At 45.5% G+C, this 68,749-nt stretch overlaps 5 gene segments (V, D, J or C); 4 read left to right on the top strand and 1 right to left on the bottom strand.

The window, feature by feature from the left end:
* Positions 1-18,812: 18,812 nt before the first annotated feature.
* LOC124014279 lies at positions 18,813-20,680 on the top strand. The segment is given in 2 exon segments: positions 18,813-18,958; positions 19,094-20,680. Coding segments are annotated over 2 exon segments (408 nt in total).
* Positions 20,681-27,869: 7,189 nt separating this feature from the next.
* Positions 27,870-29,270, top strand: LOC124013714. The segment is given in 2 exon segments: positions 27,870-28,075; positions 28,184-29,270. Coding segments are annotated over 2 exon segments (408 nt in total).
* Positions 29,271-38,510: 9,240 nt separating this feature from the next.
* On the bottom strand, positions 38,511-40,464 carry LOC124013716. The segment is given in 2 exon segments: positions 38,511-39,100; positions 40,008-40,464. Coding segments are annotated over 2 exon segments (327 nt in total).
* A 7,983-nt stretch (positions 40,465-48,447) lies between these two features.
* LOC124013715 lies at positions 48,448-49,096 on the top strand. The segment is given in 2 exon segments: positions 48,448-48,590; positions 48,718-49,096. Coding segments are annotated over 2 exon segments (408 nt in total).
* A 9,759-nt stretch (positions 49,097-58,855) lies between these two features.
* On the top strand, positions 58,856-59,511 carry LOC124014479. The segment is given in 2 exon segments: positions 58,856-59,013; positions 59,141-59,511. Coding segments are annotated over 2 exon segments (408 nt in total).
* The last annotated feature ends 9,238 nt before the right edge of the window (positions 59,512-68,749 follow it).

The following is a 68,749-nucleotide window of genomic DNA, read 5'->3' as shown; positions in this document are numbered from 1 at the left end:
CTCCTTGTTATATCCAGGATTATTACTTTTGTCTTATACTGGAATAAAGACTCTGTTTTCGTTAAGTCGCCTTTGGGTCCTCATTCATCAGCATAACAGACTTGCCTAGTTAAATAGGTTAAAGGTTAAATAGGTTAAAGGTTAAATAAAAAATGTAATTAAAATTAAATAAAAAAAATCTATAGAAGTTAGATTGCTAAAAGACCTGAAGAAAACACAAACAATAATACGATATGAAGCAGATTACAAGTATAAAGTATACAAGCAGAAAGCATACCAGTATGACATGTTTAGTAACGTTAGCATTACTTTGTAAAAAGGGTGAAAAAATGGATCAGTGTCATTTCTTGATAGTTCCTGGTTGAAAATATGATCTCCTGTACACATATGTTCGACTGTACTGTAGTATTATCTAAAATAAGGACACACAACAACAAGGTTCTAGCTCCAGTATGTTTACTAACCTAACCCTCGCATGTCATACATAGGTACGGATACCCCCAAGGGACATCCTACTATATCTTACCCTCTCCCATTGTCACGCCCTGGTCGAAGTATTTTGTGTTTATCTTCATTTATTTGGTCAGGCCAGGGTGTGGCATGGGTTTTTGTATGTGGTGTGTATGTATTGGGATTGTAGCTTAGTGGGGTGTTCTAGTTAAGTCTATGGCTGTCTGAAGTGGTTCTCAATCAGAGGCAGGTGTTTATCGTTGTCTCGGATTGGGAACCATATTTAGGCAGCCATATTCTTTGAGTGTTTCGTGGGTGATTGTCCTTAGTGTCCTTGTTCCTGTCTCTGTGGTTGTTTACACAAGTATAGGCTGTTTCGGTTTTCATTACGTTCTTTGTTTTGTAGTGTTTATAATTGATTCGTGTTTTACATTTGTTTATTAAACATGGATCGCAATCTACACGCTGCATTTTGGTCCGACACTCCTTCACCACAAGAGAACCGTTACACCCATGAACAAGAACTCAACATGCATAACCACTGAAGCATAACTGAAATGCAATTTGGAAGCCAGTATTATTCTCTAACATGCTACTTCACATCCTGAAACAGTATGAAAGCATTAAATCACACAGTATGAACATTAACTAGGTACAGTCTCTTTTTGCTGGGTATGGTCCCTAACAGTATGTTTTCTCTTCACGTAGCGGTCTTTCAGCCACTCTGGTGGCCTCACATCCCTTTTTGGGTGTGTTTGTGGTTCTGTGAGCATTCTCTCTCCTTCACCTTCTTTTTGTGCATTTTCTGTGGCCTCAGTCTGTGTGGCTGGTAGATCTGGAAGAGCTCTGAAGTGTGTTCTGTTCCTTCGTACCTCTTCTGAGCCTGTGTCCACCACATAGGAGCGTGGGGCATCCGCTTTCCTCAGCACTATTGCTGGTGTCTTTGAGTTTGTAATCCACACGTTGACCTTCGGTCAGCTCTGGCCTCTCCTTAGCACGGTGTCTCCGATTAAAGTCTCCAGTTTGTGTTTGTTTCAGTCGTTTGTCCCTCTCAGCGAAGGCCTTCCTGTTAGGCCTACAGGGTTTATGCTGAGCCGGGGATACAGGCAATGTGGAACATAGCCTCCTGCCCACCAGGAGCTCGGCAGGCGACAGGCCAGGATGCAGTGGTGTAACTCTGTAAGCTAACAGAGCCCTGTATGGATCCTTGTTCTTTTTCAGCAGCCCCTTGACTCTTTTCACAGCTCTCCCTGCCTCACCATTACACTGTGCATGGTAGGAGTTACTGGTCACGTGTGAAGTCATATTCTGCAGCAAAAGTAGAAAAGGAGCTTGCAGAGAACTGGGGAGCGTTATCTGTAACCAGGACCTCAGCGACCCCTTGCCTGGAATGATGTGGTTAACCAGCTGATGTGGTTATGGGTGTCTTTGCTATTTCAATGTATCTTGAATAGTAATCTACCACTAGCAGATAAGTGTCATTTTTCCAATAGAACATATCTGCCCCTACCTTTTGCCATGGCCGTTTTGGCAGCTCCGTTGCCATCATTGGCTCCGGATGACAAGGTTGACATTTTGTACAGACCTCACACTGGGCCACCAACTTGGCAATCTGAGTACTCAGACCAAGCCACCACACCGACTGTTGAGCCCTCAGTCTGCATTTGGTTATCCCCATGTGTCCCTCATGCACTCTGTCTAGCGTTTCTGGTTGAAGAGTCTCTGGGATAACTATACATTGTCCTTTCATGAGGTCTCCGCACTTTGGTGCACCCAATAGGGCTTCAGCAGCTGAGGCAGTTCCTCCTGCCTGGGCCATCCCTTTTTGCAGTGCTGCACTATCTGTCGGCAGATGGGGTCTCGTTGTTGAGCCTCTGCTGCAGTTTGGTCTGAGATGCAGGTAGGTTGTCCCTTATTGCATTAATGGACACCTGTACCTCACCCTCTAGACATTGCTCCTCCTCTGATAATGGATGTTTAATTGGGGCCCTGGAGAGTGCATCTGCTGTGATCAGTGCCTTCCCTGGAACATACAACATCTTGTAGGTGAACCTCAGTAGTCTGAGGCGGAAGCGCAGAACCCTGGGAGGTAAGTCGTCCAGTGCTTTTGTCCCTAACAGAGCCAACATTGGTTTGTGGTCAGTCTCTGCTGTAAACTGCATGCCAATAAGGTATTGCCTGAGCATTTCACATGCCCATGTGATAGCCAATGCCCCCTTCTCCACTTGAGCATACATTTGCTCTGTGTCGGATAAGCTTCGAGAGATGTATGCTATTGGACGCCACTCCATGTTGTCCTGCATCTATCTGAGGATCGCCCCTAGCCCAAAGGATGATGCATCTGCTGATACCGTTGTCTTAGCGTGGGGACAGTACTGGGCCAGCACTCTCTGTGAGGCCAGGTCTCCAATGCCACCTGTTGCATGTGACCCCATGATCAGCCATTTTCTTTGGCTTGTAAGTCTCTCAGGGGTTTGGTTGTATCTCAGGGGTTTGGTTCATCTTCCAGCACCGACAGAGACGGCCGCCTCGCTTCGCGTTCCTAGGAAACTATGCAGTTTTTTGGTTTTTTTACGTGTTATTTCTTACATTGATACCCCAGGTCATCTTAGGTTTCATTACATACAGTTGGGAAGAACTACTGAATATAAGAGCAATGGCAACGTCAACTCACCATCAGTACGACCAGGAATATGACTTTCCCGAAGCGGATCCTGTGTTCTGCCTTTCACCCAGGACAACGGAATGGATCCCAGCCTGCGACCCAAAACAAAGACGTCGTAAAAGAGGGAAACGAAGCGGTCTTCTGGTCAGGCTCCGGAGACGGGCACATCGCGCACCACTCCCTGGCATACTACTTGCCAATGTCCTGTCTCTTGACAACAAGGTTGATGAAATCCGAGCAAGGGTAGCATTCCAGAGGGACATCAGAGACTGTAACGTTCTTTGCTTCACGGGAACATGGCTCACTCGAGAGACGCTAACGGAATCGGTGCAGCCAGCTGATTTCTCCACGCATCGCACCGACAGAAACAAACATCTTTCTGGTAAGAAGAGAGGCGGGGGCGTATGCCTTATGGTTAACGAGACATGGTGTGGTCACAGCAACATACAGGAACTCAAGTCCTTCTGTTCACCTGATTTAGAATTCCTCACAATCGAATGTCAACCGCATTATCTACCAAGGGAATTCTCTTCGATTATAATCACAGCCGTATATATTCCCCCACAAGCAGACACATCGATGGCTCTGAACAAAATGTATTTGACTCTTTGCAAACTGGAAACCACATATCCTGAGGCTGCATTCATTGTAGCTGGGGATTTTAACAAGGCTAATCTGAAAACAAGACTCCCTAAATTGTATCAACATATCGATTGGGCAACCAGGGCTGGTAAAACCTTGGATCATTGCTATTCTAACTTCCGCGATGCATGTAAAGCCCTCCCCCGCCCTCCTTTCGGAAAAGCTGACCACAACTCCATTTTGTTGCTACCTGCCTACAGACAGAAGCAAAAACAAGAAGCTCCCGCGCTGAGGTCTGTTCAACGCTGGTCCGACCAATCTGATTCCACACTCCAAGACTGCTTCCATCACGTGGACTGGGATATGTTCCGCATTGCAGCGAACAACAACATTGACAAATACGCTGATTCTGTGTGCGAGTTCATGAGAACGTGCATTGAAGATGTCGTTCCCATAGCAACAATTAAAACATTTCCAAACCAGAAACCGTGGATTGATGGCAGCATTCGCATGAAACTGAAAGCGCAAACCACTGCTTTTAATCAGGGCAAGGTGACCGAAAACATGACTGAATACCAACAGTGTCACTATTCCCTCCGCAAGGCAATCAAACAAGATAAACGTCAGTATAGAGACAAAGTAGAGTCGCAATTCAACGGCTCAGACACAAGAGGTATGTGGCAGGGTCTACAGTCAATCACAGATTACAAAAAGAAAACCAGCCCAGTCGTGGACCAGGATGTGTTGCTCCCAGGCAGACTAAATAACTTTTTTGCCCGCTTTGAAGACAATACAGAGTCACTGACACAGCCCGCAACCAAAACATGCGGACTCTCCTTCACTGCAGCCGACGTGAGTAAAACATTTAAACATTTAAACATGTGAACCCTCGCAAGGCTGCAGGCCCAGACGGCATCCCCAGCCGCGCCCTGGTGTGGAAGTGTCACGCCCTGACCTTAGATATCCGTGCCCTGTTGCGGCTGGTGTGTTCACGGACATATTCAATCAACCCTTATCCCAGTCTGCTGTTCCCACATGCTTCAAGAGGGCCACCATTGTTCCTGTTCCCAAGAAAGCGAAGGTAACTGAGCTAAACGACTACCGCCCCGTAGCAGTCACTTCCGTCATCATGAAGTGCTTTGAGAGACTAGTCAAGGACCATATCACCTCCACCCTACCTGACACCCTAGACCCACTGCAATTTGCTTTACCGCCCAAATAGGTCCACAGACGATGCAATCTCAACCACACTGCACACTGCCCTAACCCATCTGGACAAGAGGAATACCTACGTGAGAATGCTGTTCATCGACTACAGCTCAGCATTTAACACCACAGTACCCTCCAAGCTCGTCATCAAGCTCGAGACCCTGGGTCTCGACCCCACCCTGTGCAACTGGGTACTGGACTTCCTGACAGGCCGCCCCCAGGTGGTGAGGGTAGGTAACAACATCTCCACCCCTCTGATCCTCAACACTGGGGCCCCACAAGGGTGCATTCTGAGCCCTCTCCTGTACTCTCTGTTCACCCACGACTGCGTGGCCACGCACGCCTCCAACTCAATCATCAAGTTTGCGGACGACACTACAGTGGTAGGCTTGATTACCAACAATGACGAGATGACCTACAGGGAGGAGGTGAGGGCACTCGGAGTGTGGTGTCAGGAAAATAACCTCACACTCAACGTCAACAAAACTAAGGAGATGATTATGGACTTTAGGAAACAGCAGAGGGAGCACACCCCTATCCACATCGATGGGACAGTAGTGGAGAGGGTAGTAAGTTTTAAGTTCCTCGGCGTACACATCACAGACAAACTGAATTGGTCCACCCACACAGACAGCATCGTGAAGAAGGCGCAGCAGCGCCTCTTCAACCTCAGGAGGCTGAAGAAATTCGGCTTGTCACCAAAAGCACTCACAAACTTCTACAGATGCACAATCGAGAGCATCCTGGCGGGCTGTATCACCGCCTGGTACGGCAACTGCTCCGCCCACAACCGTAAGGCTCTCCAGAGGGTAGTGAGGTCTGCACAACGCATCACCGGGGGCAAACTACCTGCCTTCCAGGACACCTACATCACCCGATGTCACAGGAAGGCCATAAAGATCATCAAGGACAACAACCACCCGAGCCACTGCCTGTTCACCCTGCTATCATCCAGAAGGCGAGGTCAGTACAGGTGCATCAAAGCTGGGACCGAGAGACTGAAAAACAGCTTCTATCTCAAGGCCATCAGACTGTTAAACAGCCACCACTAACATTGAGTGGCTGCTGCCAATACACTGACTCAACTCCAGCCACTTTAATAATGGGAATTGATGGAAATTGATGGAAAATATATCACTAGCCACTTTAAACAATGCTACTTAATATAATGTTTACATACCCTACATTATTAATCTCATATGTATACGTATATACTGTACTCTATCATCTACTGCATCTTTATGTAATACATGTATCACTAGCCACTTTAAACTATGCCACTTTGTTTACATACCCTACATTACTCATCTCATATGTATATACTCTACTCGATACCATCTACTGCATCTCGCCTATGCCTTTCTGTACCATCACTCATTCATATATCTTTATGTACATATTCTTTATACCTTTACACTTGTATGTAGTAGTTTTGGAATTGTTAGGTTAGATTACTTGTTGGTTATTACTGCATTGTCGGAACTAGAAGCACAAGCATTTCGCTACACTCGCATTAACATCTGCTAACCATGTGTATGTGACAAATACACTTGATTTGATTTGATTTGACATATGTGGCCATGCCTAAGAAGGTCCTGACTTCAGCCACATTCTGGGGTCTGGACATATCTGTGATGGCGCTGATCTTCTCTGGGTCTGGCTCTATTCCAGCTGGACTGATTTTGTGTCCCAAGAACAAGACCTCTGACTGTGAAAATGTGCATTTTTCATTGAGTGTCAGGCCAGTCTCCTGGAGTCGGGTCAGTACTGCTGTGAGCCTTACATCATGTTCTGCTCTGTCCCTTCCGCATACGAGCACATTGCCCACGTTGACTATGACGCCACTCAGCCCATCCAACAGCTGGGACATGCGTCTTTGGAAATGCTCAGGACCGGAAGTGTCACGCCCTGACCTTAGATATCCATGTTTTTCTATATATTTTGGTTAGGTATGGTTCCCAATTTTGTACAGTATGTACAGTGGGGCAAGAAAGTATTTAGTTAGCCACCAATTGTGCAAGTTCTCCCACTTAAAAAGATGAGATAGGCCTGTAATTTTCATCATAGGTACACTTCAACTATGAGACAAAACAAAATGAGAAAAAGAAAAATCCAGAAAATCACATTGTAGGATTTTGAATGAATTTATTTGCAAATTATGGTGGAAATATGAACCTCCAACGACGGTCCGCAGTCCGGAACCTCCAACGATGATCCACAGTCTGGGGTCTCCAGCGATGGTCCCCAGTCCGGGGTCTCCAGCGGGGGGGCTGCAGTCTAGAGCCTCCAGCAGTGGTTCCCAGTTCAGAGCCTCCGGCAATGATCCACGGTCTGGTTCCACAGAAGCGGAGGGATCAGCATAGGGAGCGGGGACTACGCCCCGAACCGGAGCCACCACTGAGGGTAGATACCCACCCGGACCCTCCCCTATAGGTTCAGGTTTGCGGCCGGGAGTCCGCACCTTTGGGGGGGGGGGGGGTACTGTCACGCCCTGACCTGAGATATCCCTGTTTTTCTATATACTTTTGTTAGGTCAGGTTGTGACTAGGGTGGGTACTCTAGTTTTTGTAGGTCTAGGGTTTTTTTGTATGTATATGTTGGCCTAATATGGTTCCCAATCAGAGACAGCTGTTTATCGTTGTCTCTGATTGGGGATCATATTTAGGTAGCCATTTTCCTCATTTGTGTTGTGGGATCTTGTCTACATTTAGTTGCCTGAGTGCACAACATTAGCTTCACGTTTCGTTTGGTTGTTTGTTGTTTTTGTTCAGTGAGTTTCAGTTAAATAAAATATTCAAATCATGTGGAACTCTACTCACGCTGCGCCGTGGTCTCATCATTACAACAAACGTGACAGGAAGCGATTCCAAATGGCAAAACATTAAAATAGTAACGGCCAAACGGTGTTGTAAACGTTCTGAGTCCCCTACTCTCTGATGACAGCGGTATCTGCCAGAAACCTGAGCGGGCATCCAGCTTTGTGAAGACTTGTGTACCATCCAACAGAGCCAACGACTGCTCCACTGATGGTAAGATGTGTCTCTCTTTGCAGAGTGCCTCATTCAAGTTAGTCATGTCCACGCAGATCCTTATGTCTCCATTGGCTTTTGGGACCACTACAATCCCTGCACACCAGTCTGTGGGACTCTCTATTTTAGACACGCCCCAATTTCCTCCATCCTCCCCAACTCTTCCTTTACTCTGGCCAATAAAGGGACAAGCACCCGGCGGGGGGTGGTAAGGGCATAGGGGACAGCATCCTCTTTCAGGCAGATTTTGTAGTCACCTTCTATCCTTCCTAGACCAGAAAACACTTTTGGCAATTTATTTTTGAAAACCTCACCTGGGTCCTCCAGTTTGCTCACTCTCTCAATGAGATGCAATGCTTCAATTGCTGGTAGCCCCAGCAACGGTCTGGCTAGAAAGTCAATGACGAAGACAGGCTGGATGGCACTTTTGTCTTTACTCTCCAGTTTAATCTCCAACTGCCCTACAACTGGTAAAATCTTATTACTGGACCCATACAGTTTTTTGTTTGTAAAGAGCAAAGGGCCATCTCTGCTATAGCTATATAGCCTAATTGGGATAGCTGTCACTGCTGCCCCAGTGTCTAGTTTAAATGACACAACCTCCCCATTGAGTTTAATGTCTGAATGCCAGCCTTCTTTTCCCTTACTTCTCCCAGAAAGATGCTGTCCTGCTGTACCTCCTCTGAGACCTCATGCATTTGCTTTAATCGACAGACAGCTGAAAGTGTCCTCTCCTGTGACATTTCCTGCATTCCGCATCCTTTGCTGGGCAATCTTTCCATCTGTGGAAAGGGGATTTCCCACATTTGAGACAAACATTTGAACTAGCTACAGGTACTGTCTGTGATTGTTTTCTCCACGTCTGTCTCTGTTCTGTGTTCCCCTCCAATTCTTTAGCTCGGTATGCAAATGCATTTATTTCCCCACTCTCTTCGCTCTGCAAGGAGCTGCTGTCGTGCAGCATCGTCTGCTGTCTTTTTACTGTCTCACTCTGCCTAACCTGGGTTACAGCTTTGGACAAGGTAAGCTGGGAATCCAACTGTAACTTTTCGGAAAGTGATATATTTCTTATTCCCACTACAATCCGATCTCGGATCAGCTCTTCCCTGAGCGCCCCACACTGACAATGTTCTGTTAGTTTGTGAACAGCTGTCACATCCTGACCTTAGTTCCTTTTTTATGTCTCTGTTTTAGTTTGGTCAGGGCGTAAGTTGGGGTGGGCATTCTATATTTTGTTGTCTAGGTTTTGTATTTCTGTGTTTGGCCTGGTATGATTCCCAATCAGAGGCAGCTGTCGATCGTTGTCTTTGATTGAGAACCATACTTAGGCAGCCTGTTTTCCCACTATGATTTGTGGGTAGTTATTTTCCGTTTCAGTGTTTTCACCATACGGGACTGTTTCGGTTTTCCTTTATTCTCTTGTTCGTTTATATTCAGTGTTCAGTTTATTAAAGTTATCATGGACACGTACCACGCTGCACTTTGGTCCTCTTCTCCTTCTCCCAACGACAATCGTTACAACAGCTGTGATAAAACTGTCGGTGGTTTCACCTAGCTCTCTCAAATATAATGTTGTGTCTCCATAAAAAAATGCATTTCAAAACAGTCTTTAACGTCACTGTGGTTAAGTGTCTCTTCCTCGGTCAACGTTGAAGCATTTCATATATCCTCGGCTTCATCACCCATAGAGTAGATCAGTGTATTAACTTGAAGTGCCTCATTTTTCACGTTTAAGCCTGATGCTTGTGACAATACAGAGGCGGATGCAAGATGCAAGCAACGATGGTTTAATGAATACAATTTACAGCAGCAACAGGACAGACAGACTGTACTCAGACGGAATCCGACCCAGGGACTAGGGCGCATCTTCCGGTGATAGCGTGCTGAGAAATCCAGGGGAGTGTGTCCAGATGGGAAGGAAGGAGCACAGCAGATAATCCACACAAGGGCGGCGAGAGATGAGCACTGACACACGACACAACCTCAGGGAAGTAACAACACAACCTCAGGGAAGTAACAACGATCTGACAACAAGAAACACTGGTTACAGAACATATAAAGGGAAGATAAGTGGTTCCAGCTGGCGCAGACAATCAGGCCGAGATTGGGAACCACGCCCACACAAACACGGAGAGAGAGAGAGAGAGAGAGAGAGAGAGAGAGAGAGAGAGAGAGAGAGAGGAGGCAGTGGATTCATGAACCGTGACAATACCCCCTAGGAACGCCTCTTGGCGTTCCCAGGCGAATTTACCTGTCGATTGAAATCATCGATAAGGGAGTGATCCAGAATGTCCCTAGCAGGTACCCAACTTCTCTCCTCCGGGCCGTAACCCTCCCAGTCCACCAGGTACTGGAATCCGCGTCCCTTCCTTCTAGAGTCCAAAATACGATTGACAGAAAAGGTGGGTTCCCCATCAACAAGTCGTGGCGGCGGGGGAACCGGGACCGGCGGGTTAATGCGTGCCTGAAACACAGGTTTTATTTTAGACACATGAAATGTAGGATGAATTCTCCTATATGCCGGAGGAAGCTTGAGCCGGACCGCCACCGGACTAATGATCCTGGTGACTCTGAACGGGCCGATAAATTTGGGGGCAAGCTTGTTCGAAACGGATTGGAGTGGAATGTTCTTAGAAGAAAGCCACACTCTTTGGCCAACGACGTATACCGGAGGCTTCGACCGGTGGCGATCGGCCTTAGCCTTGGTGCGCGCCCCCACCCGGAGAAGAGTCTCACGGGCTCTGCTCCATGCGTGACGGCACCTCTGGATGAAAGCGTGAGCGGAAGGAACAGTGACCTCGGACTCCGTACTGGGAAAGATAGGTGGCTGGTAACCTAAACTACACTCAAACGGAGAGAGACCCGTGGCTGCCACTGGCAACGAATTGTGAGCGTACTCAACCATAGAGAGTTGTTGACTCCAGGAAGAGGGATTCTTAGAAACCAAACATCGCAACACTCTCTCCAAATCTTGGTTGGCCCTCTCCGTTTGACCGTTGCTCTGGGGATGAAACCCTGAAGACAGGCTGACACTCGCTCCCAGTAACCTACAAAACTCTTGCCAAAACTTGGACACAAATTGGGGCCCCTGTCAGAAACTACGTCCATCGGCAGGCCATGTAAGCGAAAGACGTGATCCACGACAGTTACCGCTGTCTCCTTGGCAGATGGTAATTTAGGCAAGGGAATAAAATGAGCCGCCTTCGAGAACCGGTCCACCACGGTCAAAACAACCGTCTTGCCCTGGGAGGGTGGAAGGCCGGTAACAAAATCTAGCGCGATGTGGGACCAGGGTCTCGAAGGGACCGACAGCGGTTGGAGTAACCCATCTGGGGGTCGAGTAGAAGTCTTCCCAGTGGCACAAACCGAGCAAGCCAAGACGAAACTGTGAATGTCACGAGCCATCAGTGGCCACCAAAAGCGTTGCTTAACCAAAAAGCTAGTGCGGCTGACTCCTGGATGACACGCTACGTTGGAGCAATGCCCCCACCGAATAACATCGGACCGACACCCCTCCGGCACAAACAACCGATTAGGCGGGCAACCGGGCGGAGGCGTTACCCCTTCTAAGGCCGTTTTGACCCTCGATTCAACCTCCCATGTGAGTGTGGAGACCACTAGGGTCCCGGGTAGGATGCACTCGGGAGTGGATGGGCGTTCGGAATGGTCAAAAATGCGAGAAAGGGAATCGGGTTTGACATTCTTGGAACCCGGGCGATACGAGAGAGAGAAGTCAAAACGTCCGAAAAAGAGTGCCCACCGCGCCTGCCTGGAGTTGAGTCGCTTGGCGGTTCTGATATATTCCAAATTCTTGTGATCGGTCCAAACTATAAAAGGTACCCCCGACCCCTCTAACCAATGGCGCCACTCCTCCAGTGCTAACTTCACTGCCAACAACTCTCTGTTGCCAATGTCGTAGTTGCGTTCCGCCGGTGATAACCGATGGGAAAGGAACGCGCAAGGGTGCATCTTGTCGTCAGAAGAGGAACGTTGGGAAAGTACCGCACCTACCCCCACCTCTGAAGCGTCCACCTCCACCACGAACTGACGCGAGGGATCGGGAGCTATGAGGATGGGAGCCGAAACAAAGCGGCTCTTGAGTTTGGAGAATGCAGCCTCGGTTGTATCGGACCACCTGAACGTCACTCTGGGGGAGGTTAAGGCGGTAAGAGGAGCGACTATCTGACTAAAATTGCGAACGAAACGCCGGTAGAAATTGGCGAATCCCAGAAACCTCTGTAGGGCCTTACGGGAATCTGGGCTTGGCCAATCCACCACAGCCTTAACCTTGTCAGGATCCATGCGAATACCTTCAGTCAAGACGATGTAACCTAGGAATGGAACGGATTGTGCATGAAAAATGCATTTCTCCGCCTTGACAAAAAGTCCATTCTCCAACAACCTCTGAAGCACTCGTCTGACGTGCTGAACGTGTTCCTGGAGAGAAGAAGAAAAAATAAGTATGTCATCCAGGTAAACATATATGAACTGATCAATCATATCTCTCAGCACGTCATTGACGAGTGCCTGGAAAACCGCTGGGGAGTTGGATAGCCCAAAAGGCATGACCAAATATTCGAAGTGCCCTCTGGGGGTGTTAAACGCGGTCTTCCATTCGTCCCCCCCCTTATGCGAACCAAATTATATGCATTACGTAAATCCAACTTAGTGAACACGGATGCTCCCTGTAACCTTTCAAAGGCTGAGGACATCAACGGTAAGGGATAGGTATTCTTCACTGTGATGTTATTCAACCCACGGTAATCAACGCAAGGACGCAGAGAACCGTCCTTCTTCCCCACAAAGAAGAACCCCGCCCCCGCTGGAGAAGAGGAAGGACGAATGAATCCAGATGCCAGAGAATCAGAGATGTACCTCTCCATAGCCTCCCTCTCCGGAACAGAGAGTGAATATAACTTGCCTTTAGGCGGAGACTCACCTGGCAATAATTCTATTGCACAGTCATAGGGACGATGCGGAGGAAGAGAAGCAGCACGGGACTTACTGAACACCTCCTTCAGGTCAAGGTATTCAACGGGCACGTTAGACAAATCCACTGCCTCCTCTAGAAACACAGAATCAGACACAGACGAACAAGCAGACACTAAACAGGACTCAAGACACTTGTTACTCCACATGGATATAGAGTTATGAACCCAGTCAACTCTGGGGTTGTGTTGGGTGAGCCAAGGGTGGCCGAGAACTAATGGTGCAAGGGGTGAGTCCATGAGTAGAAATGATAGTGTCTCAGTGTGATTGCCAGAAGTGATGAGTGTGATAGGTTCAGTGGTGTGAGAAATGTTGGGGAGTTCTTGACCATTGAGAGCGTTGACGGATATCTTGTGCGTGAGTGAGTTGATAGGAATCTGGAGTTTGTGAGCGAGCTTGGTGTCCATGAAATTACCCTCTGCTCCTGTGTCCAGTAAGGCTTGGGTGTCGTGCGTGTGGGTGGCCCATCTTAGTCTTACCGGGAGGAGAGTAGATGATGAGGTCTTCTCTGTGGTTACACCACCCGATAGTAGCCTCATGCTTACTACCGGGCCTGATCTTTTACCGGGCAGGAGTGGATAAAATGGCCCGCTCTACCACAGTAGAGACAGAGTCCTTGGGATCTCCGCCTCTCCCTCTCTTCCCGAGAGAGGCGAGTTCTCCCCAGATGCATGGGTTCGTGAGCGGAGGCTGAACTGGCCGTGTTCCCGCCGCTGGCATGCCAGCCCTCCGTGTCATTATACGGTCTGTTAGGGCATGCTCGGCGGCCAATACGACTCAGACGAGCGTCGACCCTCAAGGCTAGTTCCACTAGTCCATTTAAACTCCTGGGAAGGTCCAGAACATAAATCTCCTTCTGGATCCGGTCCTCCAGCCCATGCAGGAACATGTCCCACTGCGCCTCCTCGTTCCACTGACACTCTGCGGCCAGAGTGCGGAATTGGATGGAGTATTCCGATACAGAACGGTCTCCTTGGCGAAGGTCAGCGAGTAGTCTGGCCGCCTCTCTACCCGCCACGGCCCGATCGAAGACCCTTCTCATCTCCTCGGAGAGTGTCTGGAAAGAGGTGCAGCATGGGTCCTGGTTCGCCCACACCGCCGTTCCCCAAAGAGCCGCTTTGCCTGATAGCAGTGTGAGTACGAATGCTACCTTAGACTGTTCACGGTTGAAGGTCCGTGGCTGCAACGAGAAATGCATGGAACATCTCGTAAGAAAAGCTCTGCAATAGTCAGGATCACCTGAATAACCCTCTGGTGTCGGTAGCCGTGGCTCTAGCTGGGAATCCGGCTCTGGCGGGGCGGGTTGAACTGCCGGTGTAGGTGGCGCAGCGGAACCCCTCAGATGTTGTAATTGTTGGGTCAGCTGGGATACCTGTCATGTTTTGTCTTAAATTGTCTTGTCATTTTTGCTTTCCCTTCTGTTCGTTTTCCCCCTGCTGGTCTTTTTAGGTTCGTTCCCTTTTTTCTCTCTCCCCCCCTCTCTCTCTTCTCTCTATCGTTCCGTTCCTGCTCCCAGCTGTTCCTATTCCCCTAATCAATCATTTAGTTGTTCCACACCTGTTCCCTATCTTTTCCTCTGATTAGAGTCCCTATTTCTCCCCTTGTCTTCCGTTTCTGTCCTGTCGGATCCTTGTATATTGTTCACCGTGCTGTGTCTTTGTATCGCCCTGTCGTGTCGTGTTTCCCTCAGATGCTGCGTGGTGAGCAGGTGTCTGAGTCTGCTACGGTCAAGTGCCTTCCCGAGGCAACCTACAGTTTATGATCGAGTCTCCAGTCTGTTCTCGTCATTACGAGTGGAATTGTTTTTTATGCTTTATTTACCGCTCCGATTTGTCTAGGAGTATTGCATATTTCCTTTACTGGATTAAAGACTCTGTTTTCGCCAAGTCGCTTTTGGGTCCTCATTCACCTGCATAACAATACCTGCGTCGCAATGGCTTGTACTGCCCGACCTGTGCTGGAGATGTTCTCCTCTTGTTGATCCATTCTCGTGATACTGCGGGAAATGAATTCGGTCAGACTCGTTGAACTCGCTGCATCCATGGTCCGGTCAGATCGTTCTGTGACAATACAGAGGCGGATGCAAGATGCAAGCAACGATGGTTTAATGAATACAATTTACAGCAGCAACAGGACAGACAGACTGTACTCAGACGGAATCCGACCCAGGGACTAGGGCGCATCTTCCGGTGATAGCGTGCTGAGAAATCCAGGGGAGTGTGTCCAGATGGGAAGGAGCACAGCAGATAATCCACACAAGGGCGGCGAGAGATGAGCACTGACACACGACACAACCTCAGGGAAGTAACAACACAACCTCAGGGAAGTAACAACGATCTGACAACAAGAAACACTGGTTACAGAACATATAAACATATAAGTGGTTCCAGCTGGCGCAGACAATCAGGCCGAGATTGGGAACCACGCCCACACAAACACGGGAGAGAGAGAGAGAGAGAGAGAGAGAGAGAGAGAGAGAGAGAGAGAGAGAGAGAGAGAGAGAGAGAGAGAGAGAGAGAAAGAAAGAGAAAGAGAAAGAGAGAGGGAGGCAGTGGATTCATGAACCGTGACAGATGCTACCCTGTACCTTTCAAAAGCGCCTGATCCATTTCGGACAGTTTTGAATGTCCATACAATCAAAATTATTGGGGGACTAATGCAAAATCCGTCAGCACTAGCCACTGGCCTGTCCGTGTTTGTGCCAGAGCCCGTTGAAGTTGGAGTCACAAACCCTGAAATCCCGCCAGCTTCTTCCTCTTGCAACATGTTGCTTAGCAGTAACTTAGTCCTTGCTCGTTAGCTAGCAAAATAATGATATACGCTGTTTTATCTCCAACAACGTGCCCTCCCTGCTTTGAAACAGCCTGTATGTATGATTTACTTGGTAAGTCCTTCTCGTTTATGTGAATTTTAAAACAACTTCTGGTGGGGACGCACAACAACGAGGTTCTAGCTCCAGCATGTTTACTAACCTAACCCTCGCATGTCATACATAGGTACGGATACCCCCAAGGGACATCCTACTACAGTACACCTAATTAGCAGGTTTGCATTGGACAGAGTTTCGGCTTTCCATGGTGACTTCCCCATGTGGCAAATTGGTTAATAAACCAATAACAAAGAGAGTTCCAAATCTCTCTGCCAATAACAGCCAGTTTTCAGTTTTCTCCTCCCTACTCAGACCCCACCTAAACAGTCCTAGCAAAATTATTCTAGTTTTTTGCTTAAAAGCTACTGGCTGTTATTTTTGCCTATTTTAATGGGAATTTATTACAGCAAGGTACTTCCTTGTTACTCAGAAATGATTTGATTTTGGTATAAAAATGGCTGCATTGGACCTTTAAGTTATTGTTACAATGGTGCGTCACACATGGACATTATTGTTTATTGTGGTATCAACAGAAATCTGGACAAAAAACGAAACTCTGCATCCACTCTATTAGAACTCGCAACTCTGGAATTCCATTTAGATTCAGTGGTAGTGGATCTAGGAATGACTTCACTCTGATCATGAGTGGAGCCCAGGCGGAAGATACAGGAGACTTTACACCTTCCCAATGCTAAAGATGCGTTCCATAGGGATAGAAAGCCGTAATAAAACCTCCCTCAGCCAGACTGTACGGTGACTGCATTGCTACAGCTGGAACCTTCTGTAAGAGCTGGGGGGGGGGACTAGACCAGTGATAGTGTTTAGTACTAGACCAGTAATAGTGTTTAGTACTACACCTGTGATAGTGTTCAGTACTATGCCCGTGATAGTGTTGAGGACTAGACCAGTGAGAGCGTTCAGGACTAGACCAGTGTTATTGTTCAGGACTAGACACCAGTGATAGTGTTCAGTATTAGACCAGTGATAGAGTTGAGGACTAGACCAATGACAGTGTTGAGGACTAGACCAGTGACAGTGTTGAGGACTAGATCAGTGATAGTGTTGAGGACTACACCAGTGATATTGTTCAGGACTAGACACAGTGAAAGTGTTCAGGACTAGACCAGTGATAGTGTTGAGGACTAGACCTGTGATAGTGTTGAGGACTAGCCAGTGATAGTGTTGAGGACTAGACCAGTGATAGTGTTGAGGACTAGACCATTGATAGTGTTGAGGACTAGACCAGTGATAGTGTTGAGGACTACACCAGTGATAGTGTGAGGACTAGACCTGTGATAGTGTTGAGGACTAGACCAGTGATAGCGTTGAGGACTAGACCAGTGATAGTGTTGAGGACTACACCAGTGATAGTGTTGAGGACAAGACCAGTGATGGTGTTGAGGACTAGACCAGTGATAGTGTTGTGGACTAGACCAGTGATAGTGTTGAGGACTACAGTCTAGAGTATCATAGGTTTGTTCCCTTTATTATTTGACCAACCAACATCTTAAACTGAAAACAGTCACTCAATGAATGATGTACACTGAGAGGACTAAACATTAGGAACCTTCCATGACAGACTGACCAGGTCAATCCAGGTGAAAGCAATGATCCCTTATTGATGTCACTTGTTAAATCCACATCAATTAGGGTAAGTGAAGGGGAGGAGACAGATTATAAAAGGATGTTTAAGTCTTGAGACAATGGAAACATGGATTGTGTATGTGTCCCATTCAGATGGAGAATGGGTAAGAGCAAATATTGCCCCGTTCAAAGTGCCTTTGAATGGGGCATGGCGCTAGGGGCCAGGCACACCGGTTTGAGTGTGTCAAGAACTGCAATGCTGCTGGGTTTTTCATGCTCAACAGTTTCCTGTGTGTTTCAAGAATGGTCCACCACCCAAAGCACATCCAGCCAACGACAGGCAAGTGGTTGAAAATGGGTCATTGATGCAAGACGACCAAGGAGGCTGACACGAATTGTGCAGAGCAACAGTCGGGCTACAGTTAGTTAACTGACAGACTAGTACAACATTGGTGCCCAAAGACCCATAAAAAAAATATGTAACTCGTCTTACCTTGACATGAATGGGATATGGCAGCCGACAACCTTACAGAGTTCCACTTCTTTCAGCAAAAAACAAGAAACTGTGGTTGCAGTGGCCTAAGGAACGAATACACTGGACACTGGAGAATTGGAAAAACATTGCCTGGTCTCATGAATCCTGGTTCCTGCTGTTTCACGCTGATGGGAGGACTAGGGTATGGAGAAAACCACAAGCACATGGATCCATCATACCGTGTGTCAACATTACAGGCTGTTGGTGATGGTGTGGGGTGTCTTTTCAAAACACATATTGGGTCCCTCCATGATGCCACAGGATTTCTGAACATCATTACCATTGCCTTCATGGCAGCAGTGCATCCATCTGCAAATGTTTTTTTTTCAGCAGGATAATGCCCCATGCCACAAGGCTAGGATTGTCCAGGAATGGTTCAACTGTACGAACATGACAGTGAATTCAGCTGACTGCTGTGTCCTGCCCAGTCACCAGATCTCAATCCAAATGACCATCTGTGGGATGAGACGGAACAAGCTATTAAGAGTAGAGATCCACTACCAGCCAATTTGACACAACTGTGGGAAGCATTGGAGACAACATGGGCAAGCAACCCTGTGGAACGCTTTTGACAACTTGTAGAGTCCATGCCCCGAAAATAAAAGTTGGCTGTTCTGAGGGCAAAAGGGTGGGTGCAACTCAATATTAGGAAGGTGCTCCTAATGTTTTGTATAGTCATTGTACATCCCATAAGTTACCAAATGAGGCATACGTTATCTGAAACAAGTTCCATATAAATCAATATTATGAGTGTGTGTGTTTTGTGTAATATTGAATGGTAAGGGCTAAAAGCATTCAATTGGAATGTTGTGATCCAGAAGTTACACCATATAATTTCTTGTCCTGTCTAGTGCCTTGCTCCAGGAGGGCGATTTGCATAGAGGACACTTTGCATTGGCAGCACATGCTTCAGTGGTCTGGGAGTGTTTATAGCCCTGTGAGTTTAACACTTCATGACTGAGAGCTGTCCTTCATGACAACAGAACCCACAACAACCATGACTTTTATCACCATCTTCATCTGGATATTTGCCCTCTGTCTCCAAGGTAATATATTTCACACAACATTTTCCGGACCATTGCAATATTAGGCTATATAACCTTATTACTGTTTTAGTGAATATGCTATATGGACAAATGAATGAACAATTGAATGCGAATACCACATGACATCTGTTTCAGAGTCCAGAGGCCAGGTCACAGTGACCCAGACTCCTGCATTGAAAGCTGTTTCAGTGGGTCACTCAGTCAGTCTCAGCTGTAAGACCAGCAGTGCTGTACACATTAACAGCAATGGACACTATTTGCACTGGTATCAACAGAAACCTGGAGGAGCTCCTAAACTCCTTATTTACTGGGCTAAAACCCTTCAGTCTGGGACTCCATCTAGATTCAGTGGCAGTGGATCAGGGAGTGACTTCACTCTGACCATCAGTGGAGTCCAGGCTGAAGATGCAGGAGATTACTACTGTCAGAGTTTACACTACCCCAACAGTGTCTGGGTGTTCACACAGTGATACAGAGCTGTGCAAAAACCTCCCTCAGTCAGACTGCACAGTGACTGTACTGATACAGCTGGGACTTACTGCAGGCGCTGAGGGGGAAGGGACAGTGACATGGAAGACTGAGCAGCGAGGAAACATTGAATAAGGGTAGAAAGCGTAATTCAAATCACATGTTCTCCCACATCATCATCATGGTTGCGACTCATTATATTTGTTATGACCTGAAAGATCATCTAAAGGTTATGAGGTTTTGAAAACACAATACCTGCCAAATACAAAATAAGAAGTAAAAGAAAAGGTGTCATGACCTCAACATTGCTTCAACGTTACAATCACTTAAGCCCCCAAAACAAGTCCCCAAATGTCTGATTTAAATGGATTTGATTTTACAGGATTATTATGAACTATTTTCAATATGCAGGTTCCTGACTGTTAGATCTGTGAATGAGACATGATGCTGGGTTCAAACACGAGACACTATCCACATAAAGTATCATTTCCATTTTAGCGTTGTCATTAATTATATGGTGGCATATCTGTTATGTCTACCTCCCTGAATCAACCATAGAGGTTAAACCTGTCCACTCCCTCACATCTGACCCAGTCTATGGTATTTCAGGCAGTGAAACTGTTCAACTGCTAGACTGATAGCCGTCAGACTATAAGGGCACAAGACGAGACCCAGATGCAGACACGGGGGGCAGATGGTTTGAGCCATTTTTTATTCTAATCCAAAAGGGTAGGCAAGAGAATGGTCGTGGACAGGCAAAAGGTCAAAACTAGCTACAGTACTGAGAACAACCGACAACAAAACACAATCAATAAAGATAAAGGCAAAAATAAACTATGAAAATATTTTTTGTCAAAACAATACATCAGATAAATGTATGTTACATTCATGCTCTACAGTTTAACACACCACCAACAACCAAACACTAGGATGGGGTTGAAGACTAGTCCTAAAATAACTTTCAATGAAGATTATTCATTGAGCTTGCTTTTTAGTCCAGGACTAGGCTTAATGTGTTTTGCAAACTACCCCCGAAACTACAAAGACATTAATAATCAGATTTACTATTCACAGTGTAAATCTCAATATCAATTTTGTCAAATCTACTCTGAGACAAGACAAAATTACCTCAAAATAATATTGAACCTTTTTGGGATAGGGGGCAGCATTTTCACTTTGGGATGAATAGCATGCCCAGAGTGAACTGCCTCCTACTCTGTCCCAGATGCCAATATCTGCATATTATTATTAGTATTGGATAGAAAACACTCTGAAGTTTCTAAAACTGGTTGAATGATGTCTGTGAGTATAACAGAACTCAAATGGCAGGCGAAAACCTGAGAAAAATCCAACCAGGAAGTGGGACATCTGAGGTTTGTAGTTTTTCAAAGCTTGGCCTACCGAATACACATTGATATATTGATGAGGTTGCACTTCCTAGAGCTTCCACTAGATGTCAACTGTCTTATAAACTGGTTTGAGGATTCTACTATAAAGGAGGGGCACATGACACCTCTTTGAGTCAGTGGTCTGGCAGAGAGCATCGGTCTCATGACGCACGCTCCCGACATAGTTACCTCTCGTTCCAGTGCTTTTCTGAAGACAAAAGGATTCTCCGGTTGGAACATTATTGATGTTTTATGTTAAAAACATCCTAATGATTGATTCAATACATCGTTTGACATGTTTCTAAAGGACTGTAACGGAACTTTTTGAGTTTTTGTCTGGAATGAAATGCCTGTGCCCCATGAAGATGGATTACTGGGCTGAACACGCTAACAACAAGTGGCTATTTGGACATAAATTACGGACTTTATGGAACAAATCAGTCATGTATTGTTGAACTGGGATTCCTGGGAGTGCCTTCTGATGAAGATCATCAAAGGTAAGTGAATATTTATGGTCTTGTTTCTAACTTTGTTGACTCCAAAATGGCGGATATTCCTCTGGCTGTTTTGCGTTCTGAGCACCGTTCTCAGATTATGCTTTTTCAGTAAAGTTTTTTTTAAATCAGACATCGGTTGCATTAAGGAGAAGTCTCTTTAATTCTGTGAATAACACTTGTATCTTTTATCAATGTTTATTATGAGTGTTTCTGCAAAATCACTGGATGTTTTGGAATCAAAACATTACTGCACGTAAGGCGCCAATGTAAACTGAGAGTTTTGGATATAAATATGCACATTATCGACCAAAACATACATGTATTGTGTAACATGATGTCCTATGAGTGTCATCTGATGAAGATCATCAAAGGTTAGTGATTCATTTTATCTATATATCTGCATTTTGTGACACCTATCTTTGGCTGGAAAAATGGCTGTGTTTTTTCGACTTGGCTATGACCTAACATAATCATATGTGGTGCTTTCGCTGTAAAGCATTTTTTAAAATTGGACACGATGGGTAGATTAACAAGATGTGTATCTTTCATTTGCTGTATTGGACTTGTTAATTGAACCGCATTCCAGTCAATGTAGCTGGTTGAGAGAATGCCAAGAGTGTGTAAAGCTGTCATGTAGGCAAATGGTGGCTATTTTGAAGAATCTCAAATATAAAATAGTTCGATTTTCTTAACACCTTTTTGGTTACTACATGATTCCATATGTGTTATTTCATAGCTTTGATGTCTTCACTATTATTCTAAAATGCATAAAATAGTAAAAATTAAGAAAATACTTTGAATGAGTAGCTGTGTTCAAACCTTTGACTTGTGCTGTAAGTATTCAGACCCTTTACTCAGTAATTTGTTGAAACACCTTTGGCAGCGATTACAAAATCGAGTCTTCTTGGGTATGATGCTACAAGCTTGGCACACCTGTATTTGGGAAGTTTCTCCCTTTCTTTTCTGAAGATACTCTCAAGCTCTGTCAAGTTGGATCGCGAGCGTTGCTGCACAGCTATTTTCAGGTCTCTATTTTCACTCTACCATAAAGGCCTGATTGGTGGAGTGCTGCAGAGATGCTTGTCCTTCTGGAAGGTTCTCCCATCTCCACAGAGTAACTCTGTCAGAGTGACAATTGGGTTCTTGGTCACTTCCTTGACCAAGGCCCTTCTCCCACAATTGCTCAGTTTGGCCGAGCAGCCAGCTGTAGGAAGAGTCTTGGTGGTTCCAAACTTCTTCCATTTAAGAATGATGGAGGCTACTGTGTTCTTGGGGACTTTCAATGCTGCAGAAATGTTTTGGTACCTTTACCCAGATCTGTGTCTAGACACAATTCTGTCTCAGAATTCTACAGACAATTCATTTGACCTCATGGCTTGGTTTTTGCTCTGACATGTACTGTCAACTATGGGACCTTATATAGACAGGTATGTGCCTTTCCAAATCATGTCCAATCAATTGACTATATGACAGGTGGACTCCGATCAAGTTGTAGAAAGATCTCAAGTGTGATCAATGGAAACAGGATGCACCTGAGCTCAATTTAGAGAGGTCTGAATACCTATCTAAATACGGTATTTCTCTTTTCGTTTTTTTATAAATGCGCTTTGTCATTATGAGGTATTGTGTGCAGATTGATGAGGGAAAAAAAATATTTAATCATTTTAGAATGAGGCTGTTAAAATGTGGAAAAAGTTAATACTTTACAAATACACTGTACTGTATGTACATCAACAGTTGAATACTATGGGTCTTGACTAGAATACAGTATATACACTGAACAAAAATATAAATGCAACATTTTAAATGTTGGTCCCATGTTTCATGAGCTGACATAACAGCAATTTTCCACATGCACTGTTAGAAATATTATGAATAAATTAATAAACAATATCTTCATTTTAAATAGAACTGTGACTAAGTAAACTTATATTCTGTTTTATTATATCTGATTAACATTATGAGTTCATAAGAAGGGATTGTGTGACACAGACAAGGAGTAATTAAAGTTAATGAACACCATTCCAACTAGGAAGAAAGAAATGGGTTGTGGATTAAGTAAACAGATAAGGTAGTTAACCTATAGTTGAACCGACGAAACCTAGCTCTGGGGTGTTTTAGATAAGACAGTGAGTGCATTCCTAGGTTTTCTGTAAATTAGTACTGTCAGTTAAGTGGTGATCGATAATGGTGAGGGGTCAAAAGTTAATTAAGTTATGTTGTGTGACCTGTGAGTGTGTTAGTGAGTTAGAATGAACTTTTAACCTCACTTGATTCTAGGTCGGGAGGAGGGGATTCATTCTAGAAGCAATGAAATGACGTCATGTTATTGTATATAAACTGTTGCTCGTGGTGACGTGGCAGCGCGCTCCGAGAATAAATTCTGTTACCTATGATTGATAAGACTGGTCTCCGTCTATTTTATGCAAAAAATAATCTTACAAATTCTCATAAAATAGATTAAGGGAATTCAATTAATGAAAACACATTGGTATAATTAAATTACAGTAACATGCACAAAAGGCTTATTTCTCTCAAATTTTGTGCACAGATTTGTTTATATCCCTGTTGGTGAGCATTTTTCCTCTGCCAAGATAATCCATCCACCTGACAGGTGTTGCAAATCAATGTCACGTTCTGACCTTAGTTCTTTTGTTATGTCTTTGTTTTAGTATGGTCAGGGCGTGAGTTGGGTGGGTTGTCTATGTTAGTTTTTCTATGATTAGCTATTTCTGTGTTTGGCCTGGTATGGTTCTCAATCAGAGGCAGCTGTCAATCGTTGTCCCTGATTGAGAACCATATTTAGGTAGCCTGTTTTCTATTGTGTTTCGTGGGTGATTATTTTCTGTGTTAGTGCCACACAGGACTGTTTCGTTTGTTTCGGTATTTCACATGTTATTTCAAAACAGTAGAAGCCTCATTCAAGTTTCAAAAGATGGTTGACATCTAGTGGAAGCCCTAAAAAGTGTAACTTCATCCATATCCCACTGTGAATTCAATAAGCCCTAACAAAAGTAGCTACTTGGACATAAATTTTGGACATTATCGAACAAATCAAGCATTTATTGTGGAACTAGGATTCCTGGGAGTGCATTCTGATGAAGATCATCAAAGGTAAGGGAATATTTATAATGTTATTTCTGATTTCTGTTGACTCCAACATGGCAGATAATTTTATTGTCACGCCTTGGTCTTAGTATTTTGGGTTTCGTTATTTATTTGGTCAGGCCAGGGTGTGACATGGGTTTATTTTGTGGTGTGTTTTTGTATTGGGGTTTAGTAGGTATTGGGATTGCGGCTGAGTAGGGGTGTCTAGCATAGGCTTGGCTGCCTGAGGCGGTTCTCAATCAGAGTCAGGTGATTCTCGTTGTCTCTGATTGGGAACCATATTTAGGTAGCCTGGGTTTCACTGTGTATTTTGTGGGTGATTGTTCCTGTCTCTGTTTTAGTTGTTCATCAGACAGGCTGTATAGGTTTTCACGTTCCATTTGTTGTTTTGTATATATTTATAGTTATTTCATGTATCGTTCATTTTCATTAAAGAACATGAGTAACCACCACGCTGCATTTTGGTCCAACTCTCTTTCGATGGAAGAAAGCCGTTACATTTATTTGTTTTCTGAGCACCGTCTCAGATTATTGCATGGTTATTTTATCTCTATTTCTGCTTTTTGTGACTCCTCTCTTTGGCTGGAAAAATGGCTGTTTTTCTGTGAGTTGGTGGTGACCTAACAATCGTTTCTGGTGCTTTCGCTGTAAAGCCTGTTTGAAATCTGAACACTGTGGTGGGATTATCAACAAGATTGCCTTTAAAACGGTATAAAATACATGTATGTTTGAGGAATTTTAATTATGAGATTTCTGTTTTGAATTTAGCGCCCTGCACTTTCACTAGCTGTCGTCATATCGATCCCATTAACAGGATTGCAGCCATAAGAAGTTTAATGTGTGACTTTAATCCAGATCCCACTGAGGAAGCAGATCAGGAAACATGTATGGTGCCTCATAATCTTTACCCTCGAAGTCTAATGTAATTAGGGCCCTGTATTTTTCCTGTGTCAGTTCCAACAGTTGTTTGTCCTTGTCAGGTCAAATCAGCACCCTAGTCATAATAAATCTCCTAAAAATGTACTTAGTAGCCACCTAATATACTCTCCCTCCGCGGCTGCTTGAAAAACAGACATGTGTTTGAGTACATGTCATGGAGGATGAGGGCCCAGGGGTTCATAAGGACGGCTGAGCAGTGCAACACCCGCATCAAACAACAAGAGAACGAAATGAAACCGAAACAGTTCTGTCTGATGCAGACACAAAACAGAAAACAACTACCCACAAAACCCATGTGGGCAAGAGCTACCTAAGTATGGTTCTCAATCAGACAACGACAGACAGCTGTCCCTGATTGAGAACCATACCCGGCCAAAAACAAAGAAATACAAAAACATAGAAAAAAGAACATAGAATGCCCATCCTAGTCACACCCTAGCCTAACCAAAATAGAGAATAAAAAGCCTCTCTATGGCCAGGGCGTGACATCGCTGTTGTCCAACTGTCCAACTGAAATTCCCTCTGAACAGTATGTCTAACAGTATTTCCTCAGAAGGGAATGTAAGTTCTATGACCAGATGGAAGAGAATTTCTCAAGGGAGCTCAACGTCAACAGTTTGGCTGAAGATTCGTTAGACAATGAGGAAGCTGCTATCTGGGAGCCTTCACTAGAGGTTGACCAAATGTTCTATGAGTTGTCTTATTTCAACTAATCTAACCCCCTTCCCATTGTAAACAATGTGTTCATTGGGTGTCTTTGTCTTCAGCTAGCCGTCCTTTAACTGATGGCTCCAAGTTCTCCTGGAGCGACAGTGAGACCCAGGTCCTCCTCAGTATCTGGGGGAGTGACGAGGTCCAGGAGGATCTGAAGGGCTGCACCAAAAACAGACATTTTCACTGAGATCTCTCAGGCCATGGCCTGCGAGGGCTACCTGAGGACAGCCAAACAGTGCCAGTCTAGAGTGAAGCGGCTAAAGGCCAACTTCCGCCAGTTCTGCGAGAGCAAACAGTAAGCCATGGGGGAAAAGATATGGATATGAAATTGATAACCACTATTTATAATTGTGAATTGATTATGAGGACTCCATACTGATGGAAAAGTTGTGTATTCATGGTCAGAGGTTTGCTATGCTCATGTTAGATAAGCAAAGCTCATTAACCAACCAGATATGAGGAATAAGCATTGAATCAACAACCAAATTTTATGTTCTATTTTCCCAGGATTGTAGCGGAAAAAGTTGAGTGCAAATATTTGGGAACAAGTATCTATCCTGTGACTCTCTGGCTGAGGAATCGAATGGCGCCACAGACATGGGAGAGGTCCCAGGTGGCCAAGTCCAAGGAACTGGTAAGGGAAACAATCTCCTAATCTCTGTACAGTAAATACTATTTTTACGTTATACTATAAATTTTTTCAGTCTCCCCAGAATCAGGCAGCTGTCCATCACCGTGGGAACTAGATCTCCCCTGGAGCATTGAGGAGACTGAAGCCCTCCTTGACATATGGGGCAGTGTCAGAATCCAAGAGGACCTGAGGGGAAACACTGAAATGGAACACATTTATACAGAGATCTCTCAAATGATTGCAGACCAGGACTTAATGAAAAAAAAGCAGAGCAGTGCCAGACAAGAGCGACGCAACTGAACCTGAGAATTATTCCAATCTGACGACGAGGAAGCTTATCTGAAGACAGTTTTGTAGCGTCCCAGGAAAGATGCAATGACTCAACAATGACTTCTGGAAAAGAGGTGTATAAACAATTACAATGACCTGCGTCTCCTGTCTCCTGCGTTGTTATCAGAGATGTACTGTATTTTATAAAAGATGCAGTGTTGCTATGTTGAATATTGCTGAAGAGACTCAATATCCATCCCACTTTTCTTTGTCGGAAAACAGACACGTATTTAACCTTTGTATCGGTGCTTAAATCTAAGTGTAATGGACAGAATGTCAGAATTTCAGACTGTCAGAATTTCACTAAGTGCACATGTGTCGTGACTTTAAGGCCCTATTCCCTGAACTTAACTAAACATTTTAAAGGGATTGGCTTGAGTGAATTCTCTAACGAGAATTGATCAAAACCACATGACATTCGAAACATCTATATTTATTCACTATTATTTGCCAAACAAAAGGCTGTATATGTGTATTTTATGTACATTTGTGTTTTAGCCAACTCTGTGCTTTAGTCCTTTTTTCAAGTGAACCAATTTAGATTAAATTCCTTTGAGTGGAGTTTGATTGCCTGACTGTTTGGCTACTGTATCATTTATGCTACTGTGCTATATCTTTTTCTCATTGTGTTTTAACATCTATCTAGATTCACTGAAACACTGAGGTTTATGTTGTTACCAGCTGTAACCATTGGATAAAAACCAAATCCTATTTTATTGTCAACAGATTGTCTGTTGTAAGTAGCAACTAGAATTCTGGAAGCACAGACACCTACTTCCTGCTTACTCATTCGTTATTTTTAGATGACACGTGAGATAGCCGTTTTCATCATTCATTGATGGTGTTCGTTGTCCCTCGGAACATCCTTTGCATAGAGAGGAGACTTTGCATAGCCAGCACATGCTTCAGTGCTCTGGTAGTGTTTATAGCCTTGTGAGTTTAACACTTCATGACTGAGAGCTGTCCTTCATGACAACAGAACCCACAACAACTATGACTTTTATCACCATCTTCATCTGGACACTTGCCCTCTGTCTCCAAGGTAATATAATTTACAGAAAATTACCCTGACAATAATAAAGTAATTATTTTTTACTGGACAAATGAATGAACAATTAAATTATAAATATACATTGCATCTCTGTTTCAGAGTCCAGAGGCCAGGTCACTGTGACCCAGACTCCTGCAGTGAAAGCTGTTTCAGTGGGTCACACAGTCAGTCTCAGCTGTAAGACCAGCAGTGCAGTATACAGTGATAAACATGGACAGAGGTTGGCCTGGTATCAACAGAAACTCGGAGAATCTCCTAAACTCCTTACATATTTCATTAGTACCCTTAACTCTGGGATACCATCTAGATTCAGTGGCAGTGGATCTGGGAGTGACTTCACTCTGACCATCGGTGGAGTCCAGGCTGAAGATGCAGGAGATTACTACTGTCAGAGTTTCCACCTTCCCAACAGTGTCTGGGTGGTAACACAGTGATACAGAGACGTACAAAAACCTCCCTCAGTCAGACTGCACAGTGACTGTACTGATACAGCTGGGACCTACTGCAGGTGATAAGGGGGAAGAGACAGTGACATGGAATACTGATCAGTAGAAGAGGTCAACTTTGAAAACAGAAAGAATCATACGTTCTCCAACATCATCATCATCGTCATTATTATCATCATCAAGGTTCCAACTTGTTATTTTGGACATTAACTGAAAGTGTATATAAAAGTTATTTGTAGTTTTGGAAGACAATACCAGTCCATAGTAGAGTAAGATGTACAGAAGTAAGAGGAAAAGTATCAGCCCCCCAAACCAATTCCCTACATGCACTTCACAACCAGTTATTGATGTGATCATCTAGCATGTATTAACTCTTTTCATGAGCTGTTAGATCTGTGAATGAGACATGATGCTGGGCTCAAACATGACACATTTATGTAGAGACATACACTACACACGATATATATATGTGTAATGGAAAGCAACCTTTGAGCTCAGATATGTTATGAGGGCAGATCTTTAGAGGTTTATTTTTTTATTATTGCTACATAAGGTTGATGTTATGTGGACAATTCTCTCACTTCGGTGACTCTGCCCTCTACCAATGTGTCCACAGACATTATTAAAAAGAAACAGCCTGAAAGTCTTTCCCGTGGAGAAGATAACATCTCATAACGTTGTTCAATTGCATGATTACATTTTGTTTTAATGAGAGAATATAAAAATGGACTTAATTTTCAGCACCAGTTTTTGCCGCTTCCAACAGTCCACCACAGTTGTTCATGCTGGTGAAGTCCTTCACATAAGAGTGAGCACATTCACAGACAGAGAACTCTCAGTACCACCTTCATAGTACTGAGGTACACTACAATAGGGACTGATAGTACTTGTCACACCCTGATCTATTTCACCTGCCTTTGTGCTTGTCTCCACCCCCCTCCAGGTGTCGCACATCTTCCCTATTATCCCCTGTGTATTTATACCTGTATTCTCTGTTTGTCTGTTGCCAGTTCGTTTTGTTTCGTAAAACATACCAGCGTTTGTTTCTCTGCTCCTGCATGTTTCTTGCTTCTGTTTTCTCGTCCTTCATGGTTTTGACCGTTCCGCCTGCCCTGACCCTGAGATTGCCTGCCGTTTTATACCTTACCTTACCATACTTGATTATTGACCCCTACCTGTTTGACCTGTTTTCTGCTTGTCCCTGTTTTGGAATTAAGCTTTGTTTCCTTGACACTGTCTGCATCTGGATCTTACCTTAATTGTGATAGTACTGAAGTTTTAGTATAATACAATAGGGACTGATAGTACTGAACTACTATTATAACACAATACTGCCCCAAAAAAGGCAAAACGCAATAACTGTCATTTTTGGTATTCTGCAAAATCTGACTTCAAAGTATTTTTCTGTATAGACAGACATCAATTTCTGATAACCCATGATATATTCTGATCAACTGGCTTGTTTTTGTGTCAAGAAACTATCACGGCACAAGGCGAGACCCAAATGCAGACACAGGAGGCAGATGGTTGGAGTCTTACAATGTTTATTAATCCAAAGGGGTAGGCAAGAGAATGGTTGTGGACAGGCGAAAAGGTCAAAACCAGATCAGAGTCCAGAAGGTACAGAGTGGCAGACAGGCTCGTGGTCAAGGCAGGTAGAATGGTCAAAGAGGCGGGTCCAGAAGCAGACAAGGGTCAAAACCGGGAGGACTAGAAAAAGGAGAATGCAAAAAGCAGGAGAATGGGAAAAACGCTGGTTGACTTGGAAAGATACAAGACGAACTGGCACAGAGAGACAGGAAACACAAGAATAATGTCACGATTTCCGCCGAAGTCGTCCCTCTCCTGGTTCGGGCGTCGTTCGGCGGTCAACATCACCAGCCTTTTAGCCATCGCTGATCAACCTTTCATATTCCATTGGTTTTGTCTTGTCTTCCCTCACAACTGGTTTCAATTCCATCAATTACATGTTGTGTATTTAACCCTGTGTTTCCCCCATGTCCTTGTCCGGAATTGTTTCTTATAGTGCTTGTGTACGTTATGCTGGTGGATACCGGGTTTTGTTTGACCCATTGATTTGATTGTTCTGTTTGCTGTGGTTTGTTATGTTTATTAAACAACACCGTTGTAAATTAGTTTTTGCTCTCCTGCGCCTGACTTCTCTGCTGCCAGTACGCGCTCCGTTACAATGAATACACTGGGGAAAACCATCGACACCTGGAGGGGGTGGAGACAATAATGACGACAGGTGAAACTGATCAGGGTGTGACAGAAACTAAATACAGTGCCTTGCGAAAGTATTCGGCCCCCTTGAACTTTGCGACCTTTTGCCACATTTCAGGCTTCAAACATTAAGATATAAAACTGTATTTTTTTGTGAAGAATCAACAACAAGTGGGACACTTGTTTAATTATTTAATTAAAGGTATGATTTACATTTTGCTGGTCTAAAATCTGTTTATTATTTAAATGTTTCATCTTATTTTTGTCTCAAATTGAGAAAATTAGACTTCAGAGATTTAGACAACATGACCAAATGTTCTCTGAGATCTTAAATGTATCTGTTTCAGAATCCAGTGGACAGTACACTGTGCCTCAGACTCCTGCAGTGAAAGCTGTTCTCCCAGGACAGACAGTCTATCTGACCTGTAAAACCAGCAGTAATGTGTATAATGCAGGGACCTCTTCTCACCGTCTTGCGTGGTACCAACAGAAACCTGGAGGAGCTCCTAAACTGCTTATTTACTATGCTACAACACTTCAGTCTGGGACCCCATCTAGATTAAGTGGCAGTGGAACTCATAGTGATACAGAGCCATACAAAAACCTCCCTCAGTCAGACTGCACAGTGACTGTACTGATGTGCTGGGACCTACTGCAGGTGCTGAGGGGGAAGAGACAGTGACATGGAAGATTGACTGAACTCAAATATTTCAGTGATGGTGACTATAATGCCAACTCTTCCAATGTTTAAGTATTCCTGAACTGACAACACCCGTAGGTCCAGACTACATAAAAAGTCCTTCCCTTTAGTTATGTCAAACAAACCTTTAATTAACATTTCAGACAATAAGTTGAATGGACTCCATCTATGTGAAAGAATGTCTCACATTATTTCAGAATAAATATCCCAGTCTCTGCAAGGTCCCCCAGTCAGGTAATGAGTTTCTAGCAAAGATTCAAGATTTATTGAGATGAAATAACATGATCATAACCCATCAAAACAACCTGAGGTTCTGTCATAGAAGAGACAGTGACATGGACCACTGGTGTAGTGAAGTCAACTTTGAATATGTTTAGAAAGCCTCATTCAGATCACATGTTCCCCATCATCATCATCATTATTGTGCACCTACAATAGTTATTTGAAGGATTGAAATTCCCACAATACCAGTCCAATATGAGATGTTCAGAAGTAAAGAAAGTAAATAAAAAGGTGATATTACGTCAGTTACATCAGCATCAGCCCCCCTAGATGCAATCCCCATATACACCTCACAACTAGATATTGATGTGATCATCTAGCATTATATTAACTATTTTGAATAGCAGTTTACTGACGGTTAGATCTATGGATAAGACACAATGCTGGGTTCAGGCATTAGACATGGTCACTTATGTATAATATCAATTTTATCAGGCATCCTCCCTGAATCCACCATAGAGGTTCAAACTAGTCCACTCCCTCACATCTGGTCCAGTTCAGGGTACCTACTTGTCCCGAAGCCAGGTGTTGTCTTAGCTGTGTGCTTAGGGTCGTTGTCCTGTTGGAAGATGAACCTTTGAAACCAGTCTGAGGTCTTGAGCGCTCTGGAGCAGGTTTTCATCAAGGATCTCTCTGTACCTTGCTCTGTTCGTCTTTCCCTTTATCCTGACTAGTCTCCCAGTCCCTGCCGCTGAAAAACATGCCCACAGCATGATGCTGCCACCACCATGCTTCACCGTAGGGATGGTGCCAGGTTTCCTCTAGACGTGAGGTTTGGCAATCTGGCCATAGAGTTCAATCTTGGCTTCATCAGACCAGAGAATCTTGTTTCTCATGGTCTTTAGAGTCCTTTAGGCTGTTGTGCTTTTTACTGAAGAGTGGCTTCTGTCTGGCCACTCAGAGATGGTTGTTTTTCTGTAAGGTTCTCCCATCTCCACAGAGGAACTCTAGAGCTCTGTCAGAGTGACCATCGGGTTCTTGGTCACCTCCCAGACAAAGGCCCTTCTCCCCAGATTTCTCAGTTTGACCGGGCAGCCATCTCTAGGAAGAGTCTTGGTTGTTCCAAACTTCTTCCATTTCAGAATAATGGAGACCCCTGTGTTCTTGTGGAAATGTTTTAGTACCCTTACCCAGATATGTGCAATCCTGTCTCGCTGCTCTACTGAGAATTACTTCAACCTCATCTGGTCAGTCTATGTCATGGAAAGAGCAGACGTTCCTAATGTTTTGTACACTCTGTTTATACCAGTAATGATGATAATATGTCAACTCATGCACTGTCACATTAAAGCATTCCTGAAGCAATAACAACCACAAGTCAAATCAAATCATATCAAATTGTATTAGTCACGTGCTCTGAATACAACAGGTGTAGAACTCAAAGTGAAATGCTTACTTACGAGCACCTAACCGACAGTGCAGTCAAAAAAAATACAGATATGAATAAGCGATAAAAGTAAAAGTAATTAAAGAGGAGCAGTAAAAAATAACAATGAGTACAGGGGTGCAGGTACAGAGTCAATGTGTGGGGGCACCGGTTAGTTGAGGTAGTAGGTACATGTAGGTAGAGTTTATTAAAGTGACTATGCATAGATGACAACAGAGAGTGGCAGTGGTGTGGAGAGGGGGGCAATGTGAATAGTCTGGGTAGCCATTTGACTAGATGTTCAGGAGCCTTATGGCTTGGGGGTAGAAGATGTTTAGAAGCCTCTTGGACCTGGACTTTGTGCTCCGGTACTCCTTGCCATGCGGTAGCAGAGAGAACAGTCTGTGACTAGGGTGGCTGGAGACTTGGACAATTTTCAGGGCCTTCCTCTGACACCGCCTGGTACAGACGTCCTGGATGGCAGGAAGCTTGGCCCCAGTGATGTACTGGGCCATTCACACTACCCTCTGTAGTGCCTTGCGGTCGGAGACTGAGCAGTTACCAGGCTATTTTACCAGACAGTGATGCAACAAGTGAGGATGCTCTCGATGGTGCAGCTGTAGAACCTTTTGAGGATCTGAGGACCCATGGCAAATCTTTTCAGTCTCCTGAGGGGGAATAGGTTTTGTCGTGCCCGCTTCATGACTGTCATGGTGTGCTTGGACCACGTTAGTTTGTTGGTGATGTGGACACCAAGAAACTTGAACCTGCTCCGCTACAGCCCCATCGATGAGAATGGGGGCGTGCTCGGTCCTCTTTTTCCTGTAGTCCACAATAATCTCCTTTGTCTTGATCCCGTTGAGGGAGAGGTTGTTGTCTTGGCACCACATTGTCAGGTCTCTGACCTCCTCCATGTAGACTGTATCGTTGTTGTCGGTGTTCAGGCCTACCACTGTTGTGTCATCGGCAAACTCAATGATGGTGTTGGAGTTGTGCCTGGCCGTGCAGTCATGAGTGAACAGGGAGTACAGGAGGGGGCTGAGCACGCACCCCTGAGGGGCCCCTGTGTTGAGGATCAGCGTGGCGGATGTGTTGTTACCTACCCTTACCACCTGGGGTCGGCCCGTCAGGAAGTCCAGGATCCAGATGCAGAGGGAGGTGTTTAGTCCCAGGGTCCTTAGTTTATTGATGAGCTTTGAGGGCACTATGTTGTTGAACGCTGAGCTGTAGTCAATGAATGGCATTCTCATATAGGTGCTCCTTCTGTCCAGGTGGGAAATGGCAGTGTGGAGTGCAATAGAGATTGCATCACCTGTGGGTCTGTTGGGGCGGTATGCAAATTGGAGTGTGTCTAGGGTTTCTGGGATGATGGTGTTGATGTGAGCCATGACCAGCCTTTCAAAGCACTTCATGGCTACAGACGTGAGTGCTACGGGTTGGTAGTCATTTAGGCAGGTTACCTTAGTGTTCTTGGGCACAGGGACTATAGTGATCTACTTAAAACATGTTGATATTACAAACTCGGACAGGGAGAGGTTGAAAATGTCAGTGAAGACACTTTCTAGGTGGTCAACGCATGCTCACAGTGCATGTCCTGGTAATCCATCTGGCCCTGCGGCCTTGTGAATGTTGACTTGTCTAAAGGTCTTACTCACATCGGCTGCGGAGAGTGTGGTCCCATAGTCTTCCGGTACAGCTGGTGCTCTCATGCATGTTTCAGTGTTAATTGCCTCGAAGCGAGCATAGAAGTAGTTTAGCTCGTCAGGTAGGCTTGTGTCACTGGGCAGCTCTCGGCTGTGCTTTCCTTTGTAGTCTGCAAGCCCTGCAACATTTGCCATGCATCAGAGCCGGTGTAGTAAGACTCGATCTTAGTCCTGTATTGATGCTTTGCCTGTTTGATGGTTCGTCGGAGGGCATAGCGGGATTTCTTATGAGCGTCCGGGTTAGAGTCCCGCTCCTTGAAAGCGGCAGCTATAGCCATTAGCTCAGTGCGGATGCTGCCTGTAATCCATGGTTTCTGGTTGGGGTATGTACGTACAATCACCGTGGGGACAACGTCATCGATGCACTTATTGATGAAGCCAATGACAGATGTGATGTACTCCTCAATGCCATTGGAGGAATCCCGGGAACATATCCAGTCGGTGCTAGCAAAGCAGTCCTGTAGCTTAGCATCTGCTTCATCTGACCAATTTTTATTTGTCTAGTCACTGGTGCTTTCTGCTTTAATTTTGGCATGTAAGCAGGAATCAGGTGGAAAGAATTATGGTCAGATTTGCCAAATGAAGGGTGAGGGAGAGGTTTGTATGTCACGGCTGACTGAAGGACTGGACCAAGGTGCAGCATGGTAAGATTGCATTTTCTCTTTATTAAAAAATGACCCTGACAAAACGAAGAACAACAACAAACCGTGAAGCTTTGGGCTATGTGCCCTGAACAAAGAAAAAGTTAACTTCCCACAAAACAGGTGGGGGAAAAGGGTACCTAAGTATGGTTCTCAATCAGAGACAACGATAGACAGCTGCCTCTGATTGAGAACCACACACGGCCAAACACATAGAAATAGAAAAACATAGAACATAGAACATAGACTGCCCACCCAAATCACACCCTGACCAAACCAAAATAGAGACATAAAACACTCTCTACGGCCAGGGCGTGACATTGTATTCATCTCTGTGTGTGGAGTATAGCTGGTCCAGAGTTCTTTTCCCTCTGGTTGCATATTTAACATGTTGATGGAAATTTGGTGAAACTGATTTAAGTTTTCCTGCATTAAAGTTCTCGGCTACTAGGAGCACCGCTTCTGGGTGAGTGTTTTCTTGTTTGCTTATGGCAGAATACAGCTCATTCAGTGCTATCTTGGTGCCAGTCTCTGACTGTGGTGGTATGTAAAAAGCTACAAATAATATTGATGAGAACTCTCTCGGTAGGTAATATGGTCTGCAGCTTATCATGAGAAATTCTACCTCAGGTGAGTAATGGCTCGAGACTTCCTTAGATATCGTGCACCAGCTGTTGTTTACAAAAATACATAGACCGCCGCCCCATGTCTTACCAGACACCGCTGTTCTATCCTGCCGGTACATCTTATGACCAGCCAGCTGTATGCTGATATTGTCGTCGTTCAGCCACGACTCCGTGAAGCATAAGATGTTACAGTTTTGAATGTCCCATTGGTAGTTTAATCTTCCCAATAACTCAAACGTATTATCCAAAGATTGCATGTTTGCGAGCAGAATTGAGGGGAGTGTGATTAATTAGATCGCGGCCTGTTCCTCAGAAGGCTGCCCGCCCTCTGGCCTCTCTTTCTCTGACCTCTCTTTCTCCGCCTCCTGTTCACTCAAATAGCTGTGGTCGTACGCCTGTTCCAGAGGGAGCCGTATATCCTCTGCCTTGGGCTTGTCAGAGTTGTGAAAGAAGAAAAAGGATTCTGCTAGTCCCTGGGGGACCAAGGGTGCATTCTGAGCTTTCTCCTGTACTCCCTGTTCACCCACGACTGCGTGGCCACGCACGCCTCCAACTCAATCATCAAGTTTGCGGATGACACAACAGTGGTAGGCTTGATTACCAACAAAGACGAGACGGCCTACAGGGAGGAGGTGAGGGCACTCGGAGTGTGGTGTCAGGAAAATAACCTCACACTCAACGTCAACAAAACTAAGGAGATGATTGTGGACTTCAGGAAACAGCAGGGGGAACACCCCCCTATCCACATTGATGGAACAGTAGTGGAGAGGGTAGTACGTTTTAAGTTCCTCGGCGTACACATCACAGACAAACTGAATTGGTCCACTCACACAGACAGCATCGTGAAGAAGGCGCAGCAGCGCCTCTTCAACCTCAGGAGGCTGAAGAAATTCGGCTTGTCACCAAAAGCACTCACAAACTTCTACAGATGCACAATCGAGAGCATCCTGTCAGGCTGTATCACCGCCTGGTACGGCAACTGCTCCGCCCACAACCGTAAGGCTCTCCAGAGGGTAGTGAGGTCTGCAAAACACATCACCGGGGGCAAACTACCTGCCTTCCAGGACACCTACACCATCCGATGTCACAGGAAGGCCATAAAGATCATCAAGGACAACAACCACCCGAGCCACTGCCTGTTCACCCCGCTATCATCCAGAAGGCGAGGTCAGTACAGGTGTATCAAAGCTGGGACTGAGAGACTGAAAAACAGCTTCTATCTCAAGGCCATCAGACTGTTAAACAGTCACCACTAACATTGAGTGGCTGCTGCCAACACACTGACTCAACTCCAGCCACTTTAATAATGGGAATTGATGGGAAATGATGTAAAATATATCACTAGCCACTTTAAACAATGCTACCTAATATAATGTTTACATACCCTACATTATTCATCTCATATGTATATGTATATACTGTACTCTATATCATCTACTGCATCTTTATGTAATACATGTATCACTAGCCACTTTAACTATGCCACTTTGTTTACATACTCATCTCATAAGTATATACTGCACTCAATACCATCTACTGTATCTTGCCTATGCCGCTCTGTACCATCACTCACTTTATCCCCCTTACACTTGTGTCTATAAGGTAGTAGTTTTGGAATTGTTAGCTAGATTACTTGTTGGTTATTACTGCATTGTCGGAACTAGAAGCACAAGCATTTCGCTACACGCATTAACATCTGCTAACCATGTGTATGTGACAAATAAAATTGGATTTGATTTGAAAGTCTTGTTGCATAGAGAGAACCCTTTGCATTGCCAGCACATGCTTCAGTGCTCTGGGAGGGTTTATAGCCCTGTGAGTTTAACACTTTCCCTCTGCTTTCAGGAAAAAGATGTTGAGCTCAGACAATACACAGACGTACGTAACCAATTATGAATTTGAATTTTATGTCAGTAACTGTCAATGTCTGTCTTTAGTAATACCCATTTAATATGTAATATATTACATGGTGGTTTATTCATTGTAAGAATGTCCCCCTCCTTGAATCCACCATAGAAGTTGCAGTAAAACTAGTCCACCCACTCACATCTGGCCCAGTTCAGGCAGTGAAACTGAAACTAGACTGGTAGCAGTGGGAGTGAAACAGATTTGCATAGACAGGGCTGGGTGGTTCTGCTTGTCCCAGAATAGAGCAGCACTGTCACCAGATGTTCACTCTGTTCCCAGGGTGTTGGAGGTAGAGAAGACTATCTCTCTACTCTATATCTTGAAGTAGTGTTTGTAGCTTCAAAGCACAGACCATAACATATTATATTGTGATGATATTAATTACTGGTCAATGATGATGTTACGCGAAGATAAGGTTTAGGCCTGACAGTTTTCAAATACACCATTAACCAGCCTAGCTGATTACATTTATTTTCCACAATATTACAAATATATATATTATCAAGTTCATTCATAGAAACAACACAAATATGTATTCCAAAAAGAAAACTTTATTTTAATCCATTATTACATAATCGAAGAATCAAAGCGAACATGATAGTGAATAAAAGCAGATCACATCAAATCTAAAACGAACAAAATCTCATTCTACAGAATGGATTGACACATAAACTCAAGCCAAGCTCCCTGTTAGTCTACACGAGAGTGATCACTAAATCAGAGAACAACTGATCTTAGAACAAAGCAAGTCAAAGCCGAGGAACCAGCGTCCTCTCTCCACATGGGTGTGTGACTGAGGGGTTCTACCCAGAACAGTCAGCCCTCTTCAGGGTCTTGGTGACCGGAGTCTGGGATATCTGCTGGGCTTCACAGGTCACCTCTCCTGCCTTGGTCCACTCCTGGTAAGTGAGGGTCAGGGTGCTGCTCCAGCTATACAGACCGTCCTTCTCCTGGACCCTGGGGCTGGCCTCCTGATTCTTGCTGTTGCCGTCCACTTTCCATCTTATGGTCCAGTCTGAGGGGAAGCCCTTGTTGGCCAAACACATCAGTGTGGCTGTTGTTGTACTGGACAGCTCCTCACTAGAGGGGGGGCAGGACGGTGAGGGTGGGGGAACTGTTACCTGAAAGAAACACAACACATCATCTATATCAAAACACAGTACTTTGGAAATGACTTAATATGGAAGTTAGATTGCTAAATGACGTGAAGAAAACACAAACAGTCAAAAGATATAAAGTATCTACAAGTATAAAGTATACAAGTATGACGTGTTTAACTTTAGCATTACTTTGTCATACAGATATTGTTTTAGGAACGTATCTGATCAGAATACTCATATTTGTAGTATTTTGTAGAATCAAAGAGGTTGGATATGAACATAACAGAGACCTTTTATGTTCACATTACCAATGTGACTATCATGAACACAATGTACTGATGACTACAAAAACAAATATTATAGTTATCGAAACAGAATAAAAATTATATAGTCTGCAATCATACAAATAAAATAATAAATGCCTACAATTTAACATTTTGATTAAATCAGCTGTTGAAAGAAGACTCAGTCAAAATCAATATAAAACAATATTTTGGAGAGTAAAATATCTCAAATGGAAATGTTTTAATAGAAAATAAAGAGTTTAAGGAAAAAAATGGAATCAGACAAACATCAAGAAACTTACTTCCAACATCAAGTCTGGTACCGCTACCAAAAGTGTGCCACAGTGATACAACCCCTATTACTGCTCATACAGAAACCTAACACTCATTGGGAAAGCTGAATACTTACATATTTCAGACTGTGGTTTAATTCATGAACTCATATGAATACTGGTCAAATATAATGTTATATTCTTAATTTGAAAACGTTTTTTGATTAAGTGAAAAACACTACAGTATTATTATAAAATATAAAGGTGTAAAACAAACAAAAACATTGCTCAACTTAAAGTCATACAGTTGACAGAGAAATTACAGTGATATCAAAAAGTGAAAAAAGTGGTTAATTGTGTTGTTTTACTTACTTCCAACATCTAGTCTGGTGCCGCTACCAAAAGTCCACCACAGTGATACAATCCCTATTACTGCTGGTACAAAAACCTCTCTGTGCTGTGATGCTTCAGCTGTAACAGTGAAAATCCCTCATGCAGAATCACACTAAACACAAATACCATTTAACATCTTTCGAGGTAAAATAAACACTTCATATGGGCTGTTTATACAATTCATAAAAAATATAAATTGTATCTCAAATTTAGATATTTGTCATTAGTATTTCTTCTGTGTATCAGATTTCCTCTTAGGAACAGAACAGTCAGTGTTCAACATTAAATCCAGCATTTGTGTTCCTCCATTTTGTCCAGGAGAAAAAGTAACAGCAGTAATATTGATTCATGCTGTGTATATTCCCTGTTTATCTCAGATATATCTACGGTTGTAAAGTCAGAGAGAACAGACACCACTACCAGAGGGATTGAGAAGAGTTCACAAACTGATTTGAGGAACTTATGTAAGAGTCCAAGCATGAGTGAACTGACAGTTAGGGCTGTATTCAATCTGTATCGCTGAAGCCTTTACATTTGAATCGGGTTTTAGCTGTGAACTTCAACGATATGGATGGAATAGAAAAGTTGTCATATACAATATATTAGAGTAAAACGCATGATGTTTGTTCTTATAAAAGCTAACATGTGCAGGATAAAATACAGTTTTAATGTTAGGAGTCTACTTGGAAACTGAAATAGATTTAAAACATGAATATGCATATGCCCGCTAGAGTGTATAAACATTTGGCTTTAACACGTCATGACAGAGCTGTCCGTCATGACAACAGAACCCACAACAACCATGACTTTTATCATCATTTTCGGGCTCTGTTCAATTTGTATCGCTGAAGCATTACAGATTGCACGATAGAAATGTGAAGATCATTTTCAATTGATCCAACATATTACATTTACTTCACTTAGCAGAGGCTCCTATCCAGAGGGTCTTACAGGAGGAATTCGAGTGAAGTGCCTTGGTGACAGATTTTTCACTAAGTCAAGTCAGGGACTTGAACCAGCAACCTATTAACCACTAGGCTACCTGCAGCCCCACATGCAGCTTTTACGGTGAAAGCAGTCTCCGCTAATGCAAGAACAGTGCATTATAAATGTCAATCACGCTATAATGCTGAACTCCCGCGATACAGATTGAGTAGATTCCTTCATCTTGATACTTGCCGTTTGATTTCAAGGTAAAGTTGCTGTTGAATTCTAAAGCATCTGATATTTCAGAAAACTGAACTTAAATGGAATCTGATCTTGACGATGTGTTATTCTTTTCTCAGTATCCAGAGGGCAGATCACTGTGACTCAGACTCCTGCAGGGAAAGCTGTCCTTTCAGGTCGCATACTGTAGTTATTCTCCACTTCTGTAAAACCAGGCGTAATCCATTTAAGGCCCTGTGCAGTCAAAATTCATTTTTTTCCTGCGTTTTATATCATATTGAACAACAACTGATTAAACTAACATTGTAAAAGTGTGAAAAAAAATGGATCAGTGTTATTTCCTGTTCCTGGTTGAAAATGTGATGTACTGTGCATACAGTACTTCTAATTAGCAGGTTTGCATTGGAGGGAGTTTCGGCTTTCCATGGGGACGTTACCATGTGGCAAATGGGTTAATAGACCAGTAACAAAGAGAGTTCCAATTCTCTCTGCCAATAGCAGATAGTTTTCAGTTTTCGCCTCCCCACTCAGACCACTCTCATTTAGTCTTAGCTGCAGGTGCTGAGGGGGAGGACTTGACCAGTGATAGTGTTGAGGACTTGACCAGTGATAGTGTTGAGGACTAGACCAGTGATAGTGTTAGGGACTAGACCAGTGATAGTGTTAGGGACTGTACCAGTGATGGTGTTGAGGACTAGACCAGTGATGGTGTTGAGGACTAGACCAGTGATAGTGTTAGGGACTGTACCAGTGATAGTGTTGAGGACTAGACCAGTGATAGTGTTGAGGACTGCACCAGTGATAGTGTTGAGGACTAGACCAGTGATAGTGTTGAGGACTAGACCAGTGATAATGTTGAGGACTACACCAGTGATAGTGTTGAGGACTAGACCAGTGATGGTGTTGAGGACTAGACCAGTGATAGTGTTGAGGACTAGACCAGTGATAGTGTTGAGGACTAGACCAGTGATGGTGTTGAGGACTAGACCAGTGATAGTGTTAGGGACTGTACCAGTGATAGTGTTGAGGACTAGACCAGTGATAGTGTTGAGGACTAGACCAGTGATAGTGTTGAGGACTAGACCAGTGATAGTGTTAGGGACTGTACCAGTGATGGTGTTGAGGACTAGACCAGTGATGGTGTTGAGGACTAGACCAGTGATGGTGTTGAGAACTAGGCCAGTGATGGTGTTGAGGACTAGACCAGTGATGGTGTTGAGGACTAGACCAGTGATAGTGTTGAGGACTACACCAGTGATAGTGTTGAGGACTAGACCAGTGATAGTGTTGAGGACTGCACCAGTGATAGTGTTGAGGACTAGACCAGTGATAGTGTTGAGGACTAGACCAATGATAATGTTGAGGACTACACCAGTGATAGTGTTGAGGACTAGACCAGTGATGGTGTTGAGGACTAGACCAGTGATAGTGTTGAGGACTAGACCAGTGATAGTGTTGAGGACTAGACCAGTGATAGTGTTGAGGACTAGACCAGTGATAGTGTTGAGGACTAGACCAGTGATAATGTTGAGGACTACACCAGTGATAGTGTTGAGGACTACACCAGTGATAGTGTTGAGGACTAGACCAGTGATGGTGTTGAGGACTACACCAGTGATAGTGTTGAGGACTACACCAGTGATAGTGTTGAGGACTAGACCAGTGATAGTGTTGAGGACTGCACTAGTGATAGTGTTGAGGACTAGACCAGTGATGGTGTTGAGGACTACAGTCTAGAGAGTATCATAGGTTTGTTCCCTTTATTATTTGACCAACCAACATCTTAAAATGAAAACAGTCACTCAGTGGATGATATACACTGAGTGGACAAAACACTAGGAACCTTCCATGACAGACTGAACAGGTGAATCCCGGTGAATGCTATGATGCCGTATTGATGTCACTTGTTAAATCCACTTAAATCGGGGTAGATGAAGGGGAGGACAAAGGTTATAGAAGGATTATTAAGCCTTGAGACAATTAAGACAATTAAGACATGAACTGTATATGTGTGCCATTCAGAGAGTGAATGGGCAAGACAAAATATTGAAGTACCTTTTAATGGGGTATGATAGTAGGTGCCAGGCGCACCGGTTTGTGTGTTAAGAACTGCAATGATGCTGGGTTTTTCACATTCAACACTTTCCCGTGAATATCAAGAATGGTTTCCCTGTGGAAGGAACGCTTTTGACACCTTATGGAGTACATGACCCGACATGTTGAGGCTGTTCTGAGGTCAAAAGGGGGTGGAACTCAATATTAGGAAGGCATTCCTAATGTCTTGTACACTCAATGTATATCCCATATATTACCAAATGAGGCATACTCCAGGAGGCATATTTGCACAGAGAGGACACTTTGCATTTGCAGCACATACTCAGCGCTCTGGGAGTGTTTATAGCCCTGTGAGTTTAACACTTCATGACTGAGAGCTGTCCTTCATGACAACAGAACCCACATCAACAATGACTTGTATCACCATCTTCATCTGGACACTTGCTTAACGTTTTCTGAATTTTGTTGTTGAAAAATGATTACATCTACACAACAGAAATGTGATCATTAATACTATTTCTATTAAGAACTGTTCATTAATATATGTAATATTTCATTCATATAAATGTTTCTATTCTATTTTTCAGAATCCAGAGGACGGGTCACTGTGACTCAGACTCCTGCAGTGGAAGCCGTTCTCCCAGGACAGGCAGTGTCTCTGAACTGCAAAACCAGCAGTAATATGAATGGTGCAGGAGGCTCCAATCCCATCCTAGCCTGGTACCACCAGAAACCCGGAGGAGCTCCTAAACTCCCCATTTACTATGCTAAAACCCTTCAGTCTGGGACCCCATCTAGATTCAGTGGCAGTGGATCTGGGAGTGACTTCACTCTGACCATCAGTGGAGTCCAGGCTGAAGATGCAGGAGATTACTACTGTCAGAATTACCACAGTAGTGGATTGTTCACACAGTGATACAGAGTCGTACAAAAACCTCCCTCAGTCAGACTGCACAGTGACAGTACTGATACAGTTGGGACCTACTGCAGGTGCTGAGTGGGAAGAGACAGTGACATGGAACACTGATCAGTAGAGGAGGTCAACTTTGAAAATGGTTAGAAAGTATCATTCAGAACACACGTTCTCCAACGTCATCATCATCATCATCATCATCATCATCATCATCATCATCGTCATTATTATCATCATCAAGGTTACAACTTGTTATATTGGTCATGAACTGAAAGTGTATATAAAAGTTATTTGTAGTTTTGGAAGACAATACCAGTCCATAGTAGAGTAAGATGTACAGAAGTAAGAGGAAACGCATCAGCCCCCCAAACCAATTCCCTACATGCACTTCAAAACCAGTTATTGATGTGATCAACTAGCATGTATTAACTCTTTTCATGAGCTGATAGATCTGTGAATGAGACATGATGCTGGGCTCAAACATGACACATTGATGTAGAGACATACACTACACACTGTTATCATAAAGTATCATATCTGTTTAATCTGTCATTAATTCCATGGTGAATCACCATATATGTTAAACCAGTCCACTCCCTCACATCTGGCCCAGTCCAGGGTATATTAAATAGCGAAACTGTTCAACCGTTTGACTGGTAGCTGTGTGAGTGAAACTGAGATTTACATAGACGGGGCAGGATGGTTCTGCTTGTCCCAGAATAGAGCAGCACTGTCGCCATATTGGGAATGAAACATAAATACATATGTTATGGAAAGTATATATATATTTTTTAAACCTTTATTTAACCAGGCAAGTCAGTTAAGAACACATTGTTATTTTCAATGACGGCCTGGGAACAGTGGGTTAACTGCCTGTTCAGGGGCAGAACGACAGATTTGTACCTTGTCAGCTCAGGGGTTTGAACTCGCAACCTTCCAGTTACTAGTCCAACACTCTAACCACTAGGCTACCCTGCCGCACCAGCAGTGTGAATTCTGAGAGCAGATCTTAGAGGTTTATTATCTAATATCACTAATTATTCTCACTGGTATTGGAGGTACAGGCTCATTCAGTTGTAGAAATGATTGCAGAGTATTTGTTGGATCAGATGCCCTTTTAATTATGTTTGAAAACATGAGAGTAGCAGAAAAGATGCCTCATGCAGTGCGACATCACCTTAGCATAGAGTTGATCAGGCTGTTGATTGTGGCCTGTGGAATGTTGTCCCAATCCTCTTCAAATGCTGTGCGAATTAGCTGGATATTTTTTATTTAACTAGGTAAGTCAGTTAACAGCAAATTCTTATTTAAAATTGCGGCCTACAAAGCAGCAAAAGGCCTCCTGCAGGGGCTGGAATTAAAAAGAAAAATATAAGACAAAACACACCATGACAGGAGAGACACCACAACACTACATAAAGAGAGACCTAAGACAATACAGCATGGCACTAACAAATGACAAAACAGCATGGTAGCAACACAACATGACAACAACACAGTAGCAACACATGGTGGCAGCACAAGCATGGTACAAACATTGTTAGGCACAGACAACAGCATAAAGAGCAAAAAGGTAGATACAACAATATGTCACACGATTCAGCCACAAGTGTCAGAAAAAGTGTCCATGATTTAGTCTTTAAATGTAGAGATGGAGATAAAACGGGAACTGGAACACGCTGTTGTACATGTCGATCCAGAGCATCCCAAACATTCTCAATGCTTGACATGTCTGGCGAGAATGCAGGCCATTCCAGAGCTTATGCCTGCCCATACCATCACCCCACGGCCACCATGGGGCACTCCATTACCAAAGTTGACATCAGCAAACTGCTCGCCCACACAATGCCGTACACGTGGTCTGCGGTTGTGAGGCTAGTTGGACGTACTGCCAAATTCTCTGAAACGACGTTGAACATTACATTCTCTGGCAACAGCTCTGGTGGACATTCCTGCAGTCAGCATGCCAGTTGCACGCTCCCTCACAACTTGATATATCTGTGGCATTGTATTGTGTGACAAACTACACATTTTAGAGTGGCCTTTTATTTTCCCCAGCACAAGGTGCACCTGTATAATAATCATGCTGTTTAGTTATCTTCTTGATATGCAACACCTGTCAGGTGGATGGTACAGGAGAAATGCTCACTAACAGGGATGTGAATACATTTGTGCACAAAATTTAAGAGAAATTAGCTAGTTGTGCATAATTATGGACAATTTCTGGGATCTTTTATTTCAGCTCATGAAACATGGGACCCACACTTTACATGTTGCATTTATATTTGTGTTCAGTGTACATACATAAGTAACCCCACGGAAGTCAAAATATGAAATCATCACATTTTAAATCAACATTACAAACATTTCAGCCCACTAAAAGTCCTCATATGGTGTGATAAAAATTATTCTGATCATTTAGAATTATTAATTGTTATGAGCAGGTTACAGACTGCCGGATCTGTCAATCAGAAACAAGATGTGGGGCTCAGACATTAGGAAAAAGTCCTCCTAATTGCAATCGTTCTGTCTTAATCCAATAAATGCACCACATCATTTTTACACTGATGCCCCAGGTGTCCTAAAACAGAGAATGAAATTGCTTTTTGGACCATTGTAAGGGTTTTCTTCTGGTGAAAGAGAGGCGGACCAAAATGCAGGGTGGTGGTTATTCATGTCTTTAATAAAGACGACTATACATGAACAGACTATACAAAACAATAAAAGTGAAAACCTAAACAGTCCTATCTGGTACAAACACAGAGACAGGAACAATCACCCACAAAACCAACACAAAACAGGCTACCTAAATATGGTTCCCAATCAGAGACAATGACTAACACCTGCCTCTGATTGAGAACCATATCAGGCCAAACATAGAAATAGACAAACCAGACACACAACATAGAATGCCCAACCAGCTCACGTCCTCACCAACACTAAAACAAGGAAAACACATACGAATGATGGACAGAACGTGACAACCATGTTATTACTATTTTAGAACAATTCCATGAGTTAGGGTAGTAATCATAGAAAAAAATATCAGAAGCCAATCAACCATAGAGGTTTATACCAGCCCAACCCCTCTCTCCACATCTGTCCCAGTCTAGGGTATTTCAGAGAGTGAAACTGGGTCTTCACTACTTAACACAGCAACAAAGTCATAATTCTGAAAAACCCCACCTAACCCAACCTTAAATTTAAGAACAAAAAGCTAATTTGTCTTTAGCAATTTTGACTTTGTGGCTGTGGAACTTGATTTTATGGCTGTGTTATCAGTTGGAGTTGTGGGAGTGAAACTGAGATTTACATAGGCAGGGTTGGGTGGTTCAGCTTGTCCCAGAATAGAGCAGCACTGGCACCAGATGTTCATTCTATCCCCAGGGGGTTGAAGGTAGAGAAAACCCAGGGAAGCTACAGTGTAGACCACACATGGTTAAAAACCATAGCAGAAACTATTTAATAAAATCATATTAGTAAATAAACATTTGAAATAAATAAGTTATGGAAATGTACTGTTTAGCAGTGTGATCTCTGAGATCAGATCTTAGGTTAGGTGCTCTTTTAATCAAAATGTGTATGAAATGTGCTGCCTTCATTAGACAGTGATCACATATTTGACAATGACGCAGTGTGTAGGAAAGCTGAACAACAATAGTGTCAAACTAGAGCTATTTGTAGAAGACCTTAGATCATAACTCATCACTAAATGTTTCTTCTGACCATTAACTACATGTTGACTCTGTTGAGTAACTCAAGGAAAACTATCAACCAATCTGAATAGAGATGATGTGCATTGATCCAAACCCCTAAAGATGCCATGTGTTTTGAATAGCTAGAACTTAATCAAGATGATTCAAACACATACAATAAAGCCCCTGAACATTACCCAGACATCCTCCCTCACACCACTGTGGTAGTTCCAGAGAGCAGCAGGTGAAACAGGAGTCTGTAGACATCAGAGCTCTGGAGATCTCCCCTTTGCATCAGAGTCAGTCAGCAGCATCACACAGTCCAGACACAGACTGCAGTTCCTGTCCCTGATCAATGGAGGGAGACATAGAATCTGCTATATCTTGTCGAATGACAGTAATAACAATATGCTCCATTTGTCGATGTCTATAATAATAATCATGTATTAGTCCCCATTCAGCACTTATGACATAAAAAAATGATGTGATTACAAAGCTATCATGTTTCTACATCACATCATTCTGACTGTCCAAGAAGATTATTTACATGTTGGACTACTTCCATATAGAACACTTTGCATAGCCAGCACATGCTTCAGTGCTCTGGTAGTGTTTATATCCCTGTGAGTTTAACACTTCATGACTGAGAGCTGTCCTTCATGACAACAGAACCCACAACAACCATGACTTTTATCACCATCTTCATCTGGATATTTGCCCTCTGTCTCCAAGGTAGTATAATTTACAGAACATTTTCTGGAAAAGTGCAATATTATGCTATATAACCTTATTACTGTTTTAGTGAATATGCTATATGAACAAATACTGTAATGCTAATTATAAATGCCATCTGTTTCAGAGTCCAGAGGCCAGGTCACAGTGACCCAGACTCCTGCAGTGAAAGCTGTTTCAGTGGGTCACTCAGTCAGTCTCAGCTGTAAGACCAGCAGTGCTGTACACATTAACAGCAATGGACACTATTTGCACTGGTATCAACAGAAACCTGGAGGAGCTCCTAAACTCCTTATTTACTGGGCTAAAACCCTTCAGTCTGGGACTCCATCTAGATTCAGTGGCAGTGGATCAGGGAGTGACTTCACTCTGACCATCAGTGGAGTCCAGACTGAAGATGCAGGAGATTACTACTGTCAGAGTTACCACTACATCAATAGTAAAAATGTGTTCACACAGTGATACAGAGCTGAACAAAAACCTCCCTCAGTTAGACTGCACAGTGACTGTACTGATACAGCTGGGACCTTCTGCAGGTGCTGAGGGGAGGAGATGATCCAGTACAAAGACAGTGTGTAGTAGAGCTGAACAACAATATCTTTCTTATAACTTATAATATTCAGTCATTCGTGGCATCATTATATCATTTTCACACATTTATCTTGAGTATCTCATGGAGAACAATGAACCAATGTGTGGAGTCAGACGCAGGAAAGAGAGAGTGCAATGCTGTGCTCTTTAATGCACAAACGCAGCACAGGGTGCTCACAACAATAACGGCCCCTAAACACGGGGGACGAAAAATGTACAACTGAAATACACGACCAGGAACAAACACGTTCCTCTACTATCGAACCGAAGGTCACAATAATTAATCCCGAACAACAAACAGGCGGGCCGGCTGTCTAATAAAGCCCAACTAATCATTCACAAACAGGTGCTACCAATAAACATACAAGGAGGGGGAGGAAAGACAATCAGTGGCAGCTAATAGGTCGGTGACGACGACCGCCGAGCGCCACCCGACCGGGAAGGGAAGCCACCCTCGGTCGGACTCGTGACAGAGGAGAGACACATGAAACAAGGGGTTAATACGATAATAGGAAGGGAGTTGTAATCGATAACACACCTCGTTTATTCTCCTCGGGACTTTAAAGGGCCCTACACACTGCGTACCCAGTTTCTGGCAGGTCAAGCGGAGGGGTAGGCTTCGGGTCGAGAGCCAGATCCTGTCCCCCGGTACAAACACAGGGGCCTCACTGTGGTGGCGGTCAGCACTCATCTTCTGCCGTCCACTCGCTTGTTTGAGAGATTCCTGGACGGCCCTCCAGGTCTCCTTGGAGCGCTGTACCCATTCCTCCACCGCAGGAGCTTCGGTCTGGCTCGGATGCTATGGTGCCAGGACCTGCTGGTACCCCAACACACACTGAAAAGGGGACACGTTAGTAGAGGAGTGGCGTAGTGAGTTCTGGGCCATTTCAGCCGAGGGAAAGTATTGTGCCCTCTCCCCTGGCCGATCCTGGCAATACGACCGCAGAAACCTACCCACCTCCTGGTTCACTCTATCCACCTGCCCATTACTCTCGGGGTGATAACCGGAGGTCAGGCTGACAGAGACCCCCAAACGCTCCATGAAGGCCCTCCATACCCGGGATGTGAATTGGGGGCCCCGATCAGAAACGTTGTCCTCCGGTACCCCGTAGTGCCGAAAGACATGGGTGAATAATGCCTCCGCAGTCTGTAGGGCTGTAGGGATACCGGGCAACGGGAGGAGACGGCAGGACTTAGAGAACCGATTCACAATCACTAGAACTATGGTGTTCCCCTGAGATGGCGGAAGATCGGTCAGGAAATCTACGGATAGATGTGACCATAGCCGGTGTGGAACGGGGAGGGGTTGTAACTTCCCTCTAGGAAGGTGCCTAGGAGCCTTACTCTGGGCGCACACCGAACAGGAGGAGACATAAACCTTAACGTCCTTAGCCAAAGTAGGCCACCAATACCTCCCCGAAGGCTCCCCACTGTCCTCGTCACCCCAGGGTGACCCGAGAAGGGTAGGACGTGAGCCCACCAAATCAATTGGTCCTGAACACCAAGCGGCACATATTTTCGCCCCGCCGGACACTGAGGAGGTGCGGGTTCCGCCCGTAACGCCCGCTCGATGTCCGAGTCTACCTCCCATACCACTGGTGCTACCAGCTTTGAGGCGGGAAGGATGGGAGTAGGTTCGGTGGACCCATCCTACGTGTCGTAAAGGCGGGACAGTGCGTCAGCCTTTACGGTCTGGGAGCCCGGTCTATAAGACAATGTAAACCGGAACCGAGTGAAGAATATGGCCCACCTTGCCTGACGTGGGTTAAGTCTCCTAGCTGCCCGAATATACTCCAGATTCTGATGGTCGGTCCAGATGAGAAAGGGGTGCTTAGCCCCCTCAAGCCAGTGTCTCCACACCTTCAGAGCTCTAACCACTGCTAGCAACTCCCGGTCCCCCACATCATAGTTACGCTCCGCTGGGCTGAGCTTCCTTGAGAAGAAAGCACAGGGGCGGAGTTTTGGTGGCGTACCCGAGTGCTGTGATAGCACAGCACCCACCCCAGCCTCGGACGCGTCCACCTCCACTATGAATGCTAGAGAGGGGTCCGGATGCGCCAACACGGGTGCATCAGTGAACAGCGCCTTCAACTTGTTGAAAGCTCCGTCCGCCTCTGATGACCACTGCAACCGCACCGGGCCCCCCTTCAGCAGTGAGGTAATGGGATCCGCTATCTGGCCAAAACCCCAGATAAACATCCGGTAGTAGTTGGCAAAACCCAAAAACCGCTGCACCTCCTTTACCGTGGTCGGAGTCGGCCAATTACACACCGCCCTAATGCGGTCGCCCTCCATCACCACCCCCAAGGTGGAAATGCGATAACCCAGAAAGGAGAAGGCTCGTTTAGAGAACACGCATTTCTCAGCCTTGACGTATAGGTCATGCTCCAGTAGTCTACCAAGCACCTTGCGTACCAGAGATACATGCACGGTGTGAGTGGCTGAGTAGATCAGAATGTCATCGATATAAACAACCACTCCCTGCCCGCACAGGTCCCTGAGAATCTCGTCTACAAAGGATTGGAAGACGGCTGGAGCATTCTTTAACCCATACGGCATGACGAGGTACTCATAGTGGTCTGATGTGGTACTAAATGCGGTTTTCCACTCGTCTCCCTTCCGAATACTCACCAGACTATACGCGCTCCTGAGATCCAGTTTTGTGAAGAACTGCGCTCCGTGAAATGATTCCACCGCCGTAGCGGAGAGAGGTAGAGGGTAACTATACCCCACTGTGATGGCGTTTAGACCTCTATAATCAATACACGGACGCAAACCTCCTTCCTTTTTCCTCACAAAAAAGAAACTTGAAGAGACGGGTGAGATGGAGGGCCGAATGTACCCTTGTCCCAGCGACTCCGTGACATATGTCTCCATCGCCAATGTCTCCTCCTGGGACAACGGGTACACGTGACTCTTGGGAAGCGCAGCGTTTACCTGGAGATCTATCGTACAATCCCTTCCCGGTCGATAAGGTGGTAATTTAGTCACTTTCACTTTACTGAAAGCGATTGCCAAATCGGCATACTCCGGGGAATGCACACCGTGGAATCCTGGTCTGGACTCTCCACCGACGTGGCACCGATGGAAACTCCCAAACACCTTCCAGAACACTCCTCTGACCACCCCTGGAGAAACTCCTGTCTCCACAAAATTTTAGGATTGTGCCGGGCCAGCCAGGGAATCCCTAGCACCACTGGAAACACAGGCAAATCAATAATATAAAGACTGATACGCTCCCTATGATTCCCCTGCGTCACCATGTCCAGTGGAACCGTGGTCTCCCTAACCATCCCTGACCCTAATGGCCGGCTATCTAGGGAGTGCACTGGAAAAGGAGAATCTATCGGTACCAGCGGAACCCATAATTTAAGGGCGAGTCCACGATCCATAAAGTTCCCAGCTGCGCCTGAATCGACTAGCGCCCTATGCTGGGAAGAGGGAAAAAAGTGAAGGAAAAAGGTTAAGACAAACAAGTGGCCAACAGGGGGTTCTGGGTGAGTTTGATGCTGACTCACCTGAGGTGATTGAGAAGCGTTCCGCCTGCCATCTCTACTCCCAGACGGACCCCCCCAGCACCGATCGGCCATGTGTCCTCTCCGACCACAGTTGTTGCAGGGAAGGCCTCCTCCTCCGGTACCCCTTGGCACAGCCCCTCCCAACTCCATCGGAATGGGAGCGGAGGGGCTGGGTGGTGGAACGCACAGGACCCTCTCCGAACACCCGCGGGCAGCCAGCAGATTGTCCAGTCGAATGGACATGTCAATCAGCTCATCCAGGGAAAGAGCAGTGTCCCGACACGCTAGCTCCCTGCGGACGTCCTCCCGGAGACTACACCTGTAGTGATCAATAAGGGCCCTGTCGTTCCACCCAGATCCTGCTGCCTAGGTCCGGAACTCCAGCGCGTAATCCTGGGTGCTCCTCCTCTCCTGCCTGAGATGAAATAGTCGTTCTCCCACTGCTCTGCCTTCTGGAGGGTGATCAAACACGGCACGGAAGCGGCGGGAAAACTCTGGGTAGTGCTCCCGCGCTGAGTCTGGGCCATTCCAGACTGCGTTCGCCCACTCCAGAGCACGACCCGTGAGGCAGGAGATGAGGACACTCACGCTCTTCGCTCCCGAGGGAGTGGGTCTGACGGTGGCCAGGTATAGCTCCAGCTGGAGTAAAAACCCCTGGCAACCCGCCGCCGCCGCATCATAAGCCCTCGGGAGTGTCAGACGGAGGGTGTCGGAGTCGGGAGATGGGGAGTCCGGAGCCGGGGGTGCCGAAGGTGGAGAGAGGAGACCACTCCTCTCCCATCAGTCCATTCTCTCCATCACTTGATCCATTGCCGATCCGATCTGATGGAGGACGGTGGTGTGGTGGAGAACCCGTTCCTCCATCGATGGGAGAGGGTTGGCTGCTGCTCCTGCTGACTCCCTTCAGTTTGTGGTGCGGGATTCTGTAATGCTCTGGGTGTCGTGGGTGTGCAGTCAGACGCAGGAAACACAGAGTGCAATGCTGTGCTCTTTAATGCACAAACGCAGCACAGGGTGCTCACAACAATAACGGCCCCTAAACACGGGGGACGAAAAATGTACAACTGAAATACACGACCAGGAACAAACTCGTTCCTCTACTACCGAACCGAAGGTCACAATAATTAATCCCACACAACAAACAGGCTGTCTAATAAAGCCCAACTAATCATTCACAAACAGGTGCTACCAATAAACATACAAGGAGGGGGAGGAAAGACAATCAGTGGCAGCTAATAGGCCGGTGACGACGACCTCAGAGCGCCACCCAACCGGGAAGGGAAGCTACCCTCGGTCGGACTCGTGACAACCCATCTATCTTCAATGGGTTCAAATCTGGTATCTTCTGAAACAGATGATACCAGAAATGATTTTGTGCATTCAACAGATCACTAAACTTAAGATGGCCTTTTCTTTAGGAACATTTTCATTTAGAGTTAGAAAATGCCTCTGTTGGACCATGGTGATATTCTGGAATGCCCCAGGATCTTACCTGCATACACTAGTCACTCTACCATGATGGTGTTAGATTGGTAACCAAACTCAAGCCCTCTAACACATCACTGTACCTTTATATCAGTTATCAGGTGTCAGGATTTGGCCAGGGTTGTTCCGGTTTTTGGTCACTAGATGCCCCCATTGTGCCTTTTGACCTTTTCTTTTCCCTTGATCCCCATTATTATTTGCAACTGTGCCTCGTTTCCCCTGATTGTATTTAAACCCTTTGTTTTACTCAGTTCTTTGCTCTGTGTTTGTATGTTAGCACCCAGCCCCAGTACTCTGTGAACTCTTGTTGATCCCGGTGGAATCTCTTGTGGAATTCTGTTTTTTGATATTGTTTGTTTGTTTTTAAGTATCTTTTGAGGCTTTTTTGTGCTATACCTTCCACTTTGTGGATTTACCTTTTTGTCTTGGAGGATTACCTTTTCTTGTGGAATTCCTTTTGAGGTTGTGGAGTTCTGTGTTCTGCTGACTATTCGTGGCTCAGTTGGTTTAGTGACTGTTTCTCACTCCGGAGACCCGGGTTCGTAATCGGGTCCTGACAGAGGAGGTCAACTTTGAAAATGGTTAGAAAGTATCATTCAGAACACACGTTCTCCAACATCATCTTCATTATTATCATCATCAAGGTTACAACTTGTTATATTGGACATGAACTGAAAGTGTATATAAAAGTTATTTGTAGTTTTAGAAGACAATACCAGTCCATAGTAGAGTAAGATGTACAGAAGTAAGAGGAAACGTATCAGCCCCCCAAACCAATTCCCTACATGCACTTCAAAACCAGTTATTGATGTGATCAACTAGCATGTATTAACTCTTTTCATGAGCTGTTAGATCTGTGAATGAGACATGATGCTGGGCTCAAACATGACACATTGATGTAGAGACATACACTACACACTGTTATCATAAAGTATCATATCTGTTTAATCTGTCATTAATTACATGGTGAATCACCATATATGTTAAACCAGTCCACTCCCTCACATCTGGCCGAGTCCAGGGTATATTAAATAGCGAAACTGTTCAACCGTTTGACTGGTAGCTGTGTGAGTGAAACTGAGATTTACATAGACGGGGCAGGATGGTTCTGCTTGTCCCAGAATAGAGCAGCACTGTCGCCATATTGGGAATGAAACATAAATACATATGTTATGGAAAGTATATATATATTTTTTAAACCTTTATTTAACCAGGCAAGTCAGTTAAGAACACATTGTTATTTTCAATGACGGCCTGGGAACAGTGGGTTAACTGCCTGTTCAGGGGCAGAACGACAGATTTGTACCTTGTCAGCTCAGGGGTTTGAACTCGCAACCTTCCAGTTACTAGTCCAACACTCTAACCACTAGGCTACCCTGCCGCACCAGCAGTGTGAATTCTGAGAGCAGATCTTAGAGGTTTATTATCTAATATCACTAATTATTCTCACTGGTATTGGAGGTACAGGCTCATTCAGTTGTAGAAATGATTGCAGAGTATTTGTTGGATCAGATGCCCTTTTAATTATGTTTGAAAACATGAGAGTAGCAGAAAAGATGCCTCATGCAGTGCGACATCACCTTAGCATAGAGTTGATCAGGCTGTTGATTGTGGCCTGTGGAATGTTGTCCCAATCCTCTTCAAATGCTGTGTGAAGTTGCTGAATATTTTTATTTAACTCGGCAAGTCAGTTAACAGCAAATTCTTATTTAAAATTGCGGCCTACAAAGCAGCAAAAGGCCTCCTGCAGGGGCTGGAATTAAAAAGAAAAATATAAGACAAAACACACCATGACAGGAGAGACACCACAACACTACATAAAGAGAGACCTAAGACAATACAGCATGGCACTAACAAATGACAAAACAGCATGGTAGCAACACAACATGACAACAACACAGTAGCAACACATGGTGGCAGCACAAGCATGGTACAAACATTGTTAGGCACAGACAACAGCATAAAGAGCAAAAAGGTAGATACAACAATATGTCACACGATTCAGCCACAAGTGTCAGAAAAAGTGTCCATGATTTAGTCTTTAAATGTAGAGATGGAGATAAAACGGGAACTGGAACACGCTGTTGTACATGTCGATCCAGAGCATCCCAAACATTCTCAATGCTTGACATGTCTGGCGAGAATGCAGGCCATTCCAGAGCTTATGCCTGCCCATACCATCACCCCACGGCCACCATGGGGCACTCCATTACCAAAGTTGACATCAGCAAACTGCTCGCCCACACAATGCCATACACGTGGTCTGCGGTTGTGAGGCTAGTTGGACGTACTGCCAAATTCTCTGAAACGACGTTGAACATTACATTCTCTGGCAACAGCTCTGGTGGACATTCCTGCAGTCAGCATGCCAGTTGCACGCTCCCTCACAACTTGATATATCTGTGGCATTGTATTGTGTGACAAACTACACATTTTAGAGTGGCCTTTTATTTTCCCCAGCACAAGGTGCACCTGTATAATAATCATGCTGTTTAGTTATCTTCTTGATATGCCACACCTGTCAGGTGGATGGTACAGGAGAAATGCTCACTAACAGGGATGTGAATACATTTGTGCACAAAATTTAAGAGAAATTAGCTAGTTGTGCATAATTATGGACAATTTCTGGGATCTTTTATTTCAGCTCATGAAACATGGGACCCACACTTTACATGTTGCATTTATATTTGTGTTCAGTGTACATACATAAGTAACCCCACGGAAGTCAAAATATGAAATCATCACATTTTAAATCAACATTACAAACATTTCAGCCCACTAAAAGTCCTCATATGGTGTGATAAAAATTATTCTGATCATTTAGAATTATTAATTGTTATGAGCAGGTTACAGACTGCCGGATCTGTCAATCAGAAACAAGATGTGGGGCTCAGACATTAGGAAAAAGTCCTCCTAATTGCAATCGTTCTGTCTTAATCCAATAAATGCACCACATCATTTTTACACTGATGCCCCAGGTGTCCTAAAACAGAGAATGAAATTGCTTTTTGGACCATTGTAAGGGTTTTCTTCTGGTGAAAGAGAGGCGGACCAAAATGCAGGGTGGTGGTTATTCATGTCTTTAATAAAGACGACTATACATGAACAGACTATACAAAACAATAAAAGTGAAAACCTAAACAGTCCTATCTGGTACAAACACAGAGACAGGAACAATCACCCACAAAACCAACACAAAACAGGCTACCTAAATATGGTTCCCAATCAGAGACAATGACTAACACCTGCCTCTGATTGAGAACCATATCAGGCCAAACATAGAAATAGACAAACCAGACACACAACATAGAATGCCCAACCAGCTCACGTCCTCACCAACACTAAAACAAGGAAAACACATACGAATGATGGACAGAACGTGACAACCATGTTATTACTATTTTAGAACAATTCCATGAGTTAGGGTAGTAATCATAGAAAAAAATATCAGAAGCCAATCAACCATAGAGGTTTATACCAGCCCAACCCCTCTCTCCACATCTGTCCCAGTCTAGGGTATTTCAGAGAGTGAAACTGGGTCTTCACTACTTAACACAGCAACAAAGTCATAATTCTGAAAAACCCCACCTAACCCAACCTTAAATTTAAGAACAAAAAGCTAATTTGTCTTTAGCAATTTTGACTTTGTGGCTGTGGAACTTGATTTTATGGCTGTGTTATCAGTTGGAGTTGTGGGAGTGAAACTGAGATTTACATAGGCAGGGTTGGGTGGTTCAGCTTGTCCCAGAATAGAGCAGCACTGGCACCAGATGTTCATTCTATCCCCAGGGGGTTGAAGGTAGAGAAAACCCAGGGAAGCTACAGTGTAGACCACACATGGTTAAAAACCATAGCAGAAACGATTTAATAAAATCATATTAGTAAATAAACATTTGAAATAAATAAGTTATGGAAATGTACTGTTTAGCAGTGTGATCTCTGAGATCAGATCTTAGGTTAGGTGCTCTTTTAATCAAAATGTGTATGAAATGTGCTGCCTTCATTAGACAGTGATCACATATTTGACAATGACGCAGTGTGTAGTAGAGCTGAACAACAATAGAGTCAAACTAGAGCTATTTGTAGAAGACCTTAGATCATAACTCATCACTAAATGTTTCTTCTGACCATTAACTACATGTTGACTCTGTTGAGTAACTCAAGGAAAACTATCAACCAATCTGAATAGAGATGATGTGCATTGATCCAAACCCCTAAAGATGTCCTGTGTTTTGAATAGCTAGAATTTAATCAAGATGATTCAAACACATACAATAAAACCCCTGAACATTACCCAGACATCCTCCCTCACACCACTGTGGTAGTTCCAGAGAGCAGCAGGTGAAACAGGAGTCTGTAGACGTCAGAGCTCTGGAGATCTCCCCTTTGCATCAGAGTCAGTCAGCAGCATCACACAGTCCAGACACAGACTGCAGTTCCTGTCCCTGATCAATGGAGGGAGACATAGAATCTGCTATATCTTGTCGAATGACAGTAATAACAATATGCTCCATTTGTCGATGTCTATAATAATAATCATGTATTAGTCCCCATTCAGCACTTATGACATAAAAAAATGATGTGATTACAAAGCTATCATGTTTCTACATCACATCATTCTGACTGTCCAAGAAGACTATTTACATGTTGGACTACTTCCATATAGAACACTTTGCATAGCCAGCACATGCTTCAGTGCTCTGGTAGTGTTTATATCCCTGTGAGTTTAACACTTCATGACTGAGAGCTGTCCTTCATGACAACAGAACCCACAACAACCATGACTTTTATCACCATCTTCATCTGGATATTTGCCCTCTGTCTCCAAGGTAGTATAATTTACAGAACATTTTCTGGAAAAGTGCAATATTAGGCTATATAACCTTATTACTGTTTTAGTGAATATGCTATGTGAACAAATAATGTCATGCTAATTATAAATGCCATCTGTTTCAGAGTCCAGAGGCCAGGTCACAGTGACCCAGACTCCTGCAGTGGAAGCTGTTTCAGTGGGTCACTCAGTCAGTCTCAGCTGTAAGACCAGCAGTGCTGTACACATTAACAGCAATAGACACTATTTGCACTGGTATCAACAGAAACCTGGAGGAGCTCCTAAACTCCTTATTTACTGGGCTAAAACCCTTCAGTCTGGGACTCCATCTAGATTCAGTGGCAGTGGATCAGGGAGTGACTTCACTCTGACCATCAGTGGAGTCCAGACTGAAGATGCAGGAGATTACTACTGTCAGAGTTACCACTACATCAATAGTAAAAATGTGTTCACACAGTGATACAGAGCTGAACAAAAACCTCCCTCAGTTAGACTGCACAGTGACTGTACTGATACAGCTGGGACCTTCTGCAGGTGCTGAGGGGAGGAGATGATCCAGTACAAAGACAGTGTGTAGTAGAGCTGAACAACAATATCTTTCTTATAACTTATAATATTCAGTCATTCGTGGCATCATTATATCATTTTCACACATTTATCTTGAGTATCTCATGGAGAACAATGAACCAATGTGTGGAGTCAGACGCAGGAAACAGAGAGTGCAATGCTGTGCTCTTTAATGCACAAACGCAGCACAGGGTGCTCACAACAATAACGGCCCCTAAACACGGGGACGAAAAATGTACAACTGAAATACACGACCAGGAACAAACACGTTCCTCTACTATCGAACCGAAGGTCACAATAATTAATCCCGAACAACAAACAGGCGGGCCGGCTGTCTAATAAAGCCCAACTAATCATTCACAAACAGGTGCTACCAATAAACATACAAGGAGGGGGAGGAAAGACAATCAGTGGCAGCTAATAGGTCGGTGACGACGACCGCCGAGCGCCACCCGACCGGGAAGGGAAGCCACCCTCGGTCGGACTCGTGACAGAGGAGAGACACATGAAACAAGGGGTTAATACGATAATAGGAAGGGAGTTGTAATCGATAACACACCTCGTTTATTCTCCTCGGGACTTTAAAGGGCCCTACACACTGCGTACCCAGTTTCTGGCAGGTCAAGCGGAGGGGTAGGCTTCGGGTCGAGAGCCAGACCCTGTCCCCCGGTACAAACACAGGGGCCTCACTGTGGTGGCGGTCAGCACTCATCTTCTGCCGTCCACTCGCTTGTTTGAGAGATTCCTGGACGGCCCTCCAGGTCTCCTTGGAGCGCTGTACCCATTCCTCCACCGCAGGAGCTTCGGTCTGGCTCGGATGCTATGGTGCCAGGACCTGCTGGTACCCCAACACACACTGAAAAGGGGACACGTTAGTAGAGGAGTGGCGTAGTGAGTTCTGGGCCATTTCAGCCTAGGGAAAGTATTGTGCCCTCTCCCCTGGCCGATCCTGGCAATACGACCGCAGAAACCTACCCACCTCCTGGTTCACTCTATCCACCTGCCCATTACTCTCGGGGTGATAACCGGAGGTCAGGCTGACAGAGACCCCCAAACGCTCCATGAAGGCCCTCCATACCCGGGATGTGAATTGGGGGCCCGATCAGAAACGTTGTCCTCCGGTACCCCGTAGTGCCGAAAGACATGGGTGAATAATGCCTCCGCAGTCTGTAGGGCTGTAGGGATACCGGGCAACGGGAGGAGACGGCAGGACTTAGAGAACCGATTCACAATCACTAGAACTATGGTGTTCCCCTGAGATGGCGGAAGATCGGTCAGGAAATCTACGGATAGATGTGACCATGGCCGGTGTGGAACGGGGAGGGGTTGTAACTTCCCTCTAGGAAGGTGCCTAGGAGCCTTACTCTGGGCGCACACCGAACAGGAGGAGACATAAACCTTAACGTCCTTAGCCAAAGTAGGCCACCAATACCTCCCCCGAAGGCTCCCCACTGTCCTCGTCACCCCAGGGTGACCCGAGAAGGGTAGGACGTGAGCCCACCAAATCAATTGGTCCCGAACACCAAGCGGCACATATTTTCGCCCCGCCGGACACTGAGGAGGTGCGGGTTCCGCCCGTAACGCCCGCTCGATGTCCGAGTCTACCTCCCATACCACTGGTGCTACCAGCTTTGAGGCGGGAAGGATGGGAGTAGGTTCGGTGGACCCATCCTACGTGTCGTAAAGGCGGGACAGTGCGTCAGCCTTTACGTTCTGGGAGCCCGGTCTATAAGACAATGTAAACCGGAACCGAGTGAAGAATATGGCCCACCTTGCCTGACGTGGGTTAAGTCTCCTAGCTGCCCGAATATACGCCAGATTCTGATGGTCGGTCCAGATGAGAAAGGGGTGCTTAGCCCCCTCAAGCCAGTGTCTCCACACCTTCAGAGCTCTAACCACTGCTAGCAACTCCCGGTCCCCCACATCATAGTTACGCTCCGCTGGGCTGAGCTTCCTTGAGAAGAAAGCACAGGGGCGGAGTTTTGGTGGCGTACCCGAGTGCTGTGATAGCACAGCACCCACCCCAGCCTCGGACGCGTCCACCTCCACTATGAATGCTAGAGAGGGGTCCGGATGCGCCAACACGGGTGCATCAGTGAACAGCGCCTTCAACTTGTTGAAAGCTCCGTCCGCCTCTGATGACCACTGCAACCGCACCGGGCCCCCCTTCAGCAGTGAGGTAATGGGATCCGCTATCTGGCCAAAACCCCAGATAAACATCCGGTAGTAGTTGGCAAAACCAAAAACCGCTGCACCTCCTTTACCGTGGTCGGAGTCGGCCAATTACACACCGCCCTAATGCGGTCGCCCTCCATCACCACCCCGAGGTGGAAATGCGATAACCCAGAAAGGAGAAGGCTCGTTTAGAGAACACGCATTTCTCAGCCTTGACGTATAGGTCATGCTCCAGTAGTCTACCAAGCACCTTGCGTACCAGAGATACATGCACGGTGTGAGTGGCTGAGTAGATCAGAATGTCATCGATATAAACAACCACTCCCTGCCCGCACAGGTCCCTGAGAATCTCGTCTACAAAGGATTGGAAGACGGCTGGAGCATTCTTTAACCCATACGGCATGACGAGGTACTCATAGTGGTCTGATGTGGTACTAAATGCGGTTTTCCACTCGTCTCCCTTCCGAATACTCACCAGACTATACGCGCTCCTGAGATCCAGTTTTGTGAAGAACTGCGCTCCATGAAATGATTCCACCGCCGTAGCGGAGAGAGGTAGAGGGTAACTATACCCCACTGTGATGGCGTTTAGACCTCTATAATCAATACACGGACGCAAACCTCCTTCCTTTTTCCTCACAAAAAAGAAACTCGAAGAGACGGGTGAGATGGAGGGCCGAATGTACCCTTGTCCCAGCGACTCCGTGACATATGTCTCCATCGCCAATGTCTCCTCCTGGGACAACGGGTACACGTGACTCTTGGGAAGCGCAGCGTTTACCTGGAGATCTATCGTACAATCCCTTCCCGGTCGATAAGGTGGTAATTTAGTCACTTTCACTTTACTGAAAGCGATTGCCAAATCGGCATACTCGGGGGAATGCACACCGTGGAATCCTGGTCTGGACTCTCCACCGACGTGGCACCGATGGAAACTCCCAAACACCTTCCAGAACACTCCTCTGACCACCCCTGGAGAAACTCCTGTCTCCACAAAATTTTAGGATTGTGCCGGGCCAGCCAGGGAATCCCTAGCACCACTGGAAACACAGGCAAATCAATAATATAAAGACTGATACGCTCCCTATGATTCCCCTGCGTCACCATGTCCAGTGGAACCGTGGTCTCCCTAACCATCCCTGACCCTAATGGCCGGCTATCTAGGGAGTGCACGGGAAAAGGAGAATCTATCGGTACCAGCGGAACCCATAATTTAAGGGCGAGTCCACGATCCATAAAGTTCCCAGCTGCGCCTGAATCGACTAGCGCCCTATGCTGGGAAGAGGGAAAAAAGTGAAGGAAAAAGGTTAAGACAAACAAGTGACCAACAGGGGGTTCTGGGTGAGTTTGATGCTGACTCACCTGAGGTGATTGAGAAGCGTTCCGCCTGCCATCTCTACTCCCAGACGGACCCCCCCAGCACCGATCGGCCATGTGTCCTCTCCGACCACAGTTGTTGCAGGGAAGGCCTCCTCCTCCGGTACCCCTTGGCACAGCCCCTCCCAACTCCATCGGAATGGGAGCGGAGGGGCTGGGTGGTGGAACGCACAGGACCCTCTCCGAACACCCGCGGGCAGCCAGCAGATTGTCCAGTCGAATGGACATGTCAATCAGCTCATCCAGGGAAAGAGCAGTGTCCCGACACGCTAGCTCCCTGCGGACGTCCTCCCGGAGACTACACCTGTAGTGATCAATAAGGGCCCTGTCGTTCCACCCAGATCCTGCTGCCAAGGTCCGGAACTCCAGCGCGTAATCCTGGGTGCTCCTCCTCTCCTGCCTGAGATGAAATAGTCGTTCTCCCACTGCTCTGCCTTCTGGAGGGTGATCAAACACGGCACGGAAGCGGCGGGAAAACTCTGGGTAGTGCTCCCGCGCTGAGTCTGGGCCATTCCAGACTGCGTTCGCCCACTCCAGAGCACGACCCGTGAGGCAGGAGATGAGGACACTCACGCTCTTCGCTCCCGAGGGAGTGGGTCTGACGGTATAGCTCCAGCTGGAGTAAAAACCCCTGGCAACCCGCCGCCGCCGCATCATAAGCCCTCGGGAGTGTCAGACGGAGGGTGCCGGAGTCGGGAGATGGGGAGTCCGGAGCCGGGGGTGCCGAAGGTGGAGAGAGGAGACCACTCCTCTCCCATCAGTCCATTCTCTCCATCACTTGATCCATTGCCGATCCGATCTGATGGAGGACGGTGGTGTGGTGGAGAACCCGTTCCTCCATCGATGGGAGAGGGTTGGCTGCTGCTCCTGCTGACTCCCTTCAGTTTGTGGTGCGGGATTCTGTAATGCTCTGGGTGTCGTGGGTGTGGAGTCAGACGCAGGAAACAGAGAGTGCAATGCTGTGCTCTTTAATGCACAAACGCAGCACAGGGTGCTCACAACAATAACGGCCCCTAAACACGGGGGACGAAAAATGTACAACTGAAATACACGACCAGGAACAAACTCGTTCCTCTACTACCGAACCGAAGGTCACAATAATTAATCCCACACAACAAACAGGCTGTCTAATAAAGCCCAACTAATCATTCACAAACAGGTGCTACCAATAAACTGTCATGTTTGTCATTTATTATCATGTCTTGTCCCTGTGCTCCCCATTCTATTCGTTTCCCTCTGCTGGTCTTATTAGGTTCTTTCCCTCTTTCTATCCCTCTCTCTCCCCCTCCCTCTCTCACTCTCTCGCTCTCTCTTCTCTCTATCGTTCCGTTCCTGCTCCCAGCTGTTCCTATTCCCCTAATCATCATTTAGTCTTCCCACACCTGTTCCCGATCCTTTCCCCTGATTAGAGTCCCTATTTCTTCCTTTGTGTTCCGCTCCTGTCCTGTCGGTTCCTTGTTTAGAATTCACCGTGCTGTGATTGTGTATCGCCCTGTCCTGTCGTGTTTTTGCCTTCATCAGATGCTGCGTGTGAGCAGGTGTCTCTGTCAGCTACGGCCTGCGCCTACCCGAAGCGACCTGCAGTCTGTGGCCGCTTCTCCTGTTATTCCCCTCTACAGACTAGAGGATTTCTGTTATTCCCTGTTTGGACATTTCCTGTTAAGGATTCAGGATTTGTCGTTTTCTGTTTGGACTTGAATAAACTCTGTTTCTGTTAAGTCGCTTTTGGGTCCTCTTTCACCTGCATGACAGAAGGAACCGACCAAGGAATGGACCCAGCGACTTCAGACGCTCGTTACACTGCCGTCGAGATCCAAGGAGCCATGCTCGGCAGACACGAGCAGGAATTGTCTGCTGCTCGCCATGCCGTGGAGAACCTGGCCGCTCAGGTTTCCGACCTCTCTGGACAGTTCCAGAGTCTACGTCTCGTGCCACCTGTTACTTCCTGGCCTGCCGAGCCTCCAGAACCTAGGGTTAATAACCCACCTTGCTACTCCGGGCAGCCCACTGAATGCCGCTCCTTTCTCACGCAGTGTGAGATTGTGTTCTCTCTCCAACCCAACACATACTCTAGAGAGAGAGCTCGGGTTGCTTACGTCATTTCACTCCTTACTGGCCGGGCTCGAGAATGGGGCACAGCTATCTGGGAGGCAAGGGCTGATTGCTCTAACAAGTTCCAGAACTTTAAAGAGGAGATGATTCGGGTTTTTGACCGTTCAGTTTTTGGTGGGGAGGCTTCTAGGGCCCTGGCTTCCTTATGCCAAGGTGAACGGTCCATAACGGATTATTCTATTGAGTTTCGCACTCTTGCTGCCTCTAGTGAGTGGAACGAGCCGGCGCTGCTCGCTCGTTTTCTGGAGGGACTCCACGCAGTGGTTAAGGATGAGATTCTCTCCCGGGAGGTTCCTTCAGATGTGGACTCTTTGATTGCTCTCGCCATCCGCATAGAACGACGGGTAGATCTTCGTCACCGGGCTCGTGGAAGAGAGCTCGCATCAACGGTGTTTCCCTGCTCCGCATCGCAACCATCTCCCTCCTCTGGCTTTGAGACTGAGCCCATGCAGCTGGGAGGGATTCGCATCTCGACTAAGGAGAGGGAACGGAGGATCACCAACCGCCTGTGCCTCTATTGCGGAGTTGCTGGACATTTTGTTAATTCATGTCCAGTAAAAGCCAGAGCTCATCTGTAAGCGGAGGGCTACAGGTGAGCGCAACTACTCAAGTCTCTCCATCAAAATCCTGTACTACTTTGTCGGTCCATCTACGCTGGACCGGTTCGGGTGCTACATGTAGTGCCTTGATAGACTCTGGGGCTGAGGGTTGTTTCATGGACGAAGCATGGGTTCGGAAACATGACATTCCTTTCAGAGAGTTAGAGAAGCCTACGCCCATGTTCGCCTTAGATGGTAGTCATCTTCCCAGTATCAGATTTGAGACACTACCTTTAACCCTCACAGTATCTGGTAACCACAGTGAGACTATTTCTTTTTTGATTTTCCGTTCACCGTTTACACCTGTTGTTTTGGGTCATCCCTGGCTAGTATGTCATAATCCTTCTATTAATTGGTCTAGTAATTCTATCCTATCCTGGAACGTTTCTTGTCATGTGAAGTGTTTAATGTCTGCCATCCCTCCCGTTTCTTCTGTCCCTACTTCTCAGGAGGAACCTGGCGATTTGACAGGAGTGCCGGAGGAATATCATGATCTGCGCACGGTCTTCAGTCGGCTCCCGAACGTAAGGCTCTCGAGGATTATTTGTCTGTGTCTCTTGACGCCGGTACCATAGTGCCTTCTTCCTCTCCGGCCGGGGCGGGGTTCTTTTTTGTTAAGAAGAAGGACGGTACTCTGCGCCCCTGCGTGGATTATCGAGGGCTGAATGACATAACGGTTAAGAATCGTTATCCGCTTCCCCTTATGTCATCAGCCTTCGAGATTCTGCAGGGAGCCAGGTGCTTTACTAAGTTGGACCTTCGTAACGCTTACCATCTCGTGCGCATCAGAGAGGGGGACGAGTGGAAAACGGCGTTTAACACTCCGTTAGGGCATTTTGAGTACCGGGTTCTGCCGTTCGGTCTCGCCAATGCGCCAGCTGTTTTTCAGGCATTAGTTAATGATGTTCTGAGAGACATGCTGAACATCTTTGTTTTTGTCTATCTTGACGATATCCTGATTTTTTCTCCGTCACTCGAGATTCATGTTCAGCACGTTCGACGTGTTCTACAGCGCCTTTTAGAGAATTGTCTCTACGTAAAGGCTGAGAAGTGCTCTTTTCATGTCTCCTCCGTTACTTTTCTCGGTTCCGTTATTTCCGCTGAAGGCATTCAGATGGATTCCGCTAAGGTCCAAGCTGTCAGTGATTGGCCCGTTCCAAGGTCACGTGTCGAGTTGCAGCGCTTTTTAGGTTTCGCTAATTTCTATCGGCGTTTCATTCGTAATTTCGGTCAAGTTGCTGCCCCTCTCACAGCTCTTACTTCTGTCAAGACGTGTTTTAAGTGGTCCGGTTCCGCCCAGGGAGCTTTTGATCTTCTAAAAGAACGTTTTACGTCCGCTCCTATCCTCGTTACTCCTGACGTCACTAGACAATTCATTGTCGAGGTTGACGCTTCAGAGGTAGGCGTGGGAGCCATTCTATCCCAGCGCTTCCAGTCTGACGATAAGGTTCATCCTTGCGCTTATTTTTCTCATCGCCTGTCGCCATCTGAGCGCAACTATGATGTGGGTAACCGTGAACTGCTCGCCATCCGCTTAGCCCTAGGCGAATGGCGACAGTGGTTGGAGGGGCGACCGTTCCTTTTGTCGTTTGGACAGACCATAAGAACCTTGAGTACATCCGTTCTGCCAAACGACTTAATGCCCGTCAAGCTCGTTGGGCGTTGTTTTTCGCTCGTTTCGAGTTTGTGATTTCTTACCGTCCGGGTAGCAAGAACACCAAGCCTGATGCCTTATCCCGTCTGTTTAGTTCTTCTGTGGCTTCTACTGATCCCGAGGGGATTCTTCCTTATGGGCGTGTTGTCGGGTTAACAGTCTGGGGAATTGAAAGACAGGTTAAGCAAGCACTCACGCACACTGCGTCGCCGCGCGCTTGTCCTAGTAACCTCCTTTTCGTTCCTGTTTCCACTCGTCTGGCTGTTCTTCAGTGGGCTCACTCTGCCAAGTTAGCTGGTCATCCCGGTGTTCGAGGCACTCTTGCGTCTATTCGCCAGCGCTTTTGGTGGCCGACTCAGGAGCGTGACACGCGCCGTTTCGTGGCTGCTTGTTCGGACTGCGCGCAGACTAAGTCGGGTAACTCTCCTCCTGCCGGTCGTCTCAGACCGCTCCCCATTCCTTCTCGACCATGGTCTCACATCGCCTTAGACTTCATTACCGGTCTGCCTTTGTCTGCGGGGAAGACTGTGATTCTTACGGTTGTCGATAGGTTCTCTAAGGCGGCACATTTCATTCCCCTCGCTAAACTTCCTTCCGCTAAGGAGACGGCACAAATCATTATTGAGAATGTATTCAGAATTCATGGCCTCCCGTTAGACGCCGTTTCAGACAGAGGCCCGCAATTCACGTCACAGTTTTGGAGGGAGTTCTGTCGTTTGATTGGTGCGTCCGTCAGTCTCTCTTCCGGGTTTCATCCCCAGTCTAACGGTCAAGCAGAAAGGGCCAATCAGACGATTGGTCGCATACTACGCAGCCTTTCTTTCAGAAACCCTGCGTCTTGGGCAGAACAGCTCCCCTGGGCAGAATACGCTCACAATCCGCTTCCTTCGTCTGCTACCGGGTTATCTCCGTTTCAGAGTAGTCTGGGTTACCAGCCTCCTCTGTTCTCATCCCAGCTTGCCGAGTCCAGCGTTCCCTCCGCTCAAGCGTTTGTCCAACGTTGTGAGCGCACCTGGAGGAGGGTGAGGTCTGCACTTTGCCGTTACAGGGCACAGACGGTGAGAGCCGCCAATAAACGCAGGATTAAGAGTCCAAGGTATTGTTGCGGCCAGAGAGTGTGGCTTTCCACTCGCAACCTTCCTCTTACGACAGCTTCTCGTAAGTTGACTCCGCGGTTCATTGGTCCGTTCCGTGTCTCCCAGGTCGTCAATCCTGTCGCTGTGCGACTGCTTCTTCCGCGACATCTTCGT

The sequence above is a fragment of the Oncorhynchus gorbuscha genome, linkage group LG25 (assembly GCF_021184085.1).
Source record: "Oncorhynchus gorbuscha isolate QuinsamMale2020 ecotype Even-year linkage group LG25, OgorEven_v1.0, whole genome shotgun sequence".
Taxonomy (NCBI): Eukaryota; Metazoa; Chordata; class Actinopteri; order Salmoniformes; family Salmonidae; genus Oncorhynchus; species Oncorhynchus gorbuscha.
The sequence above is the reverse complement of the archived record's forward strand: the minus strand, read 5'-3'. Positions and strand labels throughout refer to the sequence as shown.